This window comes from Aquila chrysaetos, chromosome 5, assembly GCF_900496995.4.
Source record: "Aquila chrysaetos chrysaetos chromosome 5, bAquChr1.4, whole genome shotgun sequence".
Classification (NCBI taxonomy): Eukaryota; Metazoa; Chordata; class Aves; order Accipitriformes; family Accipitridae; genus Aquila; species Aquila chrysaetos.
In genome coordinates, this window is record NC_044008.1 from 46487633 (window position 1) to 46552470 (window position 64838).

A 64838-nucleotide genomic window follows, 5' to 3' on the forward strand; every position below is an offset into this window, starting at 1 on the left:
GTGGTGGCGGCCTCGGGGTGCCAGCCTGTGCCCGGCATGGCAGGTTTTGCAGAAGAGATGTGACTATTTTTTTGGTCATATGATGCCCAAACTTCTGTAAATAAGTGTGATTATAATTTGACATGGCTGGGAACTAAATTCACAAGGAACTAAATAATAAATTTGTCTTCCAACTGCTGGTTTAGACTAAAGCAACACTGAAATGATGTGTATTTTTCCAATTTATTGTAATAGTCTATGATCCTGCAAACATGATGCACATCTGTTGAACTTTATTCTGTTGTGTAGGCCCATTGATTTCAATCTGGGACTGATATATATGCATTGTCTGGAACGTTTTTAGGGCTGGGATCCCTGTGGGTTAAGCTCTGGCCAGTCAGATTTCACAGGATTCAACAGAAGATCTCAACAGAGGCAACCCTGGCTGTGTTGATACGATTGGTATTAAGTGGAAATTGCCACAAAACTAGAAAATATCACCAAGGACATTCACCTTTGCTTCCTGTGCCAGGTTATGCAAAAACTATAGTGGTTAGGGATTTTAAATTGATTACTTCTCTGTTTACTTCTGATCACAATTTTTACTTGTATTTTTCTCTTTTTTTTTGGATGCCCTTCAGAAATTTCCGATTAAAGTTAAAAAAAAAAAAAAAAAGCTTTTAATAAGAGGCAGGAACAAGAGAGCTTAGTTTTTGTGGTTCTGATGAGGGGTTTTATAGGGAGAAGAAAGTCACCATCATTGCCATAGCCATTAATGTTCTGATTTTGGAGCAGTGGAAATGTAAGCAAAGTTTTATTTTTGAAAGGTCTCGCTTTGGTTGGTGGCATAGTAATTTACAAATATTCATCTCCTAAATTTAGCAATGCCATGTCTCGATGTGTGTATTTACATTATTTGTTGTCTTTAGGCCCATGTTTTCAGTGACCATCGCAGGCTAGGAAGTCCGTCCTTTACCCTTGCGTACCACCTTCAGAAAGGGTACCTGCGCGTCCACCCCCCAGCTGCGTGCTGAGCGTGGAAAATGGTGAATTCCTGTCAGAACACTGCCAGAATTGGAGGGATTGGGAAGAGAGGGGAACAGAGGGGCAGCTTGAGCCGCCTTTGCTGTTGACAGAAAGCTCGGGGTAAAGGCCCGTGGCACTAATGGCACCATGGCCCCATTTACGTCCAGGGGACACACGAGAAGGCTGAGGGTGAGGGAGGGCCTGGCCTGCCACTGGCCCCGTGTCGATGGCTGGCTTCCTCGGGGACATGTGAGGAATTTAAATTTTTTTTTTTTTTTTTTTTTTTTTTAACAAGCGAGCATTTCGGGAGCGCTGCCCGCGTGGGGAGGCAGGGGAAGATGCAGGGAGCACCCGGAGAGGCGCCGGGCGGCTGTGGTGCAGCGAGCTGATGTAATGCTGCCGCCGCAGCAGCGGGGTTCACGTGTCTCCAGTGCGCAGCATGCGCTCGGTGCACCCTATATAAATCATGCACATCTACGTGCATTATATATATCTCTCTATCTACAAAAAACGTACACACACACGTGTTATTTTCGCCGCCGGCGCGCGGGGGGGGGAGGCACGGCGGGGGGGGGGGGCAGCCCCCGCAGAGCCGGACCGCTCTGGGACGAGCCCACCGCCCCGCGGCGGGGGCCCGCGGGCTCCGGCCCGGGGCGACCGGAGGGGCCGCCCCCCCCCTCCCCCGGCTCCGGCTCGCCGCCGCCGGCCGCGCCCCCGGCCCCCTCCCCGAGCGGCGGCGGCGGTGCGGGGCGGCCCTGTCTGCTCGGGCAGCGCCGAGCCTGCGCACGCGGCGCACGGGGCGGGCACGGCGGCCGCGGGGCGAGGAGCGGCGGCGGCGGCGAGCCGGGCCAGGTGCTGCGAGGCGGGGGAGCGCGGAGCGACCCTGCGCGGGGGCGGCGGCGGCGGAGGCCGGGCCGCCATGCGCCGTGCCGCGAGCCGGGCTCGCCATCCTGCGGCGTAGCGGCGGGACGCGGCTCGGCTTTCCGCCCGTGATGTCCCCCGGGCAACAGGGGAAGGCAACTCACTCGAGGGCTGCGGCAGAGGCCTAGTGCGGCCAGCGCCGCTCCGCGTCCCCGCCCGCCGCGCCCCCATGGCCGAGGAGCAGCAGCCGGAGGGGCAGCCGCTGCGGCGGCTCGCCGGCACCCCCGCGCCCGGCGGGGCCCTGCCGGCCCTGGTGCCGGGGCTGCAGGGCGGCGAGGCCAGCGCGCTGCAGCACAAGATCCGCAGCTCCATCTGGTAAGGGCCGGGCTCCGCCGCGCCGCCCGGGTCGGCTGCGCCCCAGGCCGGCGCTCGGGTACGCGGGGGGAGCGGGGTGGGGTGGGGGGCGCTGCGCGGGCGCGGAGGCGGTGCGGGGGGGGGGGGGGGGGGGCGCGGCCCCTTTGTGCGGGGAAGCGCGGAGCTGCGCGGCCCCCCCGCGCCGCGGAGCTGCGTCCCCAGACGTGCGGAAAACACGCGTGGTCGTGGGCAGGTGCGCCGGTTCGGCGGTCGGGAGGCTCGTGGCTGTTGCCGTGCCTGGTGCTTGTTATTTTCCAGGAACGAGGCAGCCTGCCGTGCGCCGGGGGTGGGTTAATGGTGCTGCCCGCTTGTGTTCAGCCGTAGTGGCAATCGCGGAGCGGCTCCGTTCAGACGGATGGGTACCATCTCACCTGCTGAAGGCGTTTGTATCGGTCGGCATCTTGCACGGCCCTCTCTTTTTACGTCTGTTTTTTTTTTAACGTTCACACGAGACGCCCAGCACAGAATGTTGATGCAGCAGGGAATGCAGACCGTTGCAGTAAGGGTGCATTTTTCCAGCCTCCCCGTAAACCTCTGTTCTTCTGAGTTTCCAGTCTGGCAGTTGAAATGCAATTTTGGCTGAAAGTTGTGATGATGGTTGGCAAGTTCCTGCACAGGAATCCAGTTGTTTTGGTTTGGTTTGGTTTTTTTTTTCTGAAAATTAAAACAAAATTCTTAGTAAACCAACGTTTTACTTAAGAATATTTATCTTGGGTTCATTTGGGGGAAAGAGATAAATTGAGTTTAGCTTGCCCTGCAATTAATTTTTTTTTTTTTTTATTTCCCCAAATCTGCAAGAGGCTGTCACCTGCAGCGTTTGTATTTTGTGTATGTTTTTAAAAGCTGCTTTTGGCTGAGGAAGTTGATAAAGTATTGTGAAAGTTGGGAGTTGTAAATGTAGGTTACTCATACATAATGTTTTCCTTTATATATATACACACCGTATATACATTTATATACATGTGCTCATCCTAATAAAAACGTACTGATCTAGCTTGCCTATTACTTCATACTATAGTTAGGTTTTATGGCTTGAATTCATGTAGCTGGAAAAGAAAGAGAATCTAAATATAGTTTTACCTTCAGATTCTTTTATTGTATGGCATACTGAAATTGCATTTCTTGTTGGTTGTTTTTTTTAATTTAAACAGTAAATAATAATTCATTGTCCTTAAGCCACACTTGATACCTTTTGTTTTGGTTTTCTCTGCAACGTGACCTAGAGAAGGGATATGAAATGCAGAATTTCCTGTCTGTTTAGATCACAAAATCTTCACACCCTCCTAATTTATTGTGGTGTTTAGTGATGGCCTTTCTATATTTTCTTCTCTTTCCACGAACGTGCTGTTTGGAAATGAGCCTCAGAGAGCATGTTTACATTGCATTCAGGTTTAGGTATCATGTCCAAGTTGAAGACAAAATGGCTACTAAGTAAAACCTCTGCTTTTATTATGGGTTTTCTTTTCAAGGAAAAAGAGCGCATACGTTAGCCTTTTAAACGAAGGCTGCTTATTTCATTCAGGTAAACTTGATGAATAGCCTGAGCCCAGGTTTGGTACAGAGGAATGCAGTGTTTTGCCCAGTGTGAGTGGCTCGCCTGGTGCCAAGTGCCTGTGACCAGTGGAGGTATTGCCAGCACCTTGCAGCCCTGTCTCCTGGTACTTCCACAGACGTTCCTCCTGGCTACCTGCTTCCTTCCCCGGGGCTGGGACTTCCCTGCTGCTTTCAGGCAGTGTCCATTTCTTGTGGGTTATACTGTCGAAGTGCAGTATTTGTAGATAAGGTTGTTTCTTATAAGAAACCCTTTTCTTTGATATCTTCAAATCTTTTGTCTGGGACTATAGAAATTCTGTGTTTCTGTATTGCGATCAAGCAGTCTTCGTTGGAGGCTGGAGTTTAATGTTAATTTGCATCTTCATGTAGATGCGGTGGTAGTTTTTGAGCAGCAAGGATGAGGAGCGTGGCCAGGGAAGTCGTGCACACTGCACTCGGAGTAAACAGTGGAAAGTCTTCTTCTGTAGTTGCGGTCCTGGATCTGCTATTCTGTTCAGTGGGTGCTGTGTGCGCTGGTGATGGATAAACAGTGGGAGAGATTGTGGAAGGCTGCTTGTGAAAATGGCAGTGCTCTGTTGTTAACAGAACTAGGTGTAATGTGCAGAAGAGAGCTTCCTCTTTTCTGCCTTCCCTCCTCTTCCTCCCCTCTTCCTCTGCTGTGCCGGTTGTGTGTGCTGGCAGGTTGATGTGTTAAATTCCGCCTTTGCTTCCCAAAGGGTTTAGCACATCTAGATTAGTACTCTTCTGTATTGTTTTCCCCCCCGCCTCTTTTCTCCTACACGTTTATGCATAGCGGATGGACGTTTCTAGTTGTTTGTGTTTGTTGTTTAAAAAAAAAAAAAAAGTTTCAGTCTTCAAATTGTGTTGTCAATGAAAATAGTAGTATAGCAAAATATAGCAGCTACTGAAATACTGGACTTGAGGATCACAAACAAGTCTGTGCTTGTCCTTCCACTGTACAGACAAATATAAATATAGTGTGTGATGTAGGCCTCGAGCGGGACAATGAGTTATTCATTATCTCAACTCATACTTAATTTATTCTGTTTATTAAATTAAAATGTAGTTTGACAAAAGTAGCTCAAGTAATTGTGAACATGTGGAGTCCCTTAAAATGAAACAATAGGTTAAGTCCTGCTGGTTAAAATTGCAGGCACAGTCAGTGTATGTACTGAAGACTTAAAAATGTGCTTATTAGGAGTCCAGTCTGGTTTTTTTGTAGTGTTGTTGGTTTTTTGCATATAAAGTGACCATTAGTTTGGACCGAGGAGGGCAAGATAAAAGTGTTACTTAACTGTGCTTAAAAACAAATCAGGAAGTATTTATTTGCATTACAACATCACTTACAGGTATTTAACTGCTGTTTGGTTACAATAATTAAAGTTCATCACTGTCTAACTGCATTTTTTTCCTGTCTGCCCCACTTGAACACATCCAGCAAAGTGGTGTCCGTTTTTGTTTCGTGTTGCGTATGTGAGTTGCTGAGGCAGTTGGATGTGTTCTTACGGTGTCGATGAAACGGGCAGAAATAATACTAGATGTCTTTTCCCATTGACGGATTAGAAGTCTAGACGGGGAGAACACGTCTTTGGGAGCCCAGCCTGGCTGATTAGTGTCAGGTTGGGCGGGTTTGTGAATTGCCCTGGTCTTCGCTGGACACTGGGCCTTAATCTGCCTGTTTTTATTTCCCTTTAGATTCATTAAAGCTTTCATATTTATTAATAGCTTTTTGTCCAGACGTTAGAGCCTGAGGCGGGAAAACCTCCTTAGTCAGCTGTCTGAGCATGTAGACTAATGGGGTTTCAATTATTTTCTTCGGGTGAGGGTCCCGTATTACCAAACGTGTGTTATTTGTATATGATGTTTCTGTACCCAAACATATGATGGTGAAGACAGAGTCTACTCAATATTACATTAAGTTGCCAAAGAATATCCTATAGCTGAAGACAGCCCGCGATGTACTTATGTGAAAGCAGTGTGGCACAAGGATTGAGATGTGGAGATGACCAAGGCAGGAAGGTGTCGGCTGAGAGTCTGCTCTTGCTGGCGTGAAAGAAAAAGACCAACCATTTTAGGCAATTTAATCCCTCTCTGCTCACTGTATTAATCTAAAATCCAGTCCGTAGCAGCAAACATTGAAGGAACGGATGGGTTTGTTTTCTTGTTCACTGTTGCGAATAACTGGTGATGATTCTTCAATGAGTACTTGTTTACTGTTGTAAATAGTAATTTGGTGCTTGCATCTGTGCATGGGTTGGCCCCAGCTTCTTTCACCTTGTCTGCATCTCAGGTCTTTTTGTCCTAATGGCATCTGTTGGGATTTGAATATAATAATTCTGCTTGAGAGATTAATTTCTCTCCTCCCCCTCCCTGATATCTTGTGTGTAAACCAAGCTGAGGACCAGGCAGTGTGGAGTGGCAAACACAAAGCATTGCTTTTGTAGCCATTTCAGTTGGACATGGGTGTGGGTTTCACATCTGTAATTTTTGTCCTTAAATCACGCTTCTAGCTAGAAGTTGTATTGGAAAACCACATGAGCTAGGCCAGGCAGTGCCAAAATTATATGTCCTAAGGCCCAGTTTGTTTCATGTTGAAGGGGCAGTAGGACGTGAATTGTGCCCTTGTTAGTTTTGGGCTCTTGGTATCTTGCTTGAAGACCAGATTAGCTGATTGTAACACCAATATTTTCTAATCTTTGGAAGGCTCTGTTCTTTCTTACGACTTACATCATTCCTGCTCCCTCCTGCAATTGCATCCATCACTCCTCATTAGGCATTGTCAGCAAGTGTGGATTGTCACTTAGCTGTTGGCAGAGCAAACGTTCTGCAATTTGAGAAATGTCGTTGAGATTTTTCATAATAGGAATTGCTACTTACTTGTATGGTTAGGTCAGCAAAAAAAATGATTGACGGTCTTGATATTTTTAATAAAATACCTGGCAATGAAGATGGAAGCTCAAGGTATGTCTGTCAGGCTCTTTGCAAATGCAGGTGCAAACACCTTTTTGGTAGTTTTCTTCTGCAGTTGAAATTCCTGTAACACACTTTATGTATTCTTTCAAAACACGGATTTCTTGAGTCAGGTTGTATTAATCTGTAGACCAATCCATCTATATTTACTCTTTTTCAATTTTCTGTAGCTTGGGAGAGGGAGACAGGGAATAAGAAGGAAAAAAATGCAACCCTCTGTATTTTGTTAAATGGTCTGTCAAGACTGAGTGGAGAACTTAAGATTTCCTGTAACTGATTACAGACTCTTTGTGGTTATTCTGTGCCCCCAGCCCAAAATGCACAAGCCACCACTCCCTCCTCTGTCCTGGTTAATTAATTGTTGGAGGTGGGAAACAAAACTTAAAAATTCTTCAGTAAAAGATTACTAATTATTGTGAACAAGAGCTAATAATTATCATTGACAGGTGTACAGGCTGCACTCATTTCACTAAATCTGTGTAACATCAGAAGTGTATTTACCTCCTTTGAAAAAGTACTTTGAGCCCCTCAGCTAAGAGAGGCTGTGTAAAACTGCAAAAATTTCTTGTCACTAACCCAATTTTCACTGACTCTACTATGGTTCTGTTGTTCACAGGTGCGTTGTTCACAGGTGATGGTGAGACTGGCCTGTCCTGACTGTATTTCCTAATATGGTGTATAAGCAGTCAAATACATAGGAAAAAATTGAGCTGCAAACCATACTTTAGAGTAGTTCTTGATGATTTCAGGGAAGGTCAGTCTTCCTTGGGCAAAGCACTTAGCAGCATGTCATTCTCCTTCACACTCTGGTTCCCCAAATGGATAGGAACAGAAAGTGGAATTTGTTTTGTTTGACTCTGTTTCTGTATGAGTTGGTCAAGGTAACTGCCTCAAAGCCATTGTGGAGAAAAATGCACTTCTGAGGTGAGGGCCATCTCCTAGGGAAGACATTTCCCTAAAACAATCCATCTGATCACTTTATGTGCCTATTTCTCTTTGACTGTAAACAAATTTTTAAACTGTGTGCCAGGGTGTAACCATCTGTGGTGCAGATCTCTTGAACTGGGCGAAATAAATCCCTACACCATTTGTCACTTTTTCAACTTGACTTCTTTTCCTGGAGGATGGCTGCTCCATCCCCTCTGTGGGTTGTTTTGGAGATCTTACATTCCCTTGAACGAGGTCCAGGTATATCCTTTATCTATTACGACACATTCATGTATGCAGGAAACCCTCCTTTTTCGGGGGGAAGCTCCCTGGAAGAATTCCTTCTCACCAGAGTGGCTTAAAAAAAATTTACTATTCTCTGCTGAAATGCATCCCCTTGCTATTGGGAAAGCCTTCCTCCAGGTCGCTGATGGCCAGGAGTGGGCAGGTCAGTGTCACGTAGCAGTCAGTGCCAGATTGGTGTGGGAGGAGAAGCAACTTTCCAAAACGGGGCATGGCCACCACAGTGGTGGAGTTTCTAGGTCAGCAGGTGTGGAAGCCAATTTGGTCTGCAGGCATTTTTACAAGGTTAGAAAATAAACCTGAATAAAATGAATGCTGACCTTTATGTAACCTTTTGAGAATGGAGTTGAGGTTTTATTGAATATCCTGGCTCTGAGTTGGATGGAGTAGCTTTGCAGAAAAAAGATCTTTGTAAATCTGCTTTTAGGAAGAGTGGATTTTTCACTCTTGCTTGTGGGTTTTGTTTGTCTTTGTTTCTTGAAACAATAGGATCTAATAAAGTGTATGGGGGAAAAACAATATTCAAGTAATAAAATATTTGGCTCAGTTTTACTGCTGTTCATTTAAAATGCATAGAAGTGCATTAAATTGTTGACTTCACAGCATTGAGCATATGCAATTCCTTGTTTCATAAACATTTTACTTTCCACCGCAGGAGTTCCCTTCATTGAAGCAAGTCAGATGGTGTGACATTGTGATTCAGAGCAGCATTTCTAATGAGTTCTTAATAAGCACAGAATTGCAGGATTGTCATCGCAGGCCTCCGTAGCTGGGCGGGTTGCTGTCTGGGGCAGTTCTGTTTGACTTGCATGTGTCTATGCCATTGGCGAGTAGGAATCCAAATCTCTATCTGAAAGGAACACATAGAAATGTGCCCTAAAATTTTCTGGGTGCCGTATAAATCAGAAAAACTACTGTAGCTGGGTGGGATGACAGTACTGCTCAGGTTTGGGTGATCAGATTTATACAGAAGCACTGATTAATCTTTTATTTAATTGGGGCTTGGGGTGGTTTTGTTAGGTTTTGTGTGTGTGTGTGTGTGTGTGTGTGTAGTTTTGAGAGCAGGGGTTGAGCTTAATGTTTTTATACAGATCCCTTAACTTGTGTATGTTGCCTTCTCTTGTTACTCCACTCTGCTGCTTGCCAAACAGAAGTATTTGGAGAAGGGCCAGAGCTGCAAAATTCAGATCAGGATCCAAATTTGGATTTTTGGTTCAAGCCTTTCTAATATCTAATATTACAAAGCCTCATGTATAAATAAGGAACTCCTTATTTTTAAACTGTGAAGATGAGGAGTGGAAGTAGCTTTCTAGCTTGCCTCTGGAGCAGTCCAGGTAGAATGCTGGACTGTATGTTTGAAAAGTTATCAACAGGTTATTCAAAAGGTAAATTGAATAGATGAAAATGCTGTGCTCTGTCACCCAGAAAGAGCCCGACCAGAAGGCCAGCAGAAATTGGTATTTTCAAGCCAGTGAGAAGAATCCCTAAATACATCTAAAAACTATGAAAGTGCTGGGGTGTTTCGTTGTGTTCCCTCAGATCTTTGGGAATTTTGAGGGTTTGGTTTGCTTGGTTCTAGATGGAGTTAGCCACTATCTCAGTATTAATGCTTTCTTGATTTAATGGAAAAAGGATTATCTGTCATCAAGTAGGGTGCTTGTTATCGGCTGCTGTGCCATCAACAGGCTTTCAGTAAGCTGCCAAGTGTTTTCTGTTGTTGAACGTTTAATCATTAAGACAGTGGAAAAAAACATTCGGAACTTCCCGACTATTTTCCCTGTTGCTTGTTCTTAATTGCTTGTGGCTGCCGCAGTGACACTGTACCAGTCGAAGGGTGGGGAGGCCAGGTGTTGCTGCAGGCGGGACTGGGGATGGGGACGGTCTCCGTGGGTGAGACCTGCGCCCTGCGCGTCCCGGCGGAGGGGCCTCCCGTGGGCGGCAGACCCGCCAGGCTCTCTTGGACCTGCTCGGTACCGCACCCAGTGAGCGGTCTAGTCTTTATCTATCGCTCGGGCTGCGTGAGCCGTTGCCCTTTTCTAACCGTAACGTACAAACGCGCGGCGTGGTGCGGCGTGTGGCGGTTGCACAGGTAGCGGACGTGCCTGCGGATGTGTCTGCGGACCTGGGCTTCCTGGGCCGTACCCGTGCTCCTCCAGAGCGGCGGGTCCGGCTTGGCTTTTCCCTGGAGATGGTATCGCTTACTGATTGTCAGGTACTTCAAGTTTGGGAAGAAAATCTTGTTCCTGGGAAGAGCTCATTTATTAAATGAGGCACATTCATATCTCCCCCTGAGAGGAAATTTGTGGTTAAATGTCAAGGTCCATGATACACGGCTGTCCTTTTTGATGGATGGTCTCAGAGGCAGGGAGGCAATCCGTATTTCTTAGTCAAAGATTCCTAAGTGCCATTATAAGATTGTTGGGACTCCTGCCAGTGAAGAAGTTAGATTGCACTGGACAGTTCATTACTTTGGTTGCCTATAAAGCAGTGAAATAAATTATTTTTAAAGCTGTCAGCAATACAGACCGTTGGAAGTTTTTCTTGCTACAAGGTTGCCTGGAAGTGGCTGCCTCAGGCGTCCCTCAGACAAACAAGAATTAGCTTGTGAGCAAGGTGTGCTGGATAGTAGGATGGGCAATTTGTTCTGCTGCATTTTCCTCGCCGCCGCCTTGCTTGTGTTTAGAAATCACCTGAAAATACTTGGAGTAGTCTTTGTGACTTCAGTGAATGCTCCTGTGTGATTTCTCCCTTCTTCTTCAGAGCTGTTACCATACTAAAATACAGACTTAAAAGGCGGTTGCTCAGTATCACAAGCAGTAACTGTTTGAAGGCCTGTAAACTGAAGTTTTAATGTTTATTTAATATTTTTTGTGGATGGAATTTTAAGTCCTTTTTTAATCTGCTTTGAAAAATAGTGACTACTCCTTCCTCCAGAACCACGTGCTAGTTTTACTGCTAATTCAGTGGAGAAAAGTACTCGAGAGGCTTGGATGCTTATTAAGATGGGGGAACAACTGGGCAAGGTGGCTCTGGGTGCTGAGTGCTGTGTCCGGCGGCAATCTGAGATTGGGACTCAAGGCTTCTACTTCAGGGCTGGACATCCTCTGGCAGGACTGGTTTGTTGTCTGTGCTGGCGGTGTGCGGGCAGTAGTTCCTCTGGAAGATGATGCCTGTCGATGTCCCTGCTGCTCCCTGGAGGGAGCACCCTTGCAGGACGGGTGCCCTGCCGAAGGGAGCTGTGCTTGTTGGTACCTACACAGCATCGTCATCGTCTGCCTACCACTGCCGTCTCCCGCACTGTATTCAGATGCTTTGTGCTTCTCGTGGTGTTTCTCAACGAAAGGTAAATGATTGCTCCGTGATCCTTGTGCTGATTATAGGGAAGTTGGTAGCTGCGGGTGAGGCACTTGCGAGGCCGGCTGGCGGGTGCTCAGCCCTTGCATGAAAGCTGCAGCTCTTTCTGCTGTGATGGGACTGTCTGAAGCAAAGGCCAAAAATCGTTTCAAAATAATCTTAGAGGAGTTAGAGACTGTGCCGCAGGAACCTCTTATCCAAGCACCAAAGTATGGTGTTTCTTTCATTAAGGGTACATTAAAAGTTTGCCTATTTTCTTTATGGTTTGATTTTTTTTTTTTTTTTAATTAAGCTTGTTAGGATTATAAATGATGAGCTGTGTTAGGGCCTACAGTTGCTATTAGTGGTCATGTAAACTAAATAAATTAGTTGATATTTAAAAGACAGTCAAATTATTCACTGGCAGTAATCTCAAGCTGCACACCTGGAACCACAGTTTGCTGAAAAGCTAAGCCAGCTTTTGGCTCCAGGAGCCTGCTCTGCAGAATTACCTTTATTATGCTTGATTTCAGTAGCATAGTTCAATGATTAACTCGTAAAAAATTGAGAAATGAATTGGCAGCTGAGAGAAAAGTGTATTTGCCTCTTCCATTCAACAAGTGAATGAAGTGAGATTGACAGATCTAGTTTTAAAAAATACGGAAAGGGATATTTTGAACAGAAACCATCAGTTGTATTTAACAACTAGAGATAGCTTACTGAGTCAAATAAAAAAAATCTGAAGTAATCAACAAATGTGCTGAAGACATAAGCACATAAGACATTTTCTTTTTACAGCAATTTCGAAATGCTGGTTTGTGTGTGTTTAATTACATCGGACAAAAGTTTATCTAAATGCAGTTTACAGTGAAATTTCAGTTGAAAATTAATCTTGTAAATTCTGTCATGCAAAAGATGCTACAATGCTGTCCCTGAAGATTTGGTTACCTGTATAATTAAGTCTCTGATCCGTGAAGATACTCAGATGACGATCTCTTATTGATTACTTCTGAGTAGAAGCTAGGTGTCTGATTACCCTGTATATATATATGCCTGAATGTACACTATGAATAGTCAGTTTTCCTGGTTAATAATGGCTAAAAAGGTGGTAATACTCTTGAACTTTCAGGCTGAGAATAAACATGAAAAACAAGATAATATTTTTGTTTGTTTAGTACCAGTAAGTTTAAGCAGTCCCCGTTTAGCTTTCATTGCACATATCCCCAGGGACTGCATCTTTTTCTTGCTAGAAGCTTACTTCTCTTGGAGGTATTAAGAACATGAGGTTCATGTACCATCATGGTTTGTACATTCAAGTTGGTGAAAATTGTAGCTTAATTGAAAAACAAAATTTAGATTGTGTGTACAGTGGTTCAGTGTGTGGAAGCCCTCTCTCTGTGAACACTTAGACACATATGTATGTACTGGGATGTTGTCAACCAATAGCTCCAGATGTTCAAGGTGAAAAGATTTATAATGGGTGTTTGCAGTGCAGGACCTAATAATTGTTATTTGTCACTTCACAGTGATTCTTGTCTCTTCAGTAAAGTTCTTAGTTACCACTGAGTACTTTAAATACCAGTAGCTTTGTGGCAAATTAGGCCCAGTGTAGGATCAGGAGATAGCTTGAGTACATTGTATTCTTCTGGAAGACGTGGTTCTTGCTAAATTTGTCAAACTCAGAAAGGTGAGCTGCAGTGTTGGCTTGATTAGTTCAGCTGCTCAGTAAGGGAGTGGCAAAGCAGCATATAGTTCACCTTGAAAATTGAAATCAAACTGTGTTAATAATCAGGAAAAGACATTTTCATTCCCTTAATGCAGACATCCGCTCTCCCACTGGCATGTTTATGCATGATGTGGTTCACAGGAATGAAAATCTAGACCGGTCAATTCTGTAGTGCTCTTAGGCACAATCTCCTTCTGGAAGGACCCATCAGGCAAGTAATTGGGGGTAACATTAGTGTGAGACTTTTATACAAGCATAGTTCAGTAAATTGTTAGATGCTGAAAGATGTTAGGCAGTTACGTGCTGCAGCCTACAGGTGAATTTCAACAGTGCAGTTATCTCAGTGAATATTGCTTTAGTAGCTTTCTTAATATATAATTCTCTGGTGCTACCATTTTTGGCAAGTCAGAAGTTTAATGCAGCTTTTCTGAAATCTGTTCTAGATTTAATGAAGGGCGGCCTTTTCTGTTTCTGACCATTTTACTAAGTAAGTTGTGGTGTAACTTTGCAGTTCCCTAGGATGTTTGAAACGGACATGTTATGAATAATGAATCCATGCAGGTGTTCTGCAAATTGTCTTAATAGCGTGCTAAACTCGGTGGCTGCGTGGCTGTGGCTTCAGTACCTTGTACTAGGACAGGTTGCATGCCCTCTGCTATGTTTTTAAAAGAAAACCATGACAATGTGAAAACTTTTAAAATAGATATGAAAGTGCTTATGGACAATGCTGTGCCTGCAAAGCAGGTATGTTACTTGAGTAGATAGTGGCTAAGTTCTCAGTTTTTTGGGTCCCACCCCCCCCAGCTGCCTGCAGAAGGATGGGGTGGCAGAGCCAGGTGTAGCACAGTTTGCCTGCAATGAACTGGCCGCATACTTCGTCCTCTGTTCAGAGGAGACGGAGTACTGAACCCTAAAGTTGTAGGGTATTAAGTACTGGTCAGATGCCTGCTGTTCATAATTTCCATTCATAAATTAGGTTTTAGAGGAGAGAAATGATCTGACAGACTTCCTTGTTCATTCATCACGGCTGCAGAGGTGGCCTAGCAGTGAAGGAGGCAGTGGGTGGAGTGAAGGTGAGTGAGTGAATGATGCTTGTCTGCCCTGCGGTTGTAGTTTATGCAATGCTGGCAGTGGTGTTGTCTGTTCTGGCTGCTGTGAAGCTGTACAGGCCTGATGGATGCCTCAGCCTGAGAGCTGGTAAACATAATCTTGGGTTGGAGCAACCAGTCCTGCAGTGCAGGCTCATGTAAGATGCTCGTTTGACACTGTTAAGCTACCACCTAGGAGTGAATGCAGTTGTGTTCAAACCCAGCTTTGTAGGCGCAGACTGAAATAGACGGCTTTAACATAATTAAATTTTGTGCAGCTTTAATTTTAAGCAAGTGTAGCTTACAAGTTTAGACAAGCTCTTGAGTCTGCAAGTAAACTAAAGTTCACCTGGGTTGCAGGCTAGGGGAACTCGAGCTTTCCAAACTAAATCCTTGAGAACTGGAGTAGCACGTGTTTGTAACTTTCCTGTAGATCCTAGTTTAGGGATTAAAACCATTTAAAATGATTAATTAGGATTAATTTTTTTTATCCCCAGAAACAGAGGATGGAAAACTGATGGGTTATACTGCTTTAGGGTTCAGTGAACTGACCTTTGAGGTAGGCAAGAGACTTCTGGCTACTTGCAGCTTTTTATTTGCAGAGACCAGACAGTTTCTTTGTCTGGAGTGGGTCAAAGCCAGTAAGTAGAGGTGAGTGAGGAATGCCCCAGGGTGCAGGTGCAAGGCTGAAGGATGGAGGCCTGAAAGAATCTGTGGCAGCTGAACAAGAAGGAGGAATTTTTTGAAATGGGAAGTTGTATGGCTGTCACCATCAGGCAGCAGTGCTGTGTTCATCCTGCATACGTTCAGCTTTTACATTTTCACCTCTACAAAAAAGTTAAGGATGGGAGTAGGGTTATGGGATGTGCCAGTGAGCTGTGTGGCACAGGTCAGGGAGAGAAGTTGCCTTTCCTGTGGCAGTGAAGCCATGCCCGTCTAGCATGAAAGAAGTGACCCTTTTAGTAGGCAGATGCTTCGAGAGTCCTTGTAGATACTCGGGGCATTACTCAGCACAGGGAAACCTAAGAGGTTGCAAGGATTGCATTCCCTGGGAGTTACCAAGGTCAGCACTTGGGTACAGGTTCCTCAAGTGGAAAAAAGGGTGCAGAGGAGCTGTGTGGTGGACACCCATGAGAGGAAAGGGAGCGAGGAGGAGGAGGAATGCGGATGTCCAGAGATCGGGGCAGAACTGGAGGTAATAGGACATTGCAAACAGCATCGGGAGGAGGGAGCTAGATAAAAGCTGGATTGGTTTGCAGAATGACAGGCTGATGCATATGGGTGAGCTGTTCAGTGTGGAGGGGAGAGGTGGATGTCTGCAGCACGGAGGAGGGACAAAGCGTGTGTCAGGGAGGCCCTGTGGCTTAAGCTGATCCTCCCCAGTGCAGTGTCTGTGAAGGGCTAACCAGCCCCACTGCAGCCCTTGAAATGCTTCTCTGCTTCCTAGCGTGTGTCAGGCCCCAGGTAGCATTGAGATGGTAGCACAGTGTGAAGGCTGGGGCTCCTTTCTGGGCTGACAATGGGACACCTGCAGCTGTTGACCTTGCAGGTTTTGGAGAGGGGATGGCCGTGTGGGGTGTCCGAGTCCTGCCTTGTCTTAGTGGGACTCGAGTGGTGTGTGGGGCTCAGCGCTGGGCTTGGCAGTGCAGGAGGGTCTGGTCTGCTCTGCAGGCTGGTGCTCGCTCAGGGTAAAGCCACAAAAGAGCTTGGATAGGACTGGGTTATGGCACTGCTGACCTGATGATACCTCCCTGGGTACTAAAGGAATAGGGTAGTGAAGAGGTACAACCAGTAACAAACCTGTTGGTTAACAAAAAGTAGTAGAATAGCTGTGGGTTATGGAAACATCGAAGGAAATAATGCGAAATAAAGAAGAAATGTGCCTTTTATCAGCAGGCTTAAATCTGCCATCCGGGCACCTGCGCCAGCCTTGGGAAATGTGGATGGTAGGGAAGCATTGCTGTAGAGCTGCTAACACTGGAAGCTTTTATACTGGATTCAGCTGAGCTTTGTGTAACTATGTACAATAAACATAGCCCTGTACAGATTTGTACATTTATTGGCGAGTGTTAAACATAAGCAGAGTGTAGAACCGTTGCTATTTTCTCGTGAGTATGAGCATTGTTTTGCTTTGCCATCAGCCGCCTGTAGCCACCGTTTCTCAAGGGAAAGGCAGCGGAGGACCGGGTCTGTGCCTTGTGGCAGGCTGTGATACACAGCAAGGTGCTGCCTTCCTCCTGATATCTTGTTGGCTCTGCAGGCATGGAAGTGAAACGTTTTTGTGCATGTGTGTTTTGTAGGTGTGGCCCCCCCCCCCCCTTTTTTTTTTTCCTTAAAGTGCTGCTGTAGAGTGTCACCCCTTTAGTTTCGCTAGGCATCTTTTCTTAGAGCCGTGTGGGACAAAGGCTTGAGAAAAATCTCATAATGCTTTATGGGATCTCCAGTTCAGACCCCTTACAAGTACTAGCCTTAAGTAATAATGTTGTGATTAGGCTTCTGCTGACCAGAGCTGAAAATACCACAGCAGATCTTTTAGCTGTCTGTAGACTGAATTCAGAAGCAACCAAAGATTGATTTTTTTTTTTCATAATTAGTTTTAAAAACAGAAGTTTTCATTGTGAAATACATGAGCCATTGCAATGGATGATTTGCCATTTAGCCACAAACCTGCCTATCTGGCAACTGTATCCATTCTTTCTGCTTTTAGTGGGACGTATTTTAGATTAGGTTCCTACTCCAGCAGTCTTTCTTCATCACCCTGTGCTTTTTGTATTTAGCCTTTCTAGGCAGACTGATCTTAGAACAACGCCCTGCAGTGCCCCGTGTAGATTGTTAGTAATAAATATAGGATGCAGCTCCTCTGAAGTCATGTTATCTTCCCACATAATGTACGGAGGGCATTGCATCCTTGGAATAGAGAGTCCTGCCTGAATATAACAATATGCGCTGATTTTAATTCAGAGCAGTGCTGAAAGAACCAGGGTGAGAGCTGTGTAAAAGGATTTTCTTTGTCTCTTCTACGAGTTCATTAAAGTAACTTGTGGCAAAATACTGTATTTAAATAAATGTAAAAAAACCCCAGGAGCTTAAATGACTGTCTTGTTGCTGGAATAGAGCACCAGGCAGTGTGTGGTTGTTGCAAGTTCTTCCCAGTTATTTTAAGAATTGTGGCACAAGCCTTTAGCGTTGAATACAGCTAGATTTCTTCAGAGAGCTAAAAGAGATGCTTATAGACCTAAAATTCAGATGTAGGTATTCTGATGTCTGCTGGCTAATTATTTCTTGGCAGTTCATTACAATGGGCTACATTTGAGACTTGGGTGTTTCATTAGCAGCCTTATCTTCTTCCTTTGTTCAGCTGTTTGTATAGTTGGCATTATTTAATACTCATAGAATCATCAGTGTCAGAAATGGTGAAGGGATTAAATTTTTATCCTATACGAAATATTTTAATTGCATTTATTTTAGTAACAAGTGTTGAAGTCAAGCATTTGACCAATTTTAACCTGCGCTACTTAAAATGTTGTGGCATGCTGAACTACTTTTTTCAGCACTGTGATGCAGCATTGTTCCTTCTTGTGTCTGATGGAAAACCGGTCTGGCTTATTCTCTTTGGCAAGTGGAAGGAGGTAGATTAGGTTACAGGGAAGATGAAATGGTTGCAGCTCGCCCTTGTTGCACTGTTTTATCGGCTTGCTGTGCTTGTTGCTTCCTTATTTTGCTGAGAAGAGTGGTTTGACTTGGATTCAGGAGGAGTCTGCCTTCAAGCTGAAAAAGCCAATATTTACAAATGGGTGAATAATTGCTTTGTTTACTTTTTGAGGCCTGAGAGTTGGACACTTTTCTACATTTCCAGTGGACACAACTCTGTGGCTATTTTTATGCTTTAGGGAAATAACAATACTTCATATGTTTCCAAGATGCAGTTGTGGCCCCTGTAGCTTTTATCTGGGGTAAGAATATATCTACGTTTGAATACTGGAAGATTTAGTTTGTCTTGTATTGAGTGTTTTGCTTCTGTTTGCTTGTGTTTGTGCTAGGTTCAAGTGCCTTTTCTCTTAGGCGTGACATGGAATTATCCCCAGGGGAGAGAGAAGTGCAGGCAGGGAGAGAGCCCCTAGGTGGCATCCGAAGCCACCTGATTTTTGGCTCCTGCATGCCAGAGGGTGAGAGGTGCGGATGGGAGGGGAGTCCTGAGCTCTGGGGATGCCGGGGTTGACTTGCGGACATGCCCAGCTTGGGCGTGCTTTCCTTTTTCAGTAACCTGTGCTAGCAAAAGCTCTTACTCCATTAGCTGAGCAGTATATATAGTTGTCATTTCACTAATTCGAACATGTTTCAACCTTTTGCAGCTCTGCTTTCTAAATATTTAATTGAAATGCTTTTACAGCCATTTTACTTCTTTATCAACGTGAGCCAAGCCAGACAATGTAACATGGCATATGTTAAGATGTTAATTGAGTAGCAGCACACATAGGCGGCTGTTTTGTAATTTTCTACTTAGATGATCCTTGGCTCCAGTTTAACATTTCTTTGTGCTTTTGAATGGAAAGTTATATAAAGATAAATTTCGAGCTGTTAGTCCAAGAAAGAGAAGCATTAATTCAGTGAGTTTAAGAATTAAGGGCTGAATTCTGCAGGCACCACTGGGACACAGTGCTTTTTGTGAGGGTGTGATAATAGTACCTTTCTGATAGTACCACTTACTGTAATAGGGTTGGTAATCCTTTTATTGAGTGGTTTCTCACAGCATGCGGAGTAAATAGTTTTTTTGGGGTTTTTGTTTTTTTTTTAAAATGTCACCTGATGTCATCAGAGTTGTGGAAGAGATAATCAAAATCTTTCCAGAAGGATGTGTGGTCAGTTTAATAATGACCCTCTCTATTTTAACGTGGCTTTCAGAAAGATGACTTTGCCCAGACTGTCACTGTTTGTATTTAGTAGTGGAGTCTAACTTGCTTTCCTTGGGAGCTAACTGGGTTTTTGCAGGAGGCAAAGAGGCAGCAGGACACTGCACAGGAAGAAGCTGGGTGCTGTCAATACCCAGATACCTCCTGTGCCTGGGAGATGCAGGCCTGGCGAATATTGCTCATGTGATATTGCTTGCCGCAGACGGAGCCTTTCAAGACTACCCGTAAACCCTGTTGTTAAATAGCTTGACAAACAACCTCCGGAGATTGTATGGGGGGACTGATGCAGTGGGAAATAGAGGCTTTTCAGACCTGAGTAATTTTTAAAAGGCCACGTGGCCAAAATAATTCTTCCTTGGCAGACAACTCTAACCGCTGTCTTGGGTATCCTTCTCATACAGAAGGCTTGTTTTCAGATACCTGAGTGAAAATACTGGGGCAGCAGCATGTCGCCATACAGCGTTAGGGTCATACGCATGGGCTATGAGCGAGCAGTTGGGAGGGTTTCCAGTGGCCCTGAACAGCCCCTGCTCCCGTTCCTCCGCTGGAGCTGTGCTGAGTTGTTGCTGGTCTTGTGCTGAACTCTCGAGAAAAAACTTACGGGTTTTTTGGGTTGTTTTGTTTTTTCCTCTTCTCTGAAGAAAGCTTATTTTAGAACTTTATAAATCTCCCCTCTCTCTTTGTTAATTGTCTGAGAGGGTAGGTGGTTTACCATCTGAGATGATAACTAGTTAACAGTGGTGATGATAAGTAACTATGCACTGGGGTTTTCCTTTCTAGTTGCAACTTTTCTTACTGTGTCCTGTACATTGGGTGATAATGTAATGTGTGAGTACTGGAAACTGGGAGCCTTGCAGTGGGGAACTCTTGGTGTCGGGTCACGAGTTGTATCCTGTCTTTGTGATGTATGGCACAGCTATTAGCAGTGATGGAAATTTCATAAATTGCATTAGGGTTTGGCAGAAATAATGTTTTCCCTAGGCTGTCCAGAATGTACCAAGCAGGCAAAACATAGCTACAGAGGCTGTTTTCAGGAGGGTGTTCCAGTTTATGCAGATATTTGCAGTCTTGGGCTGAAGGGGATACAGAGTATCTGTGGCAACTTCACTGGTGGTATGAAACTTAAAATGCAAAAATCACTCTAGGCTTCCTGAGTTTGACCACCTAGTCAAACCATTACGATGTTTTGAACGATAAATTGTGGCTCCACTTGTCCCCTGAATTTTGCTGAACGGGACTCGTTGCTGTTGTTGACATCTCCCTCCTCCATCTTTGGGGGTTGAGTCCACTGCTAGTGCCTGAATGATGAGAGCCGTGTCTTGTGTGAATTTTGGGACTGGCAGGTCCCCTGCCTGAGCAGAACCGCAGCGTCCTGGAGGTGCTGCTGTCCCACTTTTGCCGGGGACACAACCAGGAGCCCCTTCGCCAGCGTCCTCCTCTGCGCAGTGTGTCCCAGGACAGGAGTTGTGCTGCAGCGGGCGCATGTTCATACAGCGTGTTTGCTGTGCGTGTGTGCGTGCTCGCCCGGTATTTGTTACGCTGCTAGCTTTCATAGGGAGCGAATGATCGGCAGTTGGAAAGCTGATAAGGGTTAGTTTCAGTGGCTGTGCAGGCTTTGGGAAGGCTTAGAGTTAACTAGGCAGTAGCTAATAAGTTTGAGGGCTTTCTTTTACCCCTCTCAACCACCTTCCTTTTTCTGGTCTCACAGGCATAAAGCTTCTTGTATCTCTTATGGTTATATGGCTTCTACTATTTGCAGCATTAAGGAAATACTTGGTGCGCTCAGAGCAACTGAATTTTGCCACCTCTTGTAATACAATAGTCCCATATTGCTCAGCGTATTTCAGCTACCTATTCCTGAAAGTAAAGTATTGCTTAATCAGAGTAAGGTTGGCAGCATTTGGTTTTATGCTGCTTTGAAAAAAATTACATCTCCTTGCCTTCTCCCCCAGCTTTTCCCCCTCCATCTCTTCCTCAGTGCAAAGTAAACCCAGCTGCACACCTGGGGAGAGAGCACACTCATTCTGCCCATGCCAAGTTGGGGCTGTTAAAATGGGGCTGTTTTGAGTAGAAATACATAAATAGGTCAGGGAAAGCAGACATGCATACTTTGGCATAAGATAGAAGAGCAGTTTGAGGAAATGCTTTAGTCTGATTTCCCCCCTCCTCGTCCTCCCCAAGATACTTTCAGGAGTTTGTCAATGTGGCTTCAGCATTTAGGAGTTTAAATTACTGCAGCCTTTGAAAGTTACCTTCAAGGTTCTCTCAAAGGTCTTGGGCCTAAAGGTTAAGTCAAAAGCTGAGGCTGTTAAGATGGGCTGGAGGCTTTCCAGTAAGGCTTTCTGCTGCAGACTCAAAGCAGCCGATGCATGTTCCTTGCAAGGACGTAGGACTGGGGGTCTCCATGAAACAGCGGCTTTTGTAGGGAGCCACCATGCTATGCTTCTGTAAACCACAGGCTAAGAAACCCCCTTTTCTCTGCTGTTTTACTACTTAGTAGAAGCTGGGCTCTTGTTTTTGAGTGGCTGATGGTACTTCTTCAGAGGTGAGCAGGTTGATCCAGACTGGTGGTGGTCGGGACAGAGTTGACATTTTTGAGGAGCATTGCTGTAGACAGTAGAACAGGACTACGTCCCTCTTGAGTTGCTCAGTGTGCCTTAACTTTCAAACAGTCTGCACAGTGGTATCCACCGAACAAAAGTTTCATTGTTGGTTGTGATAGTGTCATTGATTTTTTTTTTTAATTTGTTTTTTTGGCAAAGTTTTGATATATAGTTTTGTGTTCCCACGTTCTTGTGATGGGTCAGTATCTGGTGCAAGCTGGTAAATCCAAGGCAGCTATAAAAACAGCCACCTTTTGTTATCACTCATAAGAGACAGATATCCCCAGAATCAAAAAAGGCACCTTCTTGTCCTGGATGAAACTGCTTGAAGTGGCCTGAATTAAGTTCTAGATCAAGTAAGTGAACTAGTTTAACTTCAGGGAGACTGTCGCATGAAGAGCTGCGAAAGAGAGTAGCATCAGCTGTGCTTCTAGGTGGGGGTGAGTCACAGCAAGCCCCCAGGAGCAGCTCTCCAGGAGGAGCAATGCTGGCTGTTGGCTTACGGTACGGTTTCTAAGTTTAGTTTTGCAATGGGCTCAGGTCCCTAATAGATTCAGACGGTTATTTTCATTAGTGAGAACATTGATCACCCCTGCCGCTCTCCTGCAGCTGTTCCTAGATGTGTAGCAAAGCGTGTGGGTAGCAGCCTTCAAATGTTAGAAACAGCTCTGTGTAGGGCCTGATTCAGCCTTGCTCTTGGGATTGGTGGTTGCAGTTACTGTAATTGCAGTAGTAATTAGGTAAGGAATGCATTTGAAAGAGACAGAAAGCAGACTTATTTATTTGTAAATGAAATTTCAGCTTTCAAAACACATCTGTCCTGTCAGTGAAGGAAGAAGTGGGGTGAACTAAACAAAAGTGTCAAATAACATTGTAACTGGGATGGCTGTTCCTTTGCAAACTTTGTCACTTGTCCTGTTATCTCCTGATTTGATGGAGATGCATCCTGTGGTGTCACCAGATGGAGCTTTTCTGTGCAGTGCTCAGGACCATGAGAAGGTCACTGTCCCAGCGCCTTCCCAGTCAAACGGCTGGGTCCTCAGGGTTGCTGTTGCTTGACTTTGACATGGATCAACTCCACTGGTGGGTAAATAAGAAGCATTTTTGTCATTAGGTGCAGGCTTTATAGAATCAGGCCATGTTAACCTGGTTAACTTGTGCTCTGGTTAGGATGAAGGAAGCCTCAGTTTACCAATAATAAATTTTAAGGATGTCCTCCCAGTGTAGTAGGGAGCATGGAGCAGGAGATGAAAAAAATTGCTGTTAAAATAGACATCATGCTTAATCCCTGCTGAAGCCATAGGACCTTTGCCTTTTAAAATGTCACAACATCTGCTTGCAGATTGGAGGACATGAACTTGACTATCCTTTTTGTGCCACCAGTTGACGAAAAGGAAACAGAGAAACTGTATTTGCTGGCCTTATTATTGCTCTTCTGCTGCAGCTTTTCGACACTGTTGATCGGTGCTGTAGGAGTAGAGGTCACAACTGGAAGAGCCTGAACTAAATTTTAGTTTACATTTACTGACTCAGACTGATACTTGGAGATAAAAGGACAGCTCTAGGGATCTCCTGCCCAGCTGCCTCCTGGCAACTTGCCTCTTTCTCTTTGCAAGAAGAAAATATTAATGCAAATGGGCGTGCTTATGCGCAGCTTGGCAGAACCTGGAAACCGTGCTGGCTGAAGCATGTTCTTCTGAAAAGCCTAGCGCGCAATGTCATCTGCAAGTCTGTAGAGTAGAGGCTGTATTTGGACTAAGTTTGATCTGCCTGTACCCTGCAGCCCCTTATCCTCCATGCTGCTTTTCTTAACGTGATTAAGCTAGCACGTGAAGCCATAGAAAAGGTTTACGTACAAAAATGGACATACGTGCCTGAGCTCTGTTGCCTGCTGCCATGAGCGCTGCTCTGTAGGAGAGGCTGTGGATCTGTAGCAGCACAGGGATTGTGAGTCCGAGCTAGGGGTAGGAGGCAGTGGGGTGAGGTGGAGTCCAGGGTGAAAGAAGTGCTGCTGCAGCAGCCGTCTGTTTCAGCATGACTTTGGTCAGCATGCCTTGGTCAGCTTTGGGTCAGACACAGTGATAACTCTTAGCAGCAGCAGCAGTTTTCCATGCTTGGTGTCCTTTGACTTTTCTAGTAAGATGGTTTTTGAAGAGTGAGATGACATTTGGGTTAACTTCTTCAGTTGCTACGGTAGATGTGAGTGTCCTCCCCAAGGCAAGGAAAAGCTCTGATTTTTACCATCCTTAGCATTCCCTGTTCTCACAAATCCCCAACAGCTCTGCTTTACTCCCTCCTTGGTGTTCCTGGGTGGCCACCCATCTGATTGTCTTCTCCTACACAGTCAGCTGAAGTAGATGTCTGCTGATATATCTACTTCAGTGGACTTGTCGTATATTCTTACCTGTTGAAATTTTTTATTATATTATGTCACCATAGCATATGCAGTTCCTGTATGGGAAGGGGCATCAGTGTTAGCAGGACCTGCAGAACAGATTTTTAGACCTTCTGGTTTCAAAGTGAGGTGTTGTAACAAGCAGGACAACCAAGCTCCTGCCTCTTTGAGCATCTGATACAACAGTTGATGCTGGTTCAGTAGCTTTGTTTCCTATCACCCCATACACTGGAGCTGTTTGTTTTGCTTGTTTCTTACAATTTTAGTATATCCATCAGATGCCTTAGTCGGCCTTTCTTTGTATGTGGTAGCACCTGTACAGAAGTAAAATAACTGGAAATGAGATGTTTTTTTGCGTTGACAGGCGACTGAATTGTGTTTCATTCTACTAGGAAAAGAATCATTCCCTGAACTCCAAAAATGCTTTTTTAGTTCTTGTTCAGTAGGTGGCCAGCAGTAAAGACTCGTTTTTTGCGTGTTAAAGCTCCTGCTCCTCTTCAAGCAACGATAAAATGCCTTCAACTAATGCAGTCAGACCAAGCATGTGAAATACAGCACCCTTAAGAAACACAAAAACTGCTTATGGGTGTGTTTATATACAGTATAATAAGTTCCATACTGTTTGCACTCCTTGGCACATGTACTGAGGTCATTGATGGCATACTTTAATTCAGTCCCCACCCAATGTCGTCTTAATAAGTCAACTGGGAGGTAGTGAGACTAGCGTGGAAAACTCCTAAGTTGCCAGTGGGATACCAGTTGTCTGCTTTGTAGCAGCTCTTTGGAAAGCTAGAAATAAATGCCTTGAAGTGGTGGGATTTACCGAAGTGTGGGGAGAGGGGGGTGTTAATTGTGTTTACAGATGAACAAGTAAAAGGCATCTGAATTGTGGAAGAGCTTTTAGTGACATCCACCCTGGCTGCTTTGCAGCTCAGGATAATAGCTCCCAGTTGCAATGATACTTCATTAAAAACAAATACAGTTCTTATATATAAGAGCAAAACAGCAAGAAGTCTAACAAACAGTTAAGTTTGGGGTGACTTCCTACAAAAAAACAGCTGGATGAGTATTCTTCCATAGACTAGCAGGATATTTCACAGCAGGCAATTAAGCCTGTAGTACAGTGATAGAAATTCTAATATGTAATGTTTTTGTCATTGCTGTTTAGATTAATTCAAGATTTCTATTCTTTCTTTCTTCCCTTACGTCTAGCAAAACTGTACAATCTAAAGTGGACTGCATTTTGGTAAGTACAACTCCAGAATGATTTTTAATATTTAATAAACTGCAAGACCAAAATAGATGACTCTGGAGACTGACAGCTATTATGAAGCCTTTCCTTAGCAGTGCTTTAAGGTACTACCACTAAACGTGATCAAAATCAGTTCCCGTTGCCAAAAAAAAATACATGATGTTTGTTTTCCATGGAATTATTGACCTCTCGTTGCCAGCAGCAAGTGACTGTAATTGCCACTTGTAGAACTGTCAGTATAGATACAGCACAGAAAGGTGACTTACTGCTTTTGTAAGCATGATTTTATTAAATGCAAGATTTCTCTTTAGGCCTTTAATGACAATGATTATTGCTTTTGTTGTTTTTTCCTTGAAAAAAAGTCAATTCATGGCTGGTACTACATTTTAAGGAAGGAACTAGATTGAACTGCATGTTTGCACAAAACCAGGACTAATGTCCTGGTCTGTGAAAATCTTGCAGGTGTCATAATTATCAGATTTTTGGTTTGTTGTTTTAAATCTTGCTAGCCTCAAAAGTTACACACCATCTCAGGTACCTTTCTAGAAATGTGCAACAGTACAGGTCCTGTTAGCACCGCTGTACTACTTAGGACAGAGAGATATATCATTTTTTGAAGAAGGAAAGCTCTTGAAACGCATAAGCATCATCTTCCTTTGTGCATTAAAATAACAGGTTCTAGGCAGTGATCAGAGATTATTTATGGGAAGCAAATATCTAGCACTAACTCAGAAAGAGGTTTTATTTGTTTGTTCTTAATAGTGAGCAGGTTGTGACTTTCTTTAAATCAGAGTCTGAGTTCATAAATCTTAAGACTGGAAGGGACTGCTTATTCTGACTTGCTACCTTCGGCATTTCATCCAGAAGGAACCAGCGGGTAAGATAAAAAGATGACATAGACAACCATCTGGATACTATCAAATAGAATCTGTTCAGCTGTATGGCTGAGCTAAGTAAGAATACTCCTTAAAGTCACATTATCAAAGTCTAATTTGTATGGCACTGAATTCTCTTTCCTTAAAATGTTGTCTTAATTTATTGTGGTAAGAGGTTTAAAGTAAGCTGTATTGTTGTATTGCAAACAAACTTTGGACCCAGTTTTGCCTATGCTTAAAAATTCTTGGATGCATCCAATTAAAATAGCTATGCAAAAATGTCATTTTTGTCCACTTCATCCCTCATTGACATTTGTGGACACAAAGCAGGTGTCTGAAGATCTTAATTTTTTTTGCCTGTGAGTCTTCAGTGGTAAAAGGGCAAATTGCAAAATTGCACTTGTAAAACTCTTTTAACACCAGTTTTTTCTGTGGTGAAAAATGCACAAGTGGGGTAGGTTTTCCTAAAGTAGCATCAGAGAGGGAGTAAGTAAGTAGGAGGTTAACTGGTCATCTGCTTCTTGAAAATCCATTTTAAGAAAATGGAATTACACTAGGACTATTCTTGCATTAAATTCTGCAGACTTGCGCACCTAGGGTACTGAGGTAGGGATTATCAGGTCGTATGAGCCCATTCATTTGAGTAGGTCTCATCCGTTGGATGAACGAGTTATTTTTCTTGATAGTGTTCTTGGACGCAGAGCAGTCTCCGTAGCTTGACTTTGAACAGAGCAGCAGTGTCCTGATGGTCTAATCTTCTGTTCCAGATGCCGCCTCCTCTGTCCTGCTGATGAGTTCAGGGGAGTCCTGTCAATAGTGGAAAAGCCACTCTAGGTTAGCAAAGGTAGATCTAATGCTGTTCAGGTAGTTTAAAAAAGAAAAATCCAAGATCAGAATAGTTTCAGGAAATAAAGATTAAGCTGAATTCTGGCAAAATGGCATCTGCATTTTTACCTGCTTTTGGAAAGCTGTGAGCTGCAAGACAGAATCTCGAAGTATGTTAAACTAAAAGGCCATGACTATATAGCTCTATGTAAGTTGTGTGGAGCTTTCCTTGCAGCCCTGTCCAGTTTTTTCCTGCAGAAGGTAGATGAGCAGGTTGCCTCTTTGGTGGAGTATGTATGGGTTTGTCAGAGCGGTCCTGTAATTGGGGTGCCAGCTGCCTGCAGAAAGTCTGACTCCAAGCTTACGGGCAGGTCAGAACATTTCCTTCAAGTGCACGTTCTTTTCAGGGCCTTTGAATCAGTCTCATGAAGCATAAAGGCACAATGTCTGTCCCTTGTCTCCCTCCTTACTGTAAGGAGGAGATTTGGGACTAGCTTTCAGTTATATTGGGATGTGTTGATGATACCTTAAAGCATTTAAACTTGATCAGTTTGATGGCAGTCTTCAAAGAAAAAACACCAGTAGAGAAAAATCAGCCTACACTTGTTGCCATTTGTGTTTGGTAACACCAGTTAGAGCCCCAGGGCACAGAACTGCACACAAAGCTCTTCAGCACGTACACTGCCTAGTTCAACGCAGGACGGCAAGGAAGAGAGAAATAGGAAGAAGAAACAGAGGTGGTGGCAATAGCCTTTGTTGGGCAGGTAGCTAGCAGCAGAGGACTACAGAAGACATCTAGTATAAGGGCACTGGGACTGCAATTACTCATACAAGAGACCAAAGTTATCTGGCTTTTACTTGTTACACTGCACACTTACATTATGACATACTGTCAGTTTCTGGAAGATCATAAGAAAATCATTGTATGCTGTGCAATCCAAAAAAGATAATTAGCAAGAATTGTGGTGTAAACAGCCATTAAAAATTCATTATAACATCTTTTTAACTGTAGTAAACATGTCTAGCAGTAGATTCTCTTATGACTTCACTTGTTATATTTGTTGCCACATACTAAGTGAACTCTTGAACCTGATTTTTAAAATGGTATGCTCCATATAATTGCTCAGCAAGAAGGTTAAGGTTTCTTTCCTTTGTCCTCTGAAAAGGAGGTCAGTGCTGGTGAGAGAGTGCTGGATCGATGGCCATGAAAACCAAAGCACCTGATGGCTGGAGCAGTTACAGTGTGGGCAGCAGCAGCGTGTAAGATCTGTTGAAGCAGTGTGCCTTGGTCCTGCTGCGGAGAAGGTGGTAGCTTGTCACTTGTCTTTTTTGCCCTACAGGAGACAGGCAGAAGCTCTGTGAAGCTTTGGCAGCTGTGCTTGGACACTGTCAGTACAAAGCTGCCATGTGTTTTTAGGGCTTGTTTGGAATATTTAGCACCTGAAATATGCTTCTGCTTCTGTTCAGATAAAGCATATCAAAAGTATTTATTAGCAGCTTTTTAGAATAGTAGGTTCTGTTTCAAGTATTGGCTGTTTTCTGTCTTGATCATATTTCCAACAAACCATCTGACCTTGAGCAAATTATTTAACCTTTGCTTCTTGTTTCTCTATTCACAAAGTGGGAGACGATTGCTTGACTACTTTGCTATTCTTAGTCTGGTTGTTAAATAGTAGATGTTTGTTCTGTTGAACTATGACAAGTTTTAGAACCAGTCTGCCAGTGGGTGCAAGTTACGTTGCCATTGGCATAGCCTTTTTTACTTCGATTGGAGTATAGTTATCTATAAATAGTCAAAAAGTGGAAAGAAATACTAAGATCAGTCCATGCTCTCTAAAATAGTAGTCTTGCAAGAAGCTTGCAGCACTGCCCCTGGCCTTCAGCTCCTCTTCACCAGAACTCGAGGACAGAAATAACCTGTAATTCTGCCTTCATTGTGGAAATACGAAATAGTTCAAATTTAAATGCCATTTTTCACTGTGTTCATTACAGAAGTTGTAACTCCTCTAATCGTTCCGTAGTATATTATTCTTCTATCATATTTAAAGTTTGGTCTGACAAAATATTTTCTTCTTTAAAACAATCCAGAAAAAGCACATTCCCTGCAGGTTTCCCATGGTGAACCCTTTTGACAACTTTAGGCTGAAACTTCACTAACATTCGTGACCTGACAGTAGATCAGCAGTCAGAGAAAACCAGATAGAGAGAACCAAAGTCAGAAAAACTTAAATGATATTCTGTGATTCTGGAGTCTCACGTTCAAATCTCTAGGTTTTCTGGTTCAAGCAAGAGCATGAATAAACTCATGTTTCCTACAACACAGATTAAGTCCTTAACCACATTCTGTGTTGAACTGATCTTTGTGCTGCGAAAAGTTTCAGTGTCTAGTTAGTGTGTCTCAGAATGGAACCAGATGTCAAAACCTGCTATTTTTATTTAAAAAAAAACCAAACAACAGCCCACAACATTTTGGCCATCATGGTTTATTTCACAGCTGTTTGTTTGCTCAGTCAAAATGCCTGTTAGAATGAAAAAGAAAGTTGCATCTGTTCCTAAGAGATCCTTGTTCTGTGTCTTTCTTAGGCAGCAAAAGGACAGATTCATTTGGAGCAGTCTGTGTGGTCACTGATAACGTAAATATAAATGGATCTCTGGTTTAATTTGTTTGCTACATATTTTGTACATTTCTTTAGAGAACTATATATTTGGTAACTGTCAAAGCAAAAGTATCAAAGATCTTTGCTCCTTTATATGTTACTGAAAGTCTTTGCTTAGCTGTGACTTCTGGTTTCTAATTCTTTGTCCTTAGTTTTTCTGTCTCAGAATATAAGATCACTCAGATATTTTGAGTACTTTATATATTTTTGGCTAAATTGAAGCCAAGCTGTGGAAAGAAGTATGAAAGCTGCTTGCTCCCCATCTTCACTGAATCTTCCTTTATTTAATGTGGTTCCAATTACAGGAAATAAATACAACGTGTGAAGAGCAAGAGTAACAGAGGTGGTGCTTTGTGATGGCTTTACACCTCAGTCCTGCAAGCAGTTTAGCACGCTTATGCATTTTTCTGATGCAGCTTCAAGAAATACAGTTTATAAATAGCCTTTGGAAAATTAGACAGTCTTCATCTGGTTTGATAGAACCAGTCAATCAAGGTCAGGAAACTTCAAGCAAAATTGTTACTTAGATCCTTTTTAGTAGCAGAAAAGGATTCCCCAGACATTTTAGATTCTGTATGGGTTTTAAAACTACTGTAGCATAAGCTTTAACAGGCTGCGCAAAGGGGAAATTGTCCAAGATGATGCCAGCGTTGCAGTCTTCCTTTTGATGCTCTGATTCTTTTCCACTCTATTGACCTATTTGGGGCATGGTGGTAGAGAAAATTTACAGTATATTTTGTGGTTTTGTTTCTTCTTATTAATTTCCATACGCATCCAACTTAGCACAAAGAAAAAACTCAGGATGAAGGAATCTCTTTCTTGGTCAGTAGGCCTGCTGAAACGTTCCTCCACTTTCCCAAATTATTTTCTGATTGCATTAAGAAATTTGAAAGTTTTGATACTTTGAACAGTTGTAGTAACAGAGTTATTACTGAATTCATCAGACCTTTAGCACTGAGAACTGGTGGATGTCAACTGAGGTTGAAGAGGAGGTTGTACTTACCGAGGTTGTAAACCAGGTTTTGAGAGTTTTAGAAATGTTTAACAAACTTTTAAATTAAGCAAGACATCATGTTTCCTGAATCTGCTTGCACTGACTGTCACCCTCCATCTCTTCTTCACTGCCACTTCTTCAGTTTTAAGATGATTTTTCTCTAAATAGATTCGGTTTCATCTAATAAGCTTAGGTTTATCTAATTATCACCCAGGTAGGATTACCTCTGTGAACTGCCTGTGACTCCTGGCTGTGTGTTAACTCTCCTGTTTTGAGGAGGTGCTGCCTCACCGGGGCTTCCCCGCAGCCGTCACTGGAAGCTGGAGGGGTTGTGCAGAGAAGTGCTGCCTGTGGCTAGGCGTGGAGAGGAGTGGGTTTTGAGTGAAAACACTGAGATAACATCATTGTCCAGCTGCTTCTGCTGAGGATGTGAGAAAGCCATACTCCTCAGCTGCCTCAGCTCTAGGAATGCAGTCTTGCTGGTGAGAGAGTCACTGGCTTGCTTGCATCCTTTGGAAAAGGCTCTGCTAATATAATCCCAGACAAATTTCTTTCTCTACACATATATCGTCGGGGTGTTTTGTTTTTTTTTTTTTTAATTAGGGTGTTTAACAGATGGGGCCTGTGTAGCAGAGCCTCCATGGCTCAGACAGGGCCCTTCCGTGCAGCCCCTTCCTTCTGCTAGGACACAGCAGAAGTTGCTTCAACTGCAGTGGCCACTGAGACTACTTCAGTATTTTTTGATGAAAGGTTTAGTATTTCTTCTAAAACCTTGCCCTTTATGTTGCACTCTGGCACATTAGATTTGGAAGTGAGAGGTGGTCTTCCACCTCAGTGTCAGACTCAAGGGGTTTTTGTTTTGCTTGGAATGCTTTTGCTGCATGGATTAGCACTTACCATGCAAGGTAATCTCACCCGAACTGCGTCCTTTGGTGTGCTGCTTTGGCATTTACTGTTTAAGACAAAAAGCAGCTAGGTTCCTCAAAGAAGAGGAGGTCTAATAAAGAAGTGCAAATTTTTTTGCAGTTGTTAAATTTCTATCTTTTCATAAATAAATTATTAATTTTCTGTAAATTCTTTCTTTGCAGAACGCTGATCTTTTCAGTAATGGGTTTGTTAAAGGAAAACCCACCAGTCTAAATGCTGTGATTTATGCAGGAAAGGAATAACAGAATTTGACAAAATGCACCCGTTAAGAAATACCTCTCTGGGTATTTGGTGGTCTGAGCACCACTGCTGCATAAGCTGCTGTAGAGCCGTGCAGAAATCAGTGTCAGCAAATTTTAGGAGTTTGTCAGAGGGGAAAAAAAAAAAAACCCAAATGTTGTGGTTTGCTGCAGCTTATAAAAGCAACAAATGCAGTGTCTGCTACCTGGCTGCTGCTGGAAGTGTTTCTCTTGGCTCTGCGAACATCTGTCGCATCGCTGGTGGCCCAGTTCTGTGGAGCAGTTCTGTGGTGGGTTTAGACGGCAGGGATTAGCAAGTTCCCGTGCTCGGCCAGCACCCTTCCCTGGACGGCACGTCCTGCCGGTCCTTGCCCAGAGTCTGGGGTCAGGGAGGGGACCTGTGCGTTGGGTGCAAAGCCGGCGGAGGGGAAGTGGGAGCTCACCCCTCTCTAGTACTGCTGTTAATTTTGGGCCAGCTGAAGCAGAGTGTATCTGGACGGGACTGGGGCGGGTAGGGAGTCCCAGTTTGAAGTGAAGTTTAGGTTTTTAGTTTCCCCACTCTCTATTCTGCTCATTGCTGAAGTCAACAGCCAGGTATCACTAGCTGTTGATCCCGCTCTCTTCTTTTCCCTTGCTTTTGGAAAAGCTTACATTGGCAGTAAGACATGAGTAAAGGAAAAGAGAATTAACTGTAACCCAAAAGCTGTATTCTGACTTAAAAAGGGATCACGTGAGTCTTTGACTCTGTACTGATGGTGCACCACCTCATGCATTGCTTCTGCAGCGTCTTCCCGAAGGAGAACCCATTTGCTCCTTGATGCATGGCTTTACTCACAGTGCTGCTGAGCAGACCTGAGCGCATTACCACAACTGATTTTCCTAGTATTTCGAAGTCCACCTAGCTGGTTTCAGATGACCAAAAGCTAGTTTGTATGTAGCAATCGCTGTTCGCATACACCAGATAAAACTCCCCCTTGTGTCTGATCCCCATCTGGAATCCTCTGGAGCGAGAGTCTGGCATCACTGAGATTCACGCTAACTGAATGGCTTGTCTTCAGTACCTGTTCAATAACTCTGACTTCCAAAGGAAAAAAAAATACATATGTATATAGATAGATTTTCATAGTCTTCATTGAACTCTGTGACGCGTAACTATTAATATATAGTGGATCACAGGATCAGGTCTGACATCCCACATTGTTACAGCATAGCTGCTTTTTGATGCTGCGTTCTCAGAGGTGCTTCATGTGTGCTCTGAGAAGACAGGTTTTCATGTTACATGTCTGGTTATAGAAGTGATCTGTTATTGACATTTTTACAGATTTTGCTTTTGTTGCATGTGAATTTTGTGATGGTGACAAGTGCTTTCTGGTGTGTGATGGTGTGCAAAAAAAAAATGGAAAATCATGTTCTAGTCCCAGAGTGTTCACAGTCACATTCTTTCACATAAGTAAATATTTTCTTGTTTAAAATTATATTATTTAGGAATGCACTGTCAGATGACAGTTTTCAGCTGTCAAGCTCAACTCTGTTTGCTTTTTCTCCCCCTGCCTCCCCTCACCCCCCCCTTTTTTTTTTTTTTTTGTTTTAACCAAAACACCTTTGTTATCTAGCAAGAAGTTGAGAAGTTTACAGACCTAGAGAAACTCTACCTCTACCTTCAGCTGCCTTCGGGTCCCAACAATGGAGACAAAAGGTATGTGTATGAGTGTGTAAATGTGAGCAGCTAATACTGAAAACATACTTTACTTCCTGTGGCACTTATCTGCTGAGGAACCACTCACATGACATGTTTGGTAGCAGAAGTAGCCTTTATTAAACATTGAGGACTCTTCTCTTCCTGAAGATCGGGGGGTTTTTAACTTTGGAATCTTTAGTGCATGAATAGCTTGTAAATATAAACCTCCTAAAATGCAAGAGTCAACAGAGGAAGTGTTTTGCAGCCTAAGTGTAATCGTTCCTTTGCTTTTTATGTAGGAAGTGATAATATAGCAACACAAATGTGATGGTGGGGGAAAGAAGGAACTAATGGTATTTCTGGTGACATTTGTTTGACTAAAGGAGGGTCTAGAAAACCAACCTGCAGATCGCAACATCACAAAATTAGTATATGTTCCCGGTAGGATGGTTATAGACAGGCAGGTGCCTGCAGGAAGCACTCTGAGCATCTGCTGGAAAAGTTGGGAGTTTCCAAAGGGCAGCTGGTAAACTGAGTGGGCAAAAGCTTAGAGGTAGTCAGCAAGGAACAATAGATTTAAGAGGGGAAGTAGATGAACTCTCACGCATCACTGTCTAGTCGCGGCTGTGTATCAGTCAAGAACTGGAGTGTGGAGTCTCTTTGTTAAATTGTGGATGAAAGAGGGTGATAACTGCTGCCCACGCCTCAAGGAATGCCTAACTGTGTGAGGTACTGGCCCTCGTCTCTGGTGTCTCTCCACCTGTGTAGGCAGAAAATTACTAAGTCTTGTAACTGAGGAGGAGCTATGGAGCAAGTCTTCATTGGCACTGCTTCTTCTTTCACTAGCGATCAGATCGCCATGTCGTCCAGCCGTGCCCAGCAGATGCACGCCTTCTCGTGGATACGGAACACCTTGGAAGAGCACCCTGAGACTTCCCTTCCCAAGCAGGAGGTTTACGATGAATACAAGTGAGTGCTCCCAAACTGGATCCATACATATGGCTGTAGCAAGCATAGCTAGTTCTGTGACACTGGCTGTACAGGTACTCCACTGATACACATGTACAAGTGCATATAGGAGAACAAGGCCTTATATACTAATGTACCTGAGAATGTACTAGCTACAGTGAGGCAAACTGTATTCATTATTTCTGCCACTGAAGATAAGACTGTGATGTTTAAATTGTGCGTTATATATGCTGAAGGAAAGGTACAAGTATTTCTTAACAAGTAAATAACTGTATGAATACTGTTTTTGTTTCGTGGATAGAGCGGCACAGGTAAAAAGCACCAGTTACTATCTTACAGTACATTTTGGTCTACTTGTATATACATACGTATATGACTGCCTTAACAAGGATGAGGGGTTGAATTGTTCCTCCTGGAAATGCAGCTATGTTGCACATATGATCTAGCCCACCACACCTTTCTTTCCAGGATAATGCATAAATATTGGACCTTCCTGCAGCAAACCTGATTTCTACAGAGGCACGATATATCTGAATATGTATGAAAGCAGTAACCAAGGCCACTGTGAGTCTGTGTTGTCAAGTCTCAAAGCTACCATGTAAAGAGAAAGTGATTAGTAGCAAGGGAGAGGGAGCTGTCTGATGGAAGTTGGATCTGAATTCATTTACAGAGCATTCCCTACAGGGAGGAAAAAAAATAATCATCCTCAGCCCAGTTGCTTGAAGATGAATAACAGATTTATGATCTAGTATGAATATTTCCATAATCTGAACGATTACAGTAATTTGCAGCGAGCTGAATCCCTTCTCCTAAGTGCCTACAAGATTCAGCCCTTAGTAATTGTTATGGCAGGGTTGCCTTCTGCAAATACCTCCTTTTAATTAACTCTCTCTGGTCAAGTTTTTTACTCTGACTGAGCTGAAATATGATGGCATTCGCTTGCCTGGGGTTGATAAACATGCACACACCTATTTCTGAAATCTTGCCATCGACTTGAGTGGTGACGCAGCCTGGAAATACAGCCAATGGCACAGACGTGCTGGGGTGGCCAATCCCCAAGCAGCAGCCGCTTGCGCAGACACAGCAACAGCGGCAGCTGCTGTGCGGGAGAGAGATGGAAGCGTTATTCTTAAATATATTTCTTATTAAATAATTTATGGCCTGCTTCAGCAACAAATCTGCTTGGCTTCCATGCTGTGCCAAGCTGCAGATGCCCGGAAAAATCATCATCTACAGATTGTGGAGTGTGAAATTTGGATGGCTTTTGTATGTAGCTGCATCAAGTATTTGTGTATTGTATTTTTTTTTTCCCTAACAAAATAAGGGTGGTAAGCAAATATTCAGGAAAATATCAAATGTTTGGAATCTGTTCTCCTTTGAAAGCATCTGTTTTTAAAACATTCAGTTTCTTTGAATATTTTCATGAATTATTCTTGCACACCAAAGGAAAAGAAGTCTTGGAGTGGGAGGTGGGGAAACAGGCATATAAATAGATAAGAGAGTTAGTTTTGATAAGTTTTTTTTTTTTTTACCTAAGGGTGTTAAGACCTCTCAAAACTCACTTCTGTCATATTAACAAGTTACCATTTCTCTCCTCTATGTGCAAAGATAGATGTTGCATGTGCTCACAGTGAGCACGCTTATGCACTCTGCACATATAAATGAGAGTCACAAGGCTTCAGAAGAGTGCCGCATCATACCAGCATCTCAATTCCTGCTGTAAATTTTGGTCAAAATAAATCTTGTAAAACTACTGGCTTTCTGTGTCACCTTTCATGTATTTTTTTCTATGAAGAGGGAAAGACAGAAGCTTGCACTCCACACAAGTCCATCATTGGCAAGTGTTGATAGTGTTTCCAGCTCCTCCATGTTTCAGTAGCCTTTTCTCGTTGAGCTTATTCAACACAGTGACTCTTCTGTTTTCTTACTCTTCTATTGAATTGTGAATTCATGTCTCTAACTGGATAAAAGTAAATAGATTAATCTCCCTTTTGAAAGGGATAAAATAAATGAAAAATGCATCATAATATAAGGCAGTAGCACTTGGGAAGGTTGAGAGCTTGCAGCTGAATTTCAGAAAGGAGGTAGGCGAGAGCTAGTTCACCTCTCTTGTTGGTGCTGTGATGCTGCCTGCACTGACAGAATATGTTGGGCTGTAAGAAGCTGTGTTTCTGTTGGGCACACACGGTTTATCTGCCAGCTTCCTCTGGGAGTTATGGGGGAATACAGTCTGGAAAATATTATGGGAACTCATGGGGAGCTGCCTAACAAGTTACCTAGCCTGCAGAGAATGGATGCTGCTTCCCATCAAATCCTTTCAATGTTTTCTTGTAAGTCAGTTTTACTTGGGTATCTTCTCCCTATTAGTAAATGCCCTTCTGGAGGAAGCCAGGTGTAGATTTAGCTGAGTTTAGAGAATTAGGATTTTGAGTTTAAGTGCAGTCCTGCAGTATTTAGGCAGACAAAAATCCCTGTTTGCCCACAAAATGATTTGTTGAGCCTTCAGTAAACACTTGGGTCCTCTTATCTTGCTTATACTGCAGTGACGCAAGGAAAGTAAGTCATTCATATTTAAGTTTGGTGCCCTGAAGTTTCACTTGTTATGCTTAATACGGATTAGGAGGTCTTTGAGTCATCCTGTATCTCTTTCCTTTAGTCTGTAAGTCATTAATCCTTGCTTTACTGGCTGCTGGGCCACTTGATGCCACCTGATGCATCTGTTATGTGCGCTAAGTGTTGAGAGTATTAACCAACAAGTTAAAAGAAGAATATTCAGAAGGTAGCACAGAAGAGGGCAGTAGGTATAGGAATACCATGTCTGTTAAATAAAAGACACAAGATACATGCTAATCTTGTTTGATAGCACTTAACCAGTGTTTTATATAAAACTCCCTGATAGGAACAGGATAGGACCTATTGTGTTGTAAAGTTCAGTCCGCTGCTGTAAACAACTACCTATATATTTCTTTTAAAAGCTGATCAAACTCAATCTAAAGCAGTTGTTTCCCACCTCTGCTGCTGCTTCTGCGAGTCTGACCTGCAATTTCATTTCTCTAATGGTTTTCAGACACCTGGTTTCCATCTTACTTGATTTTTTGGACTCATTTCTATGCCAGTATTGTTCATCAGCTTAATGAGAGCCTAGCTCTTCCTCAGGTTCTTCACTCTAACCCATTTGTAGAGACCAGTTGTTTTGCTTGATTGGATAAGCCAAGATCTTTGTTTAGTTTCATGCAATAGGTTCTTCATCGTTTGCTATTCATAATGTTTTTTTCTGCCCAGGAAGCTATGTAAGCTAAGCTGCATAGCTTGACTTCTTCATTGGCTTTTTGGTTAATCTTTTTTTGTGGTTTAATTCAGGTGCACTCCCAGTGTATTTTATGTCCTGAGTACATTTAATTTTAAGATCTTACCAAAAAAAAAAAAAAAAAAATCCTTTTCTCCTTATCACCTAGGGGAGCTCTGTACAAAGGAACATAAGCAGCCACGTGTCCATTGTCATTCTTGTCTCTGCATAGACCTACCCTCCCCCCATCTGTTTCCCACCCATCCTTCAAATAAGCAAAACAGCTCCTGGGCTCAGCAATGTGCCAAGAGTGCAAGTAGCAGAGAGAAGAGCTTCAGGGAAGAGACTCCTGGTGCGTGTTGTCAAGTCAATGAGAGACCACAGATGGACATGGAGGGTTCTCGGCCGAGCCAGGAGGAGGAGGGGCCATATGGGATGATCTGTCTGAAAACTCAAATTACATGATAATAATAATAGCTCAAAAATCACAAGCTTGCAGGAGCTGCCAGTAAGGATACGAGGGGACCACGTAAGTGTACGCTTTGCTGCTAGCAAGTAAGTGTCTTGAAACAGATGTGCTAGACTTGAGGAACAGATTTATTTATTTATTTATTTTCTCCTAGGGAGGGAATAATTTTAACTTAAAAGTTGATTGATTGGTAGGTCCCTAATCCAGTTGTTTTGCCCTTTTTTTTTTTATTATTTTGTTTTGCTGACATTGTTGAGTTTCAAAGATACTGTTGACTGTGGCAGAGAAATTCAGAGCGCCCTCCTGTGCATCCTAGTTGAGACTTAAAGTCCTGTAATCAGCATCAGTAAGTGACAAAGACCCACCTTTTAGGAATTCTCAGAATATAGTTAAAAACCATTGGAGCCTGGCAAGATGCAAGGGGAAAAAAAAAAAGCGCACAGAGATCTATCTGTTACACATAAAGCAATGTCTGATTCCTGAGAGGGAGCAGCGAGGCAGAAGTATTCCTTTTTATTAACTTCAAAGGGACGTATCCAGAGTCCGGATTCCGTGACTGACATGCATTGAAATGAGATATGTTGGTATATAAATTGGATAAAAACCTTCTTGATGTCCCATACAGAAACCAGACTAATGGCTGACTGTATACCAGGTTGTAGGCAACATCTCCTGGTTTGGGCGGAGTGGCTGGTAGCTGGGGAAGGCGGACGTACACAAGCTCTGTAGGGAAATGTCAGAACCAAATAGCATAAATCCTGCTGTTTATCACCATCAAAATCATTACATTTGTGGTGGTGCTTTCCAAGTGGAGCATACCTACATAAAAGCAGCAGATACTTGCTCTGTAATAACTAATATTTTTACAGAGAAAGTAAATGCAGTGGAAGTATCTCAAAAATATATACTGCTTTCTATAGAGCTACAGTTTTCAGAGCAGACATTTTGACTGGCTGACTTGGATGCAAATGCCATCGCTAATTGTTACTGTTTTTACTAGGTGATGCTGGGAATGAAACAGCTGTTTCAGGAGTCCTGCTTTTTCTTTCTTTCTTTCTTCCTTTATGAGCAGAGATTTGTTTGCATGTACGTACCCAATTAGAGTAGCAGGCAATGTGGTGTATGAAGTTACTGGTTTTGTGCTCTCCTGCTGATGCCCACACATGATCGTGTACAGTCACCTCTTCATGGGAAAGGAGATCATTGCTATCTGGTGCTGACCTTGTGACTGTAGGAAATGTGAATGAGAATGCTTTAATGGTATGTTTTGGGCCTTAGCACGTTAACATCTGTGAAATACCACGAGGCTCTTGAGCAAAAAGCAATATGGCATTCATGTCTTTGTGCAGCCTTAAGCACTTGCTATGTAGGTAGACCTTCCAGAGCATTTTCTGGTTTTCTCCTCTGCTTTCACATGTTTGCGATTGTCCAGAACGTTCACATTTTGCAGCCAAATCAATGATTCTTGTTCTCTGCCTCGAGATATTTTTTAAATATCTCAAATGTTGACACATCTGAATAGATGTTGAAACAAAATTTCTTCTGCTGTTTTTGAGAACTGAAGACAGATAACAGTGCCCATTTTACTAGAATAAGTAAACTTAGCAAAATACTTACCTTTTGTTGCTTTATTCCCCTATATCATCAGGTTGTATACTCAGTCGCACAAAGATCTACATTTGCGGAGGCAGTTGAAATCTCTGTTAGTTTAGGACTGTTAATGAATATAAGGATGTCTATAATTAAGCAGCTCTCTCAGTTCAGTAGTGGTATGGTGGTAAGAGGACTAGGTCCTCAGTACATGTTTACGTTACGCCTATAAAGGATGAAGCTGGTTTCTTGGGAAGGTATGTTTTATTAAATTCAGTTCTGTTAAGCTCTATTAAATTGAGGTTGTGTAGGCAGAATCTTTCTCTGGACACTGACAAATCTCTTACCTACTGCTTTTCAAATATTCCTGCAGGACTTCAGGCCTTACCACACACAAGCTGTACTTCTGGCTAGAATGATGTCTCTGCTTTTATTATGTCCTAAAATAAGTGAATTGAAACATATGCTTCAAACTAAGTTGTGGAGTAAATCTTAACTGTGCTCTCAATAATGCCACTACTTGTTATGTCTCCACATGACTTGTCTTTGAACTCAGTAGAGAACAAGGCAAAAACTGTGGTATTAATAGCTCTGTTTATACATTTTTAATGCATACAATTCGTTGTGGATAACTTCATTAATGTTAAATGTGGTTCTAAATATGGATGGGTATAAGTGTTTTCTTTTGAAAACCTTTGATGTAGTCTAGCATGCAGGCTGGCCTCTTGTATTAACTTTGATTCCATTCACGCTTTCTTTCTCTTTGTTGCAGGAGCTATTGTGACAATCTTGGCTACCACCCGTTAAGTGCTGCTGACTTTGGAAAGATCATGAAAAATGTCTTTCCAAATATGAAGGCCCGTCGTCTAGGCACAAGAGGCAAATCAAAATATCCTTTGCTAGAACGCTTCTCAGTAACTTCTTCTGCACTTGTCTGGAGAACATCTGTCATTACGGCTTAACTACTAGCTAAATGCAGAAGTAATGTTAAATAAAAAATGCAGACGCTTTCCCAACTTCCATTAAAAATTATTAATTGTGGTAATGTTAGGTCGCAAAATATAACTTTGGAAACAAGTACTTAAATTTAGGTTCTGATGTTTAGTTGTCACAGCAGCAAGGAATCAAAAAAGCTTTATCATTTAGTGCAAAGGGAGACACTGGAATAAAGGAATTCGCCTTATATATGTGCAGAAACTGGTATTTTATTGGTAGTACAGCTCAGAATTATCAGAACATTTCTTGCTTTTATATTATACTTGTGCACACTAGTAATTTAAAAGTTAGTTGTAAAGCCAAATATCCTTTTTAAGCTGTGCTACAGATATTTCATAAAACTGCCTTTCCTCAACCGTTAGTATTGCTTGAAAGAGGAGGGAACTGGGAAGTTGTCACAAAAGCCGCCTTCAGACTTGGAAGGCACGATCCGAGCCTTGTCCTGCCGTCGGAGGGGGGAGACAGCTTCCTTCACTGCACGGTGCAGACCTCCTGAGATAGGAAAGACAATTCGGAGCAAAAGCTTCTAGGGTGGGGAGCACTGTCTCTCTCTCTTGATTGCAGTCTTGTTCCCTGTGCCCAGAGTTGGAATCCATCTCCTTCCCTGTGTTAGAGAAATAGTCCATCCCATAGGGTGTGCAAAACCTACCCCATTTAATTGTAACTTAATACAAACCTTAAAGTACTTTAAAACCTGATGTTGTCGTAGTGTAACTAGACATAATTGTTACAGGCAGAACTATACACAGATCCTGGGACAGATTAGTTTATCAATTAGTAGGCAGCCACTGTGAAGAATTCGGGGGAAATGCTGTGCAAAAGTCTGATCATACCACTGGTGGTTCTGCTGCTTCAGTGTAGGGGCAAGAAGCTCTGCTAGGAAAGAAGTGCAATAATCAAGTCTAAAGGCTACAAGGATGTGAATTTTTCTCGGGCTTTTCTGAGTCTGAGCTGCAGTTTGTCTAGTCTTTAGCACACTTTGTGATGTTCCGTTAAAAATCAAAAACTGTTAGTGATTTTCAAAGTAAGTTTTTTCATCAGCAAGAATTTTGTCTTTTCCAAGTTGAGAATTACACCTCCCTTTGAGAATCCTTAGAAACCATTGTGAAGTAATGTAATACCTGCTGCCTGCTGCAACCCCCGGGGTCAACTCTTGCTCTGTTCTGACATGCTGGGTAGGCTAAGCCACTGCAGTAAGCAAGGGAGAGAGAGCATTAGAAGGCCAAAAGGCATCAAGGTGCTTGTAGGCTCTAATTAAAAACCACTCAAAAGAACTAGCAGTAATGATATGGACGCACTGTAATACTGGCCTTTGCCAAGATCTCACTTGAAACATGCACTTACAGAGAGAATTAAATGCTAGTGAGCAGCCCAGAAATCTTTTTCTTCCATAGAGGAAGAAAACCTTCCATGTAGTAGTAAATGAAGTTATGTGTCAGTTAAATGTTTCATAAAATACAGTGTTGGATTATCTAGCGGTGGAGTCCAAAACTTAGTAGGGATGTTCTGCCTAGAGCTAGAGAAGTTTTAAGGAAGAAACCATATACTGTAATTGTAGCTTGACCCAGGGGTTCTCTTTCAGTTCTGTTTAAGTTCCGAATTCAGAATAATTAAAATGTGATGTTATCTCACACTTACTTTAGTACCTAGCCTCCTTACATTTATTTTACTCTAATTATCCTCCATCCAGGTTAATGCAAACAAATGCAAACTCCATGGTCTAGAAAAGCGAAATACAGACGTATTTACAGAACGTGGAAAAATTAGTGATCCCGAAAAAGATTTGTGTGTCACAGAGAAGAGACACCGTATGTGAACTCCCAAAGTAATGCTGTGGAGCGGAAAAAAGGCTGATTTGATTTTTAGACCTATAAACAAGTAAGAGTAACGGAGGGAGTATATTTTTGTGTACTGATTTGATGAGATCAGTGTAAGAACAAATCTGAGTACTTGTGTCCGTATTTTTACAGAATTACCACAGGTGGGGAGAGAGGCACAAAAATTGTGTGAAATCTTAGGAAGAAATGTCCTCATCAGTCACAATATTTTGTCATGGGGAACTTCTTCAGTCCCGTAGGAGAAGGAAATGTCAGGAAATTTAGCAAAAAGAGGCAAAAACCCCCTCATAATAAAGTAAAACCTAGATTTGGGAACATGTTTTTTAACAGTGATTAACTTTTGGAAATGCGTTCTCCATCTTGTTTTAGGCCTGGTTTAGGAAGGGTGTTCAGTCCAAATTTCTGTTAATGATTTAAATATTGAGTAGCTAATTGAAACTACTTGGTGTGGTTTAGTGGTTCTTCTAAGTCATCAAACGAAATTCATAATGCCCAGCATTACTTGCTCCTCTGCAGAGATGGAGAACCCCAACGACCTGCGCAAGAACGCACCCATTTATAGGCTCTTGATTCTGGCTGGCAATGAGACTATGTTAATGACAGTAATTCTGAGATCTGTTGTTGAGTTTGCTTATAAAGCTTATGAGGGGTATTAGAGGAATTACTGCCCTTCCCTCATATCCCCCAACTAATAAGCAGAGACGATTTAGACCTTAATTCTTGTTCACATATTGCTACAGTGGACTGAGGAAGAAGGCTTTTGTGCATATGCCAACACTGCCCAACCTTGACTTTCATAAAACTGGAGATGGGGTATGATGTATATATACTTGCCTATTTATATGTATTTCTGCAAATTCACATTTATTATGTTGTTTTTCTGTCTGAAGTTTTTAAAACAAAGTGAAGAGCTGTGTGGTTTTTAAGATTTTTCTTTACGATACTTACATTCTGAATCATTGTTTGATGTTTTTCTGTAAAGTTCAGAATGGATTGCGGTGCTATTAAAAGAACTAATTTAGGAGGTGAAGCAGACTTTTGTAGTGTTGCTACTCGCAAGCTACATCTTTTTAACTCTGATTCTGTTTTGGTTTTACTTTTTTGTTTTGTTTTGTTTTTAAAGTGAATGCTAGGAAAGAGGAACCCCAGTGAAAGGAGCATTTCCTGGGTAACAGTGGCTGCTGAGTTGAAAAGACTCTGGATGCAGGGAGCATCAGTTGTTGGTGGTCCAGATATTAGGATTCTCTCTGCGATTTTCTTCCAGAAATGTCAGCTCCATATAATGCCTTTGGAAACAACCAGTAGATTAATGTTAAGACATTTCATTTTGGATGATATTGATAATGTGATCTCATTCTCCCAATTTCATGAAAAACTGTGAACATGCTTGCTCAACTTTTGCTGTGTTTCTGATCATCATTTGCTCTCTATTTTTGTTTTCGTGTCTTAATGACCCTTAAAAATTAAAGTAACCTGTCCTCCTTTGTTTCTTTTTTTAGTTGGATGGAGCGGAACAGTCTGGGCAGCTGCAAAGTCCTGATGAGGAAGTCGTCTCTGCGGCCTGCCGGCTTGTTTGTGAATGGGCCCAGAAAGTGCTGAGTCAGCCTTTTGATACAGTCTTGGAATTGGCTCGTTTCCTTGTAAAAAGTCACTATATTGGTACCAAGTCAATGGCAGCTTTAACTGTAATGGCAGGGGCACCAGCAGGTAATGAGATAACTTAATTCTGAATTGATGAAGTAGGGGATCTTTCTTTTAAAGAGTAGTAACATCTTGGTTTGAGGAAGCAGTTCTTTTCAGGGCAAACTCTAAATACTGACTCTGAGCATTGAGCATGCATTTATGTGATTCTAGCCCACATTGCTGCAAATTGCTTTTCTTGCTGGTAGTCTAGGTAAAGAGATCTGAAAACAAGCAGTGGTCTCAGGTTTAGTTTGTGATTCTCCCATTACTCCAATGAGGACCCTGGTCTTTTAAAACACTACAGGGCACGTGAATAATTGTGCTGAATTTATGTACTTCGCTAGATCAGGAGTTTGGTGCCGGTACAGTGCTGGTCTGTAGACAAACTGTGGGTGTAGCTGTGTTTCAGTCTGATAACTTGCCCTAATTTGGAAACAATTGTCTGTCTTAATTTTCTTTCAAGAACAGATCTTCTTACAGGCATTTCTGCTATGTCAGGTGCAGATTTTCCTAAGATGTTTGAGCAGTGTCAGGTAGTACAAGCATGTCAGCTGCTGCTCTTATTGATCACAACACAAATAGGGGCTTGAGGGGTATTGAGAGGGACAGGACAGCCTGGCCTTCTCCGGGGGCAGTTGTGTGACTGAGATTCCAGCACTTGATTTCAAATCTTTGTTAAGGATTGAGGTGAAGAGAAGAGTTACCTTGTATTTTGCTACATCAGATGAATTCCTGTTCTATTCAGTCTCTGGGAAAGCTTACATTCGATTTGGTGGTTTGTACATCTACTTTTGTGTTCTTTGTTTCTGTCTTCATGCTCAAAATCAGTCACTTAATGATTTAAAGTGTTTTTTTGTGGCTGTGGATGAAGTTAATTACAAAAATGAAGGATGAGGAGGAAAGTGGAGGTGCACAACATGTCCCCAGACTTCCCCCTGAAGTTCTGCCCGGGCCTGTCAAGCAAAATGTGTTTGGATCAAGGCAAATCTCTTGCCTTAAGACAGGCAATTCCAAATGGAAACTGGTGGTCAGGGCTGTAGGCTGGGGTGATCCCCTTCTGGATCATGTTCCTTCTCCTTCCAGCTCTCTTTCCTTTATTGCAACTTGCAACTGACGGCTGGCAGTGGCAGGTTTTGCTGCCTGTATGCTCCTTTTTTACCTGTTGTTGCTTGGCTTCATTGGTTCTGCTTGCCGCGCTGCTAGAAGGAATGCTAGGTATACGTACAGCTCTTCAACTTATGTAGTTTCTCCCCCTTGCTTCCTTCAAGAGAAGATGGTTTCCTTCAAGGAAAAGGGCAGTTATTTCTAGTGCATGCCTCTGTGGCTTGGATAGTAATTTCAGGAGAGGCTCTTTCTAGAATGGCAAATAAAATATTCCCATTCCTCTTTATCACAAGGAATTACAGTGTGTCTGTGCATATAACTGAGGAAAAAGCAAACTTTTACCTTCAAAGAAAAATCTGTTGAGTTTTGTTTCTTGTAAATGTTACTTGCCTTCAGTATTCAGCCCACACATATGAATTGTTTTCCAGCAATTGCAACATATTTGGGCATTTCAATGCTCTATGAAGAAGGAATTGTGAAAGTGAAGACATGTTGTGGTGTTCAAGCTCTGATGGTACATGTAGACTGCTGCTGAGAGGGTGGGCTCCCAAACCACAGTTCTTAAGCATGTACTGGGTATCTAAAACGAAATACTTGTCCTAAAAATGGTATAGATTAATTTATAATTAAGACTTATTTTAAAAACTGTGAAACCTGCGAAGTGTAAATGAAATGATGTTAAAGTGTTTTTAGAGGGGCAGTTCAACAGGGTTAGTTGGTCACTGAGAGACCTAATCCTCTTGACTGTTAATAAACAAAAGATCATAAATGTGATGTGATTTTGAGGAGGATTGGCACCAGCTGCACAGATGAGACTATCTCCCTGTTGTTCTCCCTGGAAGCACCACTTGCTTGCTTGTGACCAGCAAAGGCATTATCTCCAGAAAAAACGTTCTCCCATTCTAATTTCCATAGTTTTTTCACCTTTTCCTTCTTTTCCCTGGACACTTCTCTTGCTCTTCTTTCACCACTAGCCCTGATCACACACAGGTTGTGATCCATTCTGATATATTAGATGCATTGTGTTTAATGCCTTGGCCATTAGGTAATATCTGCTCAGAGCTGCTCTTCTGTGACACAGACCCACAGCTTTCTGGAAAGATTTTTTTAATTTTTAAATCTGACATTAAATTAGACATTTCATTTAAATTAGACATTGATAACAAAACAAACACAGTAGATGAAGAATTTTGAAAGTTCATCTAAAACATATCTGCTGCCCTCTATTGTCAGTTAAATGAAATGCATTGTTTTTTAGATTTTGCTGACACAAAAGTTGCAATTTGGGATTCCTAGAAACAAGATGCCACTACATAGTATTTTAGCAGCTAATGCCCAGCTTGTCTAACAGATGGAGGTTTTGCCACAAATCTGGAAATAAACTGAAACACTGAATAGATTTGAGCATGAAGTGGATGGGAGCACCTCATGGAGGAGGTGTTCCCAGAATGGTTGTGGAGATGCCTGCCATGTATTCTGTGTGGTTAGGTACAGAAGTGGCACTACAGCGGACAGGGTATGTGTGGTTATAATTCATTCTTCTTTCGTATTCAGGAATAAAAGGGATCCCCCAGCCCTCGGCTTTTATACCTACTGCTGAAAGTAATTCCTTTCAACCGCAAGTGAAAACTCTGCCATCTCCTGTTGATGCCAAGCAGCAGCTGCAGCGTAAGATCCAGAAGAAGCAGCAAGAACAGAAACTGCAGTCTCCTTTGCCAGGAGAGTCTCCAGCAAAGAAAACGGAAGGCGCTGCAACCAACGGTGTGACCAGTATATCTAATGGAAGTCCTGCAATTCTGTCTCCTCCACCTATTGGCATTGTTGTGGCAGCTGTCCCCAGCCCGATACCGGTAAAGTTCTCCAGCAGTTCTCCAGAGAAACCACCTTATGAAAGGGTTGTAAATTGCCAGTAACTAAGCAGCGGTGCCAGTGGGAGAGAAAAACGGTTTCCGCTCAAAGGCTTGGGTCCCTTGATGCTTTTCTGTCCCAATGACTGTGTTACACCACATGAATTACAGGATTGATACAGAAGCAGCAGAATTCTGATCACGTAGCATAGGCCAAGTTTGTCTTTGAAGTCATTGGCAGTGGGATTTCAGCTAGCAATAATTAAGGTTGTATGTCAAATAATTGCCCTTGAGATGAAGTTTAACCAGAAGAGAGAGCTGGCACCAGTTGTGTGGGACGCTGAGCCCGTAATATGGAATCTAAATAGCCTTTCATAGGCCTGGTGTGTTTAGTGACAGCAGCAATTTTATTTTTGCATGAATGTCTATAGTCTGGAACATACTTGTCTTTCAGCCATACAAAACTGGGCTGGGAGGGAATGTTGTTTGTTTTTAAGATGTTAGATTTGTTGTCAATTTCAATAGGTAAGTCAATTTTTCTGCCTGATAGTGAGTTTGTATTTAACTTGCTTTTGAAACCTTAACAATGAGCAGTGTTTTGAACACATCCTCTCCTTTTTAACCTTTGTATGTCTGTCTTTTTGTTCCATGTGGTGAAGGATTGTATGAGAATGACCCTTTCATTAGCAGAAGAGCAGGCTAGTGTGTAGACCAGTGCCTCGTGCCTTAAAAATTGAGGCCATATATCTGTCTACCAGTCCTTAGGCAGACAAATAGAAATTGTCTTGTATATAGTTGAAGAGCCTGTCTTGTTTCAAACTGACATTCACTAGCTTTGGTGTATTGAGCTGTGCTGTCCTTCACCTTTGAAATTCTTGGGGATAAGGTGATCTGTGGGCTTCGGGGGCTTCCTTGCTTCATCACCACACCTTTGCTTTTTCTCTCTCTACAGGTGCCAAGGACCAGGCAGTTGGTGACGTCTCCAAGTCCTATGGGATCATCTGATAGCAAGGTCCTGCCGCTCAATGTTCAGGTGGTCACTCAGCACATGCAATCAGTCAAGCAGTCACCAAAGACGCCCCAGAATGTTCCCGCCAGCCCAGTTGGTGACCGCTCTGCCCGGCATCGCTACCCGCAGATCTTACCCAAGCCAGCAAATACCAGTGCTCTCACCATCCGCTCTCCCACGACGGTGCTCTTTACCAGTAGCCCAATCAAGACTGTTGTGCCAGCTCCACATGTGAATTCTTTAAATGTGGTAAAAATGACAGCAATATCTCTTGCCCCAAGCAGCAGTAGTGTGCCCGTCAAACAGACGCCTTCAGTCAGCAGTAGTGCAGGAGCAGTGGAAGAAGGGAGGACTGGTCCACAGATCAAAAATGGATCTGTCGTTTCCCTTCAGTCTCCAGGATCCAAGCCTAGCACTGTTGTAGCTGCGCCTGCAGTCAAGATCAAAATGGAACCAGAAGCATTACTGGATGAGAACTCAGTACAGGGCCAAGAGAGCTCTGACATGTCTAAATCCATAAAGGCAACCCCTGACCTGCCTCCTGCTCAACTAATTAATTTTGAGGTTGCAACCTTGAAGGTTTCAGCTGATGATGTCATGGAGGCAAAACCAGTTAAGGGCTGTGATCAGGGAGCTGAAGAAACAGGGACCAAATATAAAACACAATCTAATGAAATCACACCAGTTTCTTCAGCAGGCAATAATCAAAACACTCTAAAGCTCTCAGTTGCCAGTCAAAACTTGTCCAGCACCAGCATCGGTTCACCTCCTACTGGTGAGTCTACAATTAAAGACAAAACATGCACTAAAAGTCCAAGAAAGCGACAACCTTCCACACTTCAGGATTCCCAGGTGCCACCTGTAAAGAAACCACTGGTGGAACAGCTTTCAGTTGGTAACGCTGCGGAGGGTCAAAAAGCAAACAGTATTAAGAAGTCTCCAAAGGTTGGATCGTTACCTAACAGTGACAATGCAGCAACACTTGCTCAAGTTCCCAGCAAGGTACCTGTGAAGGTGGTACCTGTACCTTCTGCAGCTGCAGCAAACTTAGCAACAGAGCTTTCTTTGAGTACCGATTTAAATACCAGTGATTCTACTTTAGGACAGCAGCTTGCGTCAGCATCATCTCCAGATATAAAAGTAAAATTGGAAGGAAACATGTTTATCGTAGAAAATGATTCAAAATCAGATGGCAGCTTTAACCCAAATACATGGCACCATATCACCAAAACCTCCGACTTTGCATCTGTGAATTGTGAACAGCAGCAAGATATCAGTGTTATGACTATTGCAGGGCACTCTGGCTCTAGTGACTTACAGGAACCGGCATGGGAGCCAGTGCACTGTGAAGGTATACAGCAGGATGCATACAACCAGCAGTTACAGAGCCAGATCCAGGACTCCTCCCTGGGTCAAATACAAGCACAGTCTTCAAATCAGTTACCTCTGCAGCCTGAGCTGAAAGAGTTTGAACATACAGTCCCTCAGTCAAACGAAAACTTCTTTTCATTTGATGATGACCTTACCCAGGACAGCATTGTGGAGGAGCTGGTGCTCATGGAGGAGCAAATGTCCATGAATAATTCTCATTCTTACGGTGGTTGTCTAGGAATGGCACTTCAGAGTCAGACCGCAGCTCAAGGAGCTCCCGTGTCATCTCATCCAAGCAGCGTGCACTTTTACCATTCGATCCATAACAACAGCACTCCGATTCACACTCCCACCCCCACCCCCACCCCGACCCCCACCCCCACCCCGACTCCAACACCCACCTCTGAAATGATCGCTGGGTCTCAGAACATGTCCCGAGAGAGCCCTTGTTCGAGGCTGGCTCAGACGACTCCCGTAGACAGTGCTCTAGGAAGCAGTCGGCATACGCCCATCGGCACACCGCATTCGAACTGCAGTAGCAGTGTCCCTCCAAGTCCTGTGGAGTGCCGAAACCCGTTTGCGTTTACTCCCATCAGCTCCAGTATGGCTTACCATGATGCCAGCATTATATCGAGTAGCCCCGTGAAGCCGATGCAGCGGCCTATGGCTACCCATCCCGACAAAACCAAGCTCGAGTGGATGAATAACGGCTACAGTGGTGTTAGCAATTCGTCCGTTGCAAACCATGGCATCCTTACGAGCTATCAGGAGCTGGTGGAAGACCGCTTCAGGAAACCTCACGCTTTTGCCGTTCCTGGCCAGTCATACCAGTCTCAGCCACGCCACCACGACACCCACTTCGGTCGCGTGACTCCCGTTTCACCTGTGCAGCACCAGGCAGCCCCTGTCAGCAGCACCACCAAGCAAGAGGGCTTTGCTGTTCCTGCTCCTTTGGACAACAAAGGAACCGGTTCCTCTCTCAACAACAGTCTGAGGTGCCGGAGCGTGAGCCCTGCTGTCCATCGCCAGCGTAATCTCAGTGGAAGCACTGTTTACCCAGTTTCGAATATACCACGCTCTAACCTGACACCTTTTGGAAGTCCAGTGACTCCTGAAGTTCACAATGCATTTGCTAATATCCATGCGGACACCAGTGCCAATAACATAGCGCAAAGAAGCCAGTCAGTCCCGTTGACTGTGATGATGCAGACGGCCTTCCCGTCTCTTCAGAAACAAACAAACACTAAAAAAATAACCAATGTGTTGTTAAACAAGCTTGATTCTGATAGCGATGATGCAGTGAGAGGTTTGGGAATGAACAACATGCCCTCAAATTACACAGCCAGGATGAATCTCACTCAGATTTTAGAGACATCCGCCGCTTTTCCTAGTGCCAACCCACAAAATATGATCAATTCCAGCACTTCAGTTTATGAATTCCAAACACCAAATTACCTCACAAAAAACAGCAGCACGGATCAGATCAGTTTTTCTTCTGGAGATAACCAAGCACAATCAGACATTGGAGAGCAGCAGTTAGATTTTAGCAGCACTGTAAAAGACCTTTTAGGGGAGGACAGTCTGCCAACAAACCAGCAGCTGGTGAATCAGGTGGCATCAGATCTCAATAATGTTGCATCTGTCTTTTCCAGCGACATCAGGTTGTCTTCCGAGCTCTCAGGCAGCATTAACGATCTGAACACTTTAGACACAAATCTACTGTTTGATCCAGGTCGTCAGCAGGGACAAGATGATGATGCTACACTGGAGGAATTAAAAAATGACCCCTTGTTTCAACAAATCTGCAATGAATCCATTAACTCAATGACTCCATCGGGTTTTGAGTGGATGGAGAGTAAGGATCATCCTGCTGTTGAAATGTTGGGTTAATCTTGTTTTATAATATGTATGTAGCACACTGTATCTAAGAGACAGACGTATTGTATTTGTCTTAATGGAAGTGCCTCCCGCAGCAGAAACACTTGCTATGTATTGTGGCATTTTCAAAAAAGTTTGCTGTACCTGTTGCTCATTCTTCAGCAGGGAAAAGGTAGTCTTACCAATTTTAAACAAATCTCTGAAGGTGATGGGCTGTCAAAGAGCCAGTATTAAAATTTGAATTTTATAGTGTTTCCCATTCAACTTTTCTTATTGTAGCAAATAAAGACATGGTTGATAGCCAGTCAGCAGCGACAGCTATGGTTGAGGCTTTGGGAGGGTTTTCAGTCGAGCTTGTTAGTAGGCTTTCCATACTTCGTGTTGCTTGTTACTTCTTAGCAGATGATCCTTACTGACCTTTGTCGTTCAAGTCTGAAATGCAGAGTGCCTGCAGATAGGTAGGTGGTGGGGCGTGGGTACAAGTGAACCAGGTGACATGCAGGTGCCTGATCACTGTGTAGCTGTCTTGAGCACTGCTCAGTGGTGAACTGTGGGAAATCTCTGTAGCGCTGGTGCCATTGACATCTCTAGTAAATGCAGAGATAGGAAAAACTAACAGGAATGATCAAGGAAAAAAGAAAGATGCACTAAATTTTTTATTTAAGAGAAATAAATCTATGTAGTTATTTTATCCATTAATATTCATGACATACTTGATATTTTAGTTCTCACTTCAATGTTTTTATATTAGGTAAAATTCATGCAAAAAGATTTTGAGCACTGAGATTTAATCTAGGCATAACACCCTATTTTAAAGTGATAGGTACTGTTTAATTATTTATCAACGCTAGAGAAGGAACGTGATATTTTCCTTTTTTTCTTTTTTTTTTTTTAAATAAAAGAGCTGCTGGAGCTCATTAAAATACTATTTTTAAACATTCATTTTTAAAGTTTGCTCTTTCCTAGCCTAATGGAGAGTGTAGGAAGATGCTCTTTTCTCTGTATTTCAGTAGGTTGAGCCTTTCTGTCTGTCTTGCTCTCTTTCTCTCAAACAAAAGATGATTAAAATATTAGAAAATGGGGTTGATCTAAAAATATTTCATAGAGAGCCATAATACTGCCAGGCACTTTACAGATACACAGTAAGACGTGAACTTTCTTTAGGTAAAACTTCCTTTAAAAGAAGTACTTACTGTTTTAGAAGCCTGAATTCCATTTTCATACGTGATTTGACAAGACTGGTGAATCATTTTTTTAGAAGTCCTTAGCTGCCCCTCTGGAAAATGAGATTTAGACTTCGGTCTCACTAGTTCACTTGAACCAAAAAAAGACCTTTTGTTTTATCAGCATGGCATGCATCTCTCCAATGGTCAAAAGAGAGGGGTACTTAACCGGCGATTGCCCTGATGCTAGAAAGAGGCAAGCTTTTACAAAAGAAGTGGTGCGCTGGGGGTGCTACAATACCTTCCCTTAAGCTTAGTATGAAATTGATTATTTCTCCTGTGAACTGACACTTACAAAACAGGAAACAGAGCAGAAAACATTTGCCTCTCTTCCATTACTTCTTTGAATGAGTGGTCATGAATTTATGAAGGGGGAGGCACGATAAGCCCCCCTAGATATACTTAAGGGTAAGATGCTCAGATTTTTTGGGCGATTAGTGTTTTTTTTTTTTATTTAAGTGTCTTGGTGATCTTCTGTTTCTTCAGTTTTTGCTAATGACTCGAGATGCCAGTACTGGTCAATTTTTTTGGCGGTGCTGATTCAACTTGTGCTGCTGCATTGGCACTTGAGATGCTGGTGTACCACAGCTTCTCCTGCTCTTGCCCCAATTTATCACCAGTCTATGGCCTCTTCTGCAGGGACAAACAGTTGTGCCAAGCTATAGCACCTTAATGGGGGCCTGATTTCACTGTGTTTGCATCAGAAGTCTTGCCGCTTCGTCAGGAATAAACTCAGAGTTCAGATCCCTCCTTGAAGCACGTATACGTGCGATAGTGTGGTTTGCTTCGTTTAAGACCAAGTGACTCTCTTAAGTTTTGTTAAGGAAATGGAGAGGAGACTAAAAACTGCATGGTAGCCTTCTGCTTGTTATCTTGCCGGGTGTCTGTCAGTAAGGCTTGAACCATTTTTCTTGTAGACGAAAGTTGCTGAAGGCAGGGCTTGAGATCTCTACCTGCCCATGGCCTTTTGCCAGAGATGTGCTGAACATCCTGTTACCTTGTTGACTTCACTGGGTCTGAGTGACGCTCAGCACCTCTTTCCCCGCCCTGCCCCGACCCTGTGTGAAGTGCCAGCACTACTGTGAATAGGTGAAACCTACTTTCTCATGGAGAGTTGATGGGGGAGGACGCGAGCGCTGGTGCTGCGGGGAGAAGCTGCACACGCGCCGCGGCAGCCCGTGTGTTTGCATGACGTGCTGGTCTCACCTCCAGGTCGCTAGCACTGAGACTGAGGTGGGCTTGGGGGAAGTAAGTTTTTGCCTAACTCCACTAGTTTTTTAAGAACACTTCTCAGAAAAGCAAGAGTAGATTTAAAGCTGATGTGTTCAAAATTATGCAGCCGTCACCAAAGGTTTTTAAAAGTGCGTTTAAAATTATTTTTAAATACAAGCATTAAATTGGGCCTAACACGTAACCTAATTAGCGGAAATATTCTATAATCAGTGGATTTAATGCAATTATATGTTTAATTTAAGAAGTGTTAAATTCAATAAGGATTGTTTCAAGTAAAATCCAAGGCACAGGCACAGCTTTGTACATTGGTATGTATTATTTTAGAGGTGTTTGTGTGTTGGTGTTATAATTAATAATGTTAGGTCCCTGTACTTAGTGCTAATTAGTTCTTTACTATACATTGAGACAGAGCACTACTGCACACCAAAGTATGCAAAATACCCAAAGGAAAATTCTGTGATTCTAACAAATGGAAGCCTGTCTGTGTCAGATACTCCAAAACTAAGAATTTGAGACAGTTCTGACCCCTTGTTTACATTATTGGCTTCCTACTAACATGAGAAATTATTTTGATAGCAGTTTTTGCTAAACTATACAAACTAGTGAATTTGTACCCTGTGTACAGTATTGCAGCAAACACTTTAAATTTGGTTGGTTAGTCCAGCAAACTTTCTGGGTTCATATATTGCACTAAAATTCTGTTGAACCTGTGGCAGGCACATTCCTTAGGATAAATGCAACAAATACGGCCCACAGATTAAAAAAAAAAAAGGCAAAACAAAAAAAACCCCTTTTTAATGTGTTTCATTATTAAAAGGCAAAATGTCATTAAAAGTGACAGGTGAAATTGTCTTATGTAGCAATGTGCATTGATCTCAATGAGATATTTCTATTTCTTATTCTCTTACATGAGAATATTACAGCAGGAAAAATTAAGTTTAGTTTGCTTCACCATGTTAATACATGATCACAAAACGTGCATGAGTGTTAATGACTTAATCTTGTACAGTACTAGATATATTCCTGTAACCACTTTTATTTTTTTTTTATTCTTTTGCTGTATTGAAACTGGTTCAGTGTTAACCAGGTGAGCATAGTTATTCACAAGTTATTTACTTTTTTATGTTAACTAATTCAGCTTAGTTATTGTTGAATATGTTCCTTTCTTGGATTATTTTTTATTGTTCTGGTGTTGAAAAACATTTTTGCATCATTTTATCATGATAAGAATTCATGAAGTAAATAATTTGCAAATAATTGCAATAAGCACTGACTTCTGAACTGAAAAGAAGGAAAACGTTTCTTGTGCAGTGCATCTGAGGTTCATATAATAGTCTTGTACTATACTGTGCTTTATTTACTGCACCGTAAGGAAAGAAAAATCCCTGTTCCACGTTTTCATTTAGTGCAGGAAATCCAGTTTCTCCCCTTTTCCCCAGTGTTTTGTTGTCTGTTGTACTGCTGAAACTACAGTAGTTGAATATTGCAGTAGCATTTCAGTTATTTTTTTTATTGAAAGTGCTCAAAAATTGTTTTTTAAATGTTTTCAGAAACAATAAAAACATTTTATATTAAAATTACTTCTGGAGTTTCTTTTTTTAATGTGGAAAATGTGCATTAAGATTGACCTAAAATACAGAGCTTTCTAGTTTATGTGAAGATAGATCACAGCTGCCCAGCTGTGCCAACTTGCTGTAGTTGCTGAGCCCAGTTATATACTTAAAGCTGAGCATGAAGGTGAATCTTCCTAGCTGGAATGCCTTGATCAGTCTGTGCTCTCAGAGTAATCTCTTGAGAGAAGTTAGTGGTAATAGGCTTCTGACCATTCACTTTATATTCCATTTCTGTAGGTATCCCTTTTAAGTGGAAAGTACTTTTGTGGTGATAGTATTACGTTTGGGGGATAAAACCAGCTGCAGCTTACAGTTCAACCTGACAGTTCAAATTTGCCATCAAACAATAAAATAATATTTTGGCTGAGGCTGTACTTCAGCACGTGGTGGTGATAGGCATGCTGGTTAGCGCTGTCGTCATGTGCAGCTCCTGTGCTGCATTCATCCCAGTGTGGGTGCTGGTCAAAGTGTTCCTTGCGTGTCTGGGTGGTGGCTCTTGCTGTTGTGGCATCCAACATCCTGTTGCTGGTATAGACATCCTCGGTGGTGGTGCCTAGCTGGTTTTGCTTTTCGACGCTAGTAAAGCACTCTTAAAAGGTAGCGTTACGGTGCAGGTTGGCTTGCTGCCATAAAGGGGAAAATACACTGTTTTGATCTATGGAGTCCTTTATTGGGTTGTAAAATTGTATGTAAACCCAGCAGTGTTCCCAGCACAGCCTATGTGAACACTATGGAAAAGTATTGCCACAAGGCAGAAACTGGCTATGAGAAAATGAGGGTGAGGATACTCAGGTTTTCACGCCAAAAAGATAGCACTGGTTAACAGACTCCATCCCAGACTACAGAGGTGCTGAGATGAGCTGGCCAGTGGCAGATTTGATGGTGGCACAAAATCACTTAGGTTCATCAATAAAGGAAAAGAATCGTCAGGGAGACATAAATGAGACAACATGAATGAAAGAGCATCAGAAAGACGCATTAATTTTAACATGACATTGGAGAGTATGCTATTAATATATCTCACTGGATTCTAAATTAACATGCTTTAAGAAGAGTTCTAAATGAACAATTCACAGACATGCTTTCTCCATGTTCCACAGTCAAAAAATGCAAATTAAAAATTCCCAAGGAATGAAATGGAATATAATGTAGGAGATATAAAAGGCTATATTAGAAAATGATAGTTCATCTCAAGTAATAATGGGTTTTAATTGGAACCTCTGAGCTGTAGACTGGAAAGAATTGGCCTTAATGGTTAATACTTGGATCTTGCTGCCCATCTCCCCCTCTTACAAATGGCACGAATTAAGCTTGGATAAGGAGAAGTATGAGAAAAATGTATAGTGAGGCTTACAAGTTGTGGAATAACTCTGAAAAGTAATTCCAAACTTAAGAAATGAGCCACTGGATGCTTAAGATGTACATTTAAGATGTTTCTGAATAATGCTTATAAGGGAGTGCAATAAAACTTGCAAACTTAGTGGTTCATGTAAAACTTTTAAGCTGCATAGCGTTTCTAGTAGTTACCTGTAATCATCCAGACCAGAAGACCATTACACATCAAGGAGTTAGTGATCCACGTAACAGTTACCAACCAACCTGGATATGCCCAGGCCTCTGCTGTGCTCTGCAGGGTAAACTTGGCCAGGTAACTGTAACAGGAGCCTGCGGGCAGCTCCCACTTGGTGCTGGCGATTATGCCACCTGTGTATCCTTGCCTTTTTCTGAAAGTGCAGCAAGAAGTTCTCATGTGAACATCCTTTCTGCTTGACAGTAGAAATGATGAACAGGGTTGTTGTCTTGTAAGAAAATCCTGTAATAGCTCAAATGGCCAAAATGGGGTGACCTTTCCGTGGGCAGGATCTGCCTGTGGATCGGAGGCTGGTTCAGTGCTGCATAGCTTGGGGATCTGAAGGTATGTAAGACTATCTATACTGTCCTCTCTTTATAGTGCTAGCTCTAGCAAATGGCATTTTAAGCAATACTTCACAGAATCTGAGCACCTTTGTTACTGCTGCTATAACAAACCAGCACCTCCTAGTGCGTAATTAGCATTACCGAATAAAATTGCAAATCTTACAGTCTCTTTTGCTTTTCCTGCTCAACTTGTTAAAAAAAGAAAAAAGGGTAAATTATAAACTAAGTAAGGCCAGATCAATTAAGTTAAAAGTGAACTGAGGCCATGGAGAAATTTGCTTAGAAAACATACAGGGCTAAAAAGACAGCACTTTGATTCTGCAGATTGCAGTGTTTAAATACCCAAAATAGAAGATCACCTTGATCTAATGCAGAATATATAACCAACTGACTTTGGTTCCTGGTAGATCATAACATTTCTGCTATGTGCTTTGAATATGTAGGAGATACCCTACTAGTGATGTTAATACTTAAGATATGTTGCCTTGGAACATTTGCGTATCTGTTCTCCAACGGCTTTGTCATGGCTCCTCCTGAGTGTGTCGTTCCTAGGCCTGCGGACCATTTTTTTATGTCTGGTAATGCCTCAGCTCTGCAGCCATTAAAAAGGTGCATTTTAGTCCCTGTGGCTCACCTTTCCTCTGTTGTCAGCTCCTTTATGTTGATGGTAAGTTATTATCATTGGAACTTTGCCTATCTACACTACCTAATTAGATGATGCCTAATAGAATCAAATTTTCAGTGGATCTCAAACTGCTGTTTCAAATAATGGCAGCAGTATGCTACTGATCTGGAGCATACTCTATTGCATATGGGGGGGGGGTGACACAATGTTAAAATTGTACTTGAAAAATTGGCCCAAGGATGGAAATGAGTCTCAGGAGCTTGTGAGAAGGTTCCATTTTAACCTACCTATGCATAAAATTAGCCAATTTTGGTAGAAATATTTTCAAGGTAGTATAGAAATTATACCAAATAATCTGAACTTCTTTTTAAAGCCTTCATGTATCTTAAAGGTAGGAAAAAAGAGATGCATAGGAAGTTGAAAATACATCTCCATTTATTCAGGAGTTGATAGCCTTATGTCCAGTTATTAACTTGGTGCTAGTGGATTTTTGTGAAGACTAAATTGAACAGGGCATTACCTGGCTGCTGCTGGGGCTCAGTCCATCTGTAGCCTCAGGTTTTCTGAGCACTGTGTGGAGGAGAGTGGCTAGTAGAAATCAAGAGACATGTTCCCTGCAGCCTTCCTCAGGTAGCTGACCTACCCATCGCTCCACATCTGTGCTTCTCAACACGCTTAGTTTGGAGAGCTATTGGGCTCCCTCTTCTCAAATATTCTTCATTGGTTTTTTAGTATGGGTGGGAAAACATGGCTGTATAACTATTACATCGTAAACTACCTGATTGGGACTCACTCATTTGCTTTCTCTGTCAAAAATACCCTTGAGTGTTCAATTTGCCTGCTCCGTATCACTACTTCAACAGGACACTTGTTCAAGGACTGTGATAATCAGTTCCCAGAGAGATCAAGCCAAATTCCTCCGTGCTCTGAGACAAGAAGAGGCATTTTGAAATGTGCTGTTTAAAAAGCTCTGTATAAACAATGTTTACTTCCGACTAGAACAAAATGCTATTTGATTCTATTTCAAACTGTTTTGAAAATCGGAACAATCCCTCCTGCTAAGTATGTATAGATGGGAGGGGAGATGAAGTGCCCATGTCCAAGAGGCCCTTCTCAGAGGTTCTCATGCCAATGGCGCGACTAAAATCTACTCTGACAAGGATTACTTGTGGAAAGCAAAACTAATGCTGGAGCCTAAAATGGCTGTCTCTGCAAGAGCAAAATAGGAGACTTCAGTGCTTACTAATAAGGAATTGCTGAAGACCTGTTATGCTGCACAAAACTTTACAATTATTTTGCTGCTTCAGAAATCACCTGAAGTGGCATTTTTCTATAAACAACATTTACAAGAGGTAGCTATGTAATACAGGAGGATATTTGCGTTTCCCTTTGTTTGGAAGAGGTAATAGTCTTCTCACTAATAGGTATCCTTTTACAGCATGCACTAAGCCCTACATCTTTGTCAGACACCCTGTTTTTTAGGAGTACTTTCTTGTGGGATTACTTTCTGTGCCAGCCAGACCTGAAGATGTGTGGACGCTTCTTGGATGGTGTGCTATTACATCTAGTTCAGCCTTATCGGTAATTAATTCCCAGTGGCAACACTTTCAAGTTCATTGGAAGCCAATCAGTGGACCAAGGACAACACATTGAAAATCTGTGTACTCAAAAGTAATTGAACACTAAAAAAAACTCAGGAGTAATTAAAACCAGCTTAAAACAACAATTGCTATTCCCATTTTCCTAATGGAATAAGGGAGAAACACTATGAGAAGGAGCATCTTGTGTGAAAATGAGGGGTGTAAAGACAGGAGTGCACGAGTGCTGCTCAGTCACATGCCGAGTCAGTCAGAACAGTAGCTTCCTCTGGTCTTAGTGACGTTTTAGGCACTGGCAGAGCATATAGCACATACTACTTCGTACAGATATAGAGAATGATAATCTCAAGGTATTTAAAGAAGAAAAGCCCAAAAACGTCATCCCCAGAAAGATGTTACTTCTGTAACATTGCGATGGGTTGAGTTGTTAGCAGAAATATCCATAATGATGGTGTTAACCATGGGATCACTGGTGGTGAATTAAGCTGGGAACACTGTGACAGCAGTTGACTGGAGCTCAGCACCTCTGGGCTCCTGTTCTGGCAGCTCTCCTCCCCCTCAAGCTGAAAACAGGGAGAGAAAGATGACATCTGAGTGGTGGTGATTCAGACAAGTGTTTACCACTTCATTCAAATGCATATGCACAAAATGAGCGTGACTTTCCACCTCCTTCATAGTTGCTCTTCTTACTATGCAGGTTTGCTCATCAACCCAGAGAGATTTCCAAAGAAATTGCTTGTAAACTGTTATACTAGTCACAGAAATTAGGAAAAACATTTCTTACTTCTTTCCCTTCTTGCAGCCTTTCCCTGTAAGAGCTGGGGATCTCAGCAGCTTTCCTGGGGGACAGGGATCTCTGGGGTGGGGGGACGGGGACGGAGGAAGCTGGCCCAGGGCAGGTGTTAGTGCCTTGGGAACACAGACCCACGCTTAGACAGCAGTGTTAAATTTCATCTGCAGGCTGCCCTGAAAAGGAGCTACTTGAGTGGAGAATTTCTGGTTTACATCTGATCTATCCCTGGGTGACAGTCACACCTTGCTGTCATCCCACAGGGACGAGTAGGGCTGTAGGATTTGAGACAGCTGGAGGCAGTGGCTTGGCAGCAGGCAATGCAGAAAGCAACACATGTCCAAACAGAAGATATGTTGCTTTTAAGGGAAAGAAGAAAAGTTGATGAAAACTGAACCAGTGACTTTGGAGAACTGAGAAAGAAAAGGAGCAGTAAGGGGCTGGTGAAAACCTGAGTATGAGTTAACAGCAGTCTAGTTGCAATGCAATGCAGAGACAACAGTCAGTCTGGGGTGACTTTTACCGGACTGAAGTTCTTGCTTACAAAATTTAAACTTCCATCTTTGTATCAGTTTTGCATCTTGTTATCATGGTGTTTGAAATCTAGTATTAAATGCCAGGATCTAGCAGGTATTTGCATGTAACTGTAGAGCCAGGAAGAGTGTTGAGTCTTGGGCTCTTAACTGTATCTCTGGCATTAGTCTCATTAATGAGTCATTGCCATGGTAGTAGAGAAACAGAGATTACTAGGCTATCAATAGGTATTTACTTCTCTTAGTCATAGCACTGACTCACTAGCAATATAAATTTTTTTCTATTAATTCCCTCTTATATGTTGTTTGCCATTTACCTGCCACTGTAACATTGTGAGTGGTTCATCATAACATTTTCCATTGTATGACTCAGTAAAACAAAAGACAATAGGACAAAAAGCTGTATGTGTCATTCGCACCAGGATTTAATTGTGATTTAAATGACTTCTGATTCCTTTAGTTAAAAAGCAGAGCAGTGAAGATAATTTATCCAATTTGATTTAAAATCCTCTGTAGCAAAAGTGTATCCTATATTTAATAAGATAAAACATACTTTGATGTCACTTGATGTTCTAGCTTTTATAACTTAGCCATGACTATAGTTAATATATATTCTTAAGCTAAAGATTATATTTTTATGATAACCCCTTGGAATTCTGAAACCAATCTCCTTTCCCCACATTATTTCCTCCTTTAAGAACAAACAGTGCTCTGTTTTTTTTTTCAAAGCAGTGCGTATTAGAGTGTATGGAATCTCTTCAACTTATACAAACATTTATGATAAAGGAAGATGGAACCCACATATTGTAAATGTATATAAAATTCAGACCACAGTTTGGGTCTATCAGGCTGAACGCCATCATCTGAGAGATGGAAAATATATTTAAAGCTTGTAATTTTTTGATCTTTCATGGACTGAAGGTTAATTTAGATGGCAAGAGAAGTCAAACTTCTTTGTTACCAGGTGAGAACTCACTATTGGGATGGAGTAATGAGATAAAATATTAATAAGTTTTTAATGGTCTTGATATACAGTTAAAATGTTCCATTGCACTCAGATGATCCAAATGCAGGTTATTCTCTGCAACTGAAAATCAATTATTTGCAGAAAGAGGAAGAGCTCTTTTCCATTATTAGTCTGTAATTGTATAAGACCATAAAATACTAAATGCTGGAGATATATATCTTACATAAGAACGGAAAGTTTGTTAGCAAACAGACTGTGGTTTATTTCCGCCTGTTTTCAAGTAAAAGAATAACTAAAAATTCTTCTATTTTGAATGAACTGCTAGTTATCTTGCTGGAACATTGAAGATAACTATTGATCCCACTGAAAATGCACATAGACCTTATCTTATCATATGGATGCCTCTGGGTAAAATCCCAGAAACACAAGCCTTGTTGATAGCAGGTCATCTACTTATGGATTTGGGATCTGACTGTGTTGTAACTCCTGTTCTGGACAATCAGCGGTCTTTCCACACAAAAAATGAATCAGTGAGATCTTATGTGGGGCTGCGTTATACTGTGCTACTTAAAAAATGTAATATAACAAATTGAGTGTGCTAATGCCCTGTTGTAAATTTCAAAACGGAATTATTTCAAATTTCAGGGTTATTGAAATGACGTGTTACTCAGAATGTAATGTTTGAGTCTTACAAAAAAAGCCCAATAACTAATGTGCTGATGAAATATTCACAAACAAAACCTTTGTTAAACAGGACTTCAGGAGAGAGTGCTTCTTCTCATAGCCTTCTAGTGTACAGAAAAGCTGAGGCTGAGACTGCGGAAAAACAGACAAGCAGAGTTCAGGCAAGTGACAGTAATGTTGTAGTAGGAGATTTATAGGGAGAAATAAACCAGTATCTTTTTTTAGAGTAACCAATACAATTTTGAAAAAAGCCCATAAGCTTTTGGGGGTCTGATGCTTTCTGTCTGACATGGTTTGTACGCTCTAACAGAGCGTAAGAGGCAGCACTGCAAAACCAGGTATTCATGCTTGACAGCCACAAACCCACATGCTTTTTCTAGCAAGCTGTTAAGAACAATATACTAATCAACATGAGGCTCAATCACAGAAACAAGCGCTTCACAAAGTAACTGGACCTGGAAATCATGCCTGCTGTAACTTAGGCAGGTTTTCCTTGCTTGGCTGTCACCCAGGAAACCTCCCACTTAATTTCGGACAAGCTTCTAAACTCGTGCTGGGGGAGCGCTGTAGGGAAGGCTGAGTGAAGGGAACTGCAGAGAGACATTGGGTGGCCAGAGGCTTGATCCAGAAACCGAAGTGGGCTGTTTCTTTTGAACTACCCAACAGCCTATCTGGGTCTTTTTTTTCTGAACTTTATCAGTTGGTCTAATAAAAGACATTGTTTCCCCATGTAAATCTACCTGTTCATATTCATAGAGGGTCATGACTATGAAGACACTTGCCCAAATGGCACTTTGTCTGTTTCTCAGACACTCACCTGATTTTTCATAGGTAATACCCCACATTTGTTTTGGGACATGCACAAACTGATGTTACTGTTGACATCGCCATCCTCGGAGCCTCCTGCTAGCCCTGGAAAGAGAGTGCAAGTGTGTGTGATAACGGGCACAGGCTTGCCTGAGCCCTGCTGTGGAGGTGTTAGTTGGGTGTTTTGTGGTCTGCTTGGGGCACAGTCTGAAGAGCCGAGCCTGGGTCCGTGTTTGTCTTCAAAAGGGTACATCGGACGATGAGAGAAGTTGGTCGCCCAGGTTGTGAGGGGCCAGGCTGGATGAGCTGAAAGATGACGAAAGACACTGGTTCCCTGCCAGTACAGGTGCTGCTACATTTGTTTATTGTTTGTGACACACGTGATTTTCTACATGTTCATCCTAAGATGAAGGTACGTTCTCTGCACTCACGGGCTGCGCAGCGCCTGGGGAGTTTGGCTCAGGCTTGTAGAAAGGCTTACGGCTACAAAGCTCAGGCTAGAACACCCTACTTTATTTATAGTTGTTTTAGCACAACTCGTCCCGTTGTCCTCTGTGGGCTGGGAAGGCCGGTGGGCAGGGGGGCACTCCTGAATGATTCACAGGCAGCTGTTGAAGGCAGCACGAATTCAAGCCATTTACAAAACCATCCTGGAAACCAGGTCCTTCACAAGGAGAGTGTGGGTAACGGCTGGGAAGCACCACTGAATGGCGATTTGGGAATGACCTCAAGCCCCTCGAGCGTTCAGCTGAAATGTTGTGGTGCTCTGTTACTAACGCGTTGCTGTACCACTCCTAAGTTTGAACGGCAGGGGGTGGGGTGGGGTGTAGATTTTTTTTTTTAGGAAAATTGAAAGTCTTTACAACACTGTTGCTTTGATTTCAGACAAGGCTTTTACGGTTTATCTTTTTCTCTCCTCTGGCATTCTCCCCGCTTGGGTGTTATGTCAGGTCAGCTCCTTACACCGCGGGGACTTCCTCCTCCCAGTACCCTGGAAGGCAGCAAGCGCTACCTCGTCCTGGCAGGCAAGGTCCCTTCTGCGCATTGACAGCGATTATTTTTCTCTCAGTTTTCCCTAAATTTCTTCAATTCCAGAAGGTTCCCTGGATGCGAGGGGTTTAGGCAAGAGCTCCCCTGGCTTGCGCCTGGCCCTCAGAGAAGTGGAAAAGACCCCGACGATGTAAACCACAGGGAAAATTTTTAGAAAAACGATTTTATTCACCCCACGACCCAGCTAAGGTGTGCCCCTCGGGCAGGCGGGGACCCTGTGCC

General features: G+C 42.6%; 1 protein-coding gene across 3 annotated transcripts; it reads left to right on the forward strand.

The window, feature by feature from the left end:
• Window positions 1–1798: 1798 nt before the first annotated feature.
• RFX7 (regulatory factor X7) lies at window positions 1799–55609 on the forward strand. 3 transcript variants are annotated; one of them, XM_030013673.2, is made up of 9 exons: window positions 1799–2241; window positions 25302–25335; window positions 33472–33554; window positions 34383–34505; window positions 40623–40739; window positions 43413–43497; window positions 44184–44391; window positions 47026–47321; window positions 48271–55609. In XM_030013673.2, the coding sequence occupies exons 1-9, from the start codon at window positions 2096–2098 to the stop codon at window positions 51586–51588; spliced, it is 4410 nt and encodes a 1469-aa protein (XP_029869533.1). In that variant the 5' UTR covers window positions 1799–2095; the 3' UTR covers window positions 51589–55609. The 3 variants fall into 3 exon arrangements, with proteins under 3 accessions (XP_029869533.1, XP_029869536.1, XP_029869535.1); XM_030013676.2 differs by lacking the exon at window positions 25302–25335 and having other exon boundaries at window positions 2004–2241; XM_030013675.2 differs by lacking the exons at window positions 1799–2241; window positions 25302–25335; window positions 33472–33554; window positions 34383–34505 and adding an exon at window positions 35883–38320.
• The last annotated feature ends 9229 nt before the right edge of the window (window positions 55610–64838 follow it).

What these genes read in the sequence shown, in the direction of transcription:
- RFX7 (XM_030013673.2), top strand. Translation starts at nt 2,096, where the DNA reads ATGGCCGAGGAGCAGCAGCCGGAGGGGCAGCCGCTGCGGCGGCTCGCC. An exon ending in CTAAAGTGGACTGCATTTTG is followed by an intron (nt 25,336 to 33,471) that starts GTAAGTACAACT and finishes TTTGTTATCTAG; the next exon opens with CAAGAAGTTGAGAAGTTTAC. An exon ending in CCCAACAATGGAGACAAAAG is followed by an intron (nt 33,555 to 34,382) that starts GTATGTGTATGA and finishes TTCTTTCACTAG; the next exon opens with CGATCAGATCGCCATGTCGT.